Source organism: Coregonus clupeaformis, chromosome 15 (assembly GCF_020615455.1).
Source record: "Coregonus clupeaformis isolate EN_2021a chromosome 15, ASM2061545v1, whole genome shotgun sequence".
Classification (NCBI taxonomy): domain Eukaryota; kingdom Metazoa; phylum Chordata; class Actinopteri; order Salmoniformes; family Salmonidae; genus Coregonus; species Coregonus clupeaformis.
The window spans coordinates 43,855,895-43,915,775 of NC_059206.1; the positions used below are offsets into that span (position 1 = coordinate 43,855,895).

The 59,881-nt window shown below is 43.4% G+C and overlaps 1 protein-coding gene across 8 annotated transcripts; it reads left to right on the forward strand.

Annotated features, from left to right (window-relative positions):
• The first annotated feature begins 9,115 nt into the window (after positions 1 to 9,115).
• Positions 9,116 to 59,074, forward strand: LOC121582377 (E3 ubiquitin-protein ligase RNF34-like). Of its 8 annotated transcripts, none has more exons than XM_045225165.1 (10): positions 9,116 to 9,225; positions 9,427 to 9,462; positions 22,026 to 22,058; positions 32,270 to 32,488; positions 33,921 to 34,373; positions 55,297 to 55,362; positions 55,561 to 55,762; positions 55,993 to 56,028; positions 56,236 to 56,277; positions 57,018 to 59,074. In XM_045225165.1, exons 2-10 carry the CDS (start codon positions 9,454 to 9,456, stop codon positions 57,200 to 57,202), a joined length of 1,245 nt encoding a protein of 414 aa, XP_045081100.1. In that variant the 5' UTR covers positions 9,116 to 9,225; positions 9,427 to 9,453; the 3' UTR covers positions 57,203 to 59,074. The 8 variants fall into 8 exon arrangements, with proteins under 8 accessions (XP_045081100.1, XP_045081099.1, XP_045081104.1 ...); XM_045225164.1 differs by having other exon boundaries at positions 9,116 to 9,220; XM_045225169.1 differs by having other exon boundaries at positions 9,116 to 9,220; positions 33,975 to 34,373.
• Positions 59,075 to 59,881: the final 807 nt, after the last annotated feature.

Sequence of the window (59,881 nt, forward strand, 5' to 3'; positions counted from 1 at the left end):
ATTTCAAAACACAAAACTATAATAACCTTGGTGTCATGCCCTTGATATGTGTTTGGGGGTTTCTGTTTCAGACGTGAGGTGGTGATCCCACTTAGCATAACTCTGTTCCATCTTCAAATCCAAACGTTTTCCATATTGGGGACAATAATAACACAGAGACATCCCAATGGCATCTTAAAGTCTCCTGAATAGTTATTTATACTCAGCAAGAATAACAGGTTCAGCTTTACGGTAAGCTGTATCTAGTTGGAGTTGTATACGTTTTCAGTATACTTTATCAGTGCCAAAGGCATTCTCACAACATTTACCATGCATACAGTGCCACCTTATGGCTGTTAGAGTGTCCTGTAATGTGAGCTATATCTTATATGGGTCTTTTCCTCAGCGTTCTGTTCACTGAGTGTAGGGTTAGGGTTAAGGTTGTGGTTAAGGCTAGAGTTAGGGTTACGGTTAAACCAGGATGTGGATATGAAGCTAGGTTTAGGATTATGGATAGGGCTAGGGGTTAAGGTTGAGGTTAGGGTTAGGGTAAGACTTTTTCTTCCCAATTCTGTTTATCTGTCTTTTGCAGCACTTCTGTTGGCATGTCATTTGATACATCCTATTTTAACCTCAGCTGGTACACAAGTCCTCCGTCTACATACACTTGACACATGTCCAAATATTTGTGCATTATCACACTGCATAACCCCAAAATAGGCTAAGTGAGAAGGGAGAGACTTTTCTTCAAAAAACAATTGAATGGATGGAGTGGGATTCCTCACGCCATCCACCATATGGGTCAGTTGGTGTGCACCAATCACTCCATCTATTTCTTCAGTTATATCCTCTGCATTTACTTCTAGCTCCACCCCAGGGATAACACCCTTGGTAGCCGACCTGCTTAGAAAATCCACACACGACATATTCCAACACATATCTTTTTGAGGTTCAAAACACACTCCTTCTGCTCCTCGGACACAATTAAAAAACGAATAATGTTAATGTTATTCTCAATGATGCCACCTTATCCTACACATCTATGATTTTCACCAAGACACAAACAGATCTCCCAGGTAGGGCCGGACTACTGCATTTGGGGACCCTGGTCACCTACCTCCAGGCCCCCCCAACCCAAAAATAATAATAAATAAATTTTTTGGGAAAACAGCTTCCTGCATTTCAACACATTTTGCAATTTTATAATGCTATTCTACACATTTTGTCATGAGGCTGAGAGATAATCTTGCAGTTTTAAAACGAATTTCTTGCAATTCTACACATTTTGCCATGAACAGAAAGAAAAATGTGCTGTTTTATAGCTCATCTCATGCTCATGCATCTCATGCTATTCTTCACATTAGCCATTGCTTATGACGTGTTCATATGCTATCTGTGGGCCCCCGACCTCCAGTGGGCCCCCCAACCGCAAAAATGTTTTTGTTTTTTTGGAAAACATATTTTTTTGAGGGAAAACAGCTAACTTCCTGCATTTCAACACATTTTGCCATGGGGCAGAGAGGTAATGTGCAGTGTTATAATTAAATAACATTTTGTCACGCTGGGAGATCATTTTGGATTTTTTAAGTGAATTTCCTGCAATTCTACACATTTTGCCATGGGACAGAGAGATAAATGTGCTGTTTTATAGGTAATCTCATGCTCTTCTTCACATTTTGCCATGAGACGGAGGAAAATTGTGCAGTTTTGGGTTGAAGGCCTATTGGTAATGTGCACACATAAGCCTACTACAGTGCCTTCAGAAAGGCACTGCATTGCAGTGCTTGAGGCGTCACTACAGACCCGGGTTCGATCTCAGGGAAACCCATAAGGCGGCGTACAATTGGCCCAGTGTCGTCCGGGTTAGGGGAGGGTTTGGCCGGCCGGGATGTCCTTGTCCCATCGTGCTCTAGCGACTCCTTGTGGCAGGGCATGCACGCTGACTTTGGTCGCCAGTTGGACAGTGTTTCCTCCGACACATTGGTGCGGCTGGCTTCCGGGTTAAGCGAGCAGTGTGTCAAGAGGCAGTGCGGCTTGGCAGGGTTATGTTTCGGAGGACGCATGGCTCTTGACCTTCGCCTCTTGCAAGTCCATACGGGAGTTACAGCGACAAGACTGTAACTACCAATTGGATATCACGAAATTGGGAGAAAATAAAAAAAGTATTTTTTTAAACAAAATCTATATATATATATATACAGTGCCTGCGGAAAGTATTCAGACCCCTTGACTTCTTCCACATTTTGTTATGTTACAGCCTTATTCTAAAATCGATAAAATTGTATTTTTTCCTCATCAATCTACATTTACATTTACATTTTAGTCATTTAGCAGACGCTCTTATCCAGAGCGACTTACAGTTAGTGAATGCATACATTATTATTTTATTTTTTTCCTACCCCCTGTGGGAATCGAACCCACAACCCTGGCGTTACAAACGCCATGCTCTATCAACTGAGCTACATCCCTACACACAATACCCCATAATGGCAAACAGTTTTTTTGACATTTTTGCTAATTCATTACAAATAAAAACTGAAATATCACATTTACATAAGTATTCAGACCCTTTTTTTTACTCAATACTTTGTTGAAGCACCTTTGGCAGCGATTACAGCATCGAGTCTTCTTGGGTATGACGCTACAAGCTTGGCACACCTGTATTTGGGTAGTTTCTCCCATTCTTCTCTGCAGATCCTCTCAAGCTCTGTCAGGTTGGATGGGAAGCGTTGCTGCACAGCTATTTTCTCTGGTCTCTCCAGAGATGTTCAATCGGGTTCAAGTCCGGGCTCTGGCTGGGCCACTCAAGGACATTCAGAGACTTGTCCTGAAGCCACTCCTGCATTGTCTTGGCTGTGTGCTTAGGGTCGTTGTCCTGTTGGAAGGTGAACCTTCACCTCTGTCTGAGGTCCTGTGCACTCTGGAGCAAGTTTTCATCAAGGATCTCTCTGTACTTGATCCTGACTAGTCTCCCAGTCCCTGCCGCTGAAAAAACATCCCCACCGCATGATGCTGCCACCACCATGCTTCACCCTAGGGATGGTGCCAGGTTTCCTCCAGACGTGACGCTTGGCATTCAGGCCAAAGAGTTCAATCTTGGTTACATCAGACCAGAAAATCTTGTTTATCATGGTCTGAGAGTCTTTAGATGCCTTTTGGCAAACTGCAAGTGGGCTGTCATGTATATTTTACTGAGGAATGGCTTCCGTCTGGCCACTCTACCATAAAGGCCTGATTGGTGGAGTGCTGCAGAGATGGTTGTCCTTCTGGAAGGTTCTCCCATCTCCACAGAGGAACTCTAGAGCTCTGTCAGAGTGACCATCGGGTTCTAGGTCACCTCCCTGACCAAGGCCCTTTTACCCCGATTGCTCAGTTTGGCAAACAAAACTTTAAGTCAAAAAATACAACAGAAAATATATATACAGTGTGTGCGAATGTAGTAAGTTATGGAGGTAAGGCAATAAATAGGCCATAGTGCAAAATAGTTACAATTTCGTATTAACACTGGAATGATAGATGTGCAAAAGATGATGTGCAAATAGAGATACTGGGGTGCAAATTAGCAAAATAAATAACAATATGGGGATGAGGTAGTTGGGTGGGCTAATTTCAGAATGGCTGTGTACAGGTGCAGTGATCGGTAAGCTGCTCTGACAACTGACGCTTAAAGTTAGTGAGGGAGATAAGAGTCTCCAGCTTCAGAGATTTTTGCAGTTCGTTCCAGTCATTGGCAGCAGAGAACTGGAAGGAATGGCGGCCAAAGGAGGTGTTGGCTTTGGGGATGACCAGTGAGATATACCTGCTGGAGCGCATACTATGGGTGGGTGTTGCTATGGTGACCAGTGAGCTAAGATAAGACAGGGATTTGCCTAGCAGTGATTTAAAGATGACCTGGAGCCAGTGGGTTTGGCGACGAATATGTAGTGAGGGCCAGCCAACAAGAGCATACAGGTCACAATGGTGGGTAGTATATGGGGCTTTGGTGACAAAATGGATGGCACTGTGATAGACTACATCTGAGTTTTTTGCTGAGTAGAGTGTTGGAGGCTATTTTGTAAATGACATCGCCAAAGTCAAGGATCGGTAGGATAGTCCGTTTTACGAGGGCATGTTTGGCAGCATGAGTGAAGGAGACTTTGTTGCGAAATAGGAAGCCGATTCTAGATCTAACTTTTGATTGGAGATGCTTAATGTGAGTCTGGAAGGAGAGTTTACAGTCTAACCAGACACCTAGGTATTTGTAGTTGTCCACATACTCTAGGTCAGACCCGCTGAGAGTAGTGATTCTAGTTGGGTGGGCAGGTGCAAGCAGCGTTCGGTTGAAGAGCATGCATTTAGTTTTACTAGTGTTTAAGAGCAGTTGGAGGCTACGGAAGTAGTGTTGAATGGCGTTGAAGCTCGTTTGGAGGTTTGTTAACACAGTGTCCAATGAAGGGCCAGATGTATAGAAAATGGTGTTGTCCGCATAGAGGTGGATCCGAGCGTCACCAGCAGCAAGAGCGACATCATTGATATACACAGAGAATAGAGTCGGCCCGAGAATTGAACCCTGTGGCACCCCCATAGAGACGGCCAGAGGTCCAGACAACAGGCCCTCCGATTTGACACATTGAACTCTATCTGAGAAGTAGTTGGTGAACCAGGCAAGGCAGTCATTAGAGAAACCAAGGCTATTTAGTCTGCCAATAAGAATGCGGTGGTTGACAGAGTCGAAAGCCTTGGCCAGGTCGATGAAGATGGCTGCGCAGTACTGTATTTTATCGATCGCGGTTATAATATCGTTTAGGACCTTGAGTGTGGCTGAGGTGAACCCATGACCAGCTCGGAAACCGGAGTGCATAGCGGAGAAGGTACGGTGGGATTCGAAATGGTCGGTGATCGGATTGTTAACATGGCTTTCAAATACTTTCGAAAGGCAGGGCAGGATGGATATAGGTCTGTAACAGTTTGGATCTAGAGTGTCACCCCTTTTGAAGAGGGGGATGACCGCGGCAGCTTTCCAATCTCTGGGGATCTCAGACGTTACGAAAGAGAGGTTGAACAGGCTAGTAATAGGGGTTGCGACAATTTCAGCAGCTAATTTTAGAAAGAAAGGGTCCAGATTGCCTAGCCCAGCTGATTTGTAGGGGTCCAGATTTTTCAGCTCTTTCAGAACATCAGCTGTCTGAATTTGTGTGAAGGAGAAGCGGGGGGGGTCATGGGCAAGTTGTAGCGGAGGGTGCAGAGCTGGTGGCCCGGGGTAGTGGTAGCTAGGTGGAAAGCATGGCCAGCCGTAGCAAAATGCTTGTTGAAATTCTCGATTATTGTAGATTTATCGGTGGTGACAGTGTTTCCTAGCCTCAGTGCAGTGGGCAGTTGGGAGGAGCTGCTCTTATTTTCCAATGGACTTTACAGTGTCCCAAAACCTTTTGGAGTTAGTGCTACAGGATGCACATTTCTGACTTCCCTAAAAAGTTGCATAACGCGGGGGCTGTTCGATGCTAATGCAGTACGCCACAGGATGTTTTTGTGCTGGTCAAGGGCAGTCAAGACTGAGGAGAACCAGGGGCTATATCTGTTCTTAGTTCTGAATTTTTTGAATGGGGCATGCTTATTTAAGATTGAGAGGAAAGCACTTTTAAAGAACAACCAGGCATCCTCTACTGACGGAATGAGGTCAATATCCATCCAGGATACCCGGGCCAGGTCAATTAGAAAGGCCTGCTCGCTAAAGTGTTTTAGGGAGCGTTTGACAGTGATGAGGGTGGTCGTTTGACCGCGGACCCATTACAGACGCAGGCAATAAGGCAGTGATCGCTGAGATCCTGGTTGAAGACAGCGGAGGTGTATTTAGAGGGTAAATTTGTCAGGATGATATCTATGAGGGTGCCCATGTTTACAGATTTAGGGTTGTACCTGGTAGGTTCGTTGATAATTTGTTTGAGATTGAGGGCATCTAGTTTAGATTGTAGGTTGGCCGGGGTGTTAAGCATATCCCAGTTTAGGTCACCAAGCAGTACGAACTCTGAGGATAGATGGGGGGCAATCAGTTCACATATGGTGTCCAGGGCACAGCTTGGGGCTGAGGGGGGTCTGTAGCAAGCGGCAACAGTGAGAGACTTATTTCTGGAAAGGTGGATTTTTAGAAGTAGGAGCTCAAACTGTTTGGGCACAGACCTGGATAGTACGATAGAGCTCTGCAGGCTATCTCTACAGTAGATTGCAACTCCACCCCCTTTGGCAGTTCTATCGAGACGGAAAATGTTGTAGTTGGGGATGGACATTTCTGAATTTTTGGTGGCTTTCCTAAGCCAGGATTCAGACACTGCTAGAACATCAGGGTTGGCGGAGTGTGCTAACGCAGTGAATAACTCAAACTTAGGGAGGAGGCTTCGAATGTTAACGAGCAAGAAAAGTTATTTAGCAGACGCTCTTATCCAGAGCGACTTACAGTTAGTGAGTGCATACATTTTCATACTGGCCCCCCGTGGGAAACGAACCCACAACCCTGGCGTTGCAAGCGCCATGCTCTACCAAATGAGCAACAATTTCAAAAAAACTGTTTTTGCTTTGTCATTATGGCGTATTGTGTGTGGATTGCTGAGAAAAACATAATATTTAATCAATTTTAGAATAAGGCTGTTACGTAACAAAATGTGGAAAAAGTCAAGGGGTCTGAATACTTTCCGAAGGCACTGTATGTATACAATTACTGTATCTTTAAGATCCCTCAGTCAAGTAGTGAATTTCAAACACAGATTCAACCACAAAGACCAGGGAGGTTTTCCAATGCCTCGCAAAGAAGGGCACCTATTAGTAGATGGGTAAAAATAAAAAAAGCAGACATTGAATATCCCTTTGAGCATGGTGAAATTATGAATTACGCTTTGGATTGTGTATCAACACACCCAGTCACTACAAAGATACAGGCGTCCCTCCTAACTCAGTTGCCGAAGAGGAAGGAAACCACTCAGGGATTTCATCATGAGGCCAATGGTGACTTTAAAACAGTTACAGAGTTTAATGGCTGCAATAGTTTAACAACATTGTAGTTTTTCCACAATACTAATGTAATTGACAGAGTGAAAAGAAGGAAGCCTGTACAGAATACAAATATTCCAAAACATGCATCATGTTTCCAATAAGGCACTAAAGTAAAACTGCCAAAAATGTGGCAAAGAAATGAACTTTATGTCTTGAATACAAAGCGTTAAGTTTGGGGCAAATCCAACACAACACATCACTGAGTACCACTCCTCATATTTTCAAGGATGATGGTGGCTGCATCATGTTATGGGTATGCTCGTCATCGGCAAGGAGTAGTGAGTTTTTTAGGATAAAAATAAAATAAAAATAACCTAAAACCCAAGGCCAAATATACACTGGAGTTGCTTACCAAGACGACATTGAATGTTCCTGAGTGGCCTAGTTATAGTTTTGACTTAAATTTACTTGAAATTCTATGGCAAGGCCTGAAAATGGTTGTCTAGCGATGATCAACAACCAATTTGACAGAGCTTGAAGAATTTTTTTACGAATAATGGGCAAATGTTGCACAATCCAGGTGTGGAAAGCTCTTAGAGATTTACCCAGAAAGATTCACAGCTGTAATTGCTGCCAAAAGTGCGTCTACAAAGTATTGACTCAGGGGTGTGAATACGCTTGTAAATTAGATATTTCTCTATTTCATTTTCAATATATTTGCTAACATTTCTCAAAACATGTTTTCACTTTGTCATTATGGGGTATTGTGTGTAGATGGGTGAAAGAGAAAAAATCTATTTAATCCATTTTGAATTCAGGCTGTGACACAACAAAATGTGGAATACGTCAAGAGGTATTGTATGAATGCTTTCTGAAGGCACTGTATAAATAGCTTTTTGTTGTAGGGACATTTATGGTACAAATGTTCCTAATATTTGGAACAAGCTAGAGATTTATTTTGGAAAGGCTTACTGTTTACCCTTAAGAAAAAAAGAGAATAAGCTACTTCTGGGGTATGTGATTTTTGCAGGTTGTAGTGTACATATGCACCCTTCTGTGTATGGAGTATTCTTAGTGCTGTCTCCATAGGCTGTTCTATTTACTTATCTCAATAGGCTGTTCTAATTACTTATCTCCATAGGCTGTTCTATTTACTTATCTCCATAGGCTGTTCTAATTACTTATCTCCATAGGCTGTTCTATTTACTTATCTCCTTAGGCTGTTCTATTTAGTTGTTATTTTTTGTGTAGGCCTATCTCAATGTTTTGCTGTGCTGTACTCGCTCCACTGCAGCGTCTCTCTCTGTCCCGCTCAGCATCTGCAAGCCTAGGTTGCATTTGCATTTCTGATCACCCACACACATTTTTAGTCATTTAGCAGACGCTCTTATCCAGAGCGATTTACAGTTAGTGAGTGCATACATTTTCATACTGGCCCCCCGTGGGAAACAAACCCACAACCCTGGAATTGCAAGCGCCATGCTCCAACTGAGCTACAGGGGACTACACTTGTTTCCCTCCCACCTTGAAGTTTGTAGAGCCAGATGCATAGCCTCATATTTCTTTGATATTGGTTTTAGAGATTAGGTGATCTGATTATGTGTTTTGTGAAATAATACTTATTCAAGCCATCAGATGAAAATCATGCATAATATAGTAGATACTGTATTTGTTTCCCAAATAAGTATGTTTTGTGTATGCATTACTGATAATCATAGGCTAATCAAATGACCATTCAGAGGTACACTAGGCTCTATAATTAGTTCCAGACTTCTAGTGCAGTGAAGTGATGGGCAGAGATGAAGCCACAGGTGTGTTCGATGGCTCTGTGTAAGGCTAAGATTACATCATTGCCTACTGGGCTATAGCTCACCTGTGCACTGTGCACTAATTTCATTTTCACCCCTAAACATGTTTCAACATAATCAAGTTAACATCTTAATAAAACATCTGAAACAGCATTTCATAAATTCACAATATAAATTAAATATCAATAGTGCACGGCAGGTTGCCCGTATCAAGACATGCGCGTGCCTACGCATAGCTCAGAACGCCCACTATGCGGCAATTGAAAAGGCGATTGGCTGCTAAAGATAACCGTACCTCAGGTTATTTCGTGATTGGTCGAGGGTGACTTTGACATTGCGTTATGCTCATTATGCAAATACACAGAGAGCTTCTGAGAGGGAAGACGTAATGGTGTGATTCCTTGTGTCCTTGCAATGGTCATCGTTCTAATATTACTCGACAAATTCCACAACCGGGTGTCGGAATGAAGGTATGGTAAGCCTATTGCAATGTTATTAAAGTATCTGTGTTATTATATTTTTGCACAACCGGCTTGCATTCTATCTATATTACAACTTTCAATTGGGGTGCGTCGACAAATATTTAAACAAAATATCAATTTCATGTGCAGTCAAACCCATACAATGTTATAAAATTACAATACGTTAATTGTGTTGTTTGTCGTTTGCTTTAAAGGGTTGCAAACTCTGATTATACGGATACATGTATAAGGTGAGTAACAGTAGTGTTTTTACCGGTTGGAATATTTTCTCAGGGTTGAAATATTTATATTGCGTTCTATTTATAATGGCATCCGTACATTATATAATATGATGATGGTCATGAGCGCTTTCTGACCCTAAGTCTGACACTGGTCTTCATCTCACTTGCAGTGGACTGTATCACAGTGTGCGATGTACATTAATTTCCCAGCGTTAATCTGCTATAATGGGATTAGTATACTGCAGTCAATGAGTGCGGGAATATTTTTGAGATTTCTGGACTGTTGATAAATACCCGTTCTTAATTAGCCTTTGGACTCAGTAATCTCTACAAACCACTGACCAGTAGTGCTACAACAGGCGAGAATAATAACAGTGGTGAGGAGGATGGGTGATTATGAAAAATAACCCCCTTGCATTTTTTCAGTGAGAGTATCCAATTTGGGGGAAAGTTATTTACCTAATTTTAATTAACATAGTCTACCCCCTTTTTAAAAGTCCTGCTTCTTGCAACACTGTAGTAATGAGTATCAGAGTATAGAATTTAGAGTAAAGATTTTCAAAATTGAGCAATTATTTCCAATGGCAATGTTTGGCTCCGATCCAACAAATCAATGTTATGTTGTGCAGCAGGCAGTTGTCTTTGAAATTGCAATAGTATCACAAGGCACCTTGCAAAGTAAACATAAGGAGTCTCTTCCCACCCATTGTATAGAGCTGAATACTTTGCAGTGAAGACATACTGTATCTTCCTTGGTTATGCAATGAAGGAACACATTGATATTAGACAAGTGTGAATACAAAGGTTGGCCATGATGGTTCAAAGGCCTATCATAAACAGATGTGTATTATTGCATGTTTGTGTAACATCTATATCTTCAAGTACTCAATATTGGCCTTGTTGTCTCAGTGCAGGTGAAAGGTCATCTGGTCTTCTGTCTGATCATGACAAACCATAATCTGTCCCAGAGAGACGGCTGTGACGTTTTATTGACTAATCTGGTTTATATTTAAAAGGAGCTTTTCAGCTCATGAGAAATGGATGATGATGATAGCTGAAATACGTGCAGAAACACACATTAACCGTTTTTGTTGCAGTCAGTGTATCATGTGTTTTTCAACTAATTAATTAACAACATTGTCAAAAGGATTTTGTTATTCGACACGACTTCTCTTGAGTTCCATTGAATTGTCATGGGGACTTGTTAGAGACAGGTCTGTTGCTCATTGGGGCATATTGTTTTGTTGTGCAAGAGAATTCACTCAGGATAGCTTGACTGGCATGACACAGTTCTGAAGCCAAAATGGATTTGGAACTCTGAGATTACGAGCTATGGTCTGTTGGAATGAAATGTGATACATACTCGGAAAGGTAGCAGCATTGGCCTCATGATGAAATCCCTGAGTGGTTTCCTTCCTCTCCGGCAACTGAGTTAGGAAGGACGCCTGTATCTTTGTAGTGACTGGGTGTATTGATACGCCATCCAAAGTGTAATTAATAACTTCACCATGCTCAAAGGGATATTCAATGTCTGTTTTTTTTTATTTTTACCCATCTACCAATAGGTGCCCTTCTTTGCGAGACATTGGGAAACCGCCCTGGTCTTTGTGGTTGAATCTGTGTTTGAAATTCACTGCTCGACTGAGGGACCTTAAAGATACAGTAATTGTATATATACAGTGCCTTCGGAAAGTATTCAGACCCCTTGACTTTTTCCACATTTTGTTACGTTACAGCCTTATTCTAAAATTGATTAAATATTATGTTTTTCTCAGCAATCTACACACAATACGCCATAATGACAAAGCAAAAACAGTTTTTTTGACATTTTTGCTAATTTATTACAAACAAAAAACAGAAATACCTTATTTTCATAAGTATTCAGACCTTTTGCTATGAGTCTCGAAATTGAGCTCAGGTGCATCCTGTTTCCATTGATCATCCTTGAGATGTTTCTACAACTTGATTGGAGTCCACCTGTGGTAAATTCAATTGATTGGACATGATTTGGAAAGGCACAAACCCCTCTATATAAGGTCCCACAGTTGACAGTGCATGTCAGAGGAAGAACCAAGCCTTGAGGTTGAGACAGGATTGTGTCGAGGCACAGATCTGGGGAAGGATACGAAAAATGTTCTGCAGCATTGAAGGTCCCCAAGAACACAGTGGCCTCCAACATTCTTAAATGGAAGAAGTTTGGAACCACCAAGACTCTTCCTAGAGCCGTCCGCCCGGCCAAACTGTGCAATCGGGGGAGTAGGGCCTTGGTCAGCGAGGTGACCAAGAACCCGATGGTCACTCTGACAGAGCTCTAGAGTTCCTCTGTGGAGATGGGAGAACCTTCCAGAAGGACAACCATCTCTGCAGCACTCCACCAATCAGGCCTTTATGGTAGTGGCCAGACAGAAGCCACTCTTCAGTAAATGGCACATGACAGCCCACTTGGAGTTTGCCAAAAGGCCCCTAAAGACTCTCAGACCATGAGACACAAGATTCTTTGGTCTGATGAAACCAGGATTTAACTATTTGGCCTGAATGCCAAGCGTCACATCTGGAGGGAACGTGGCACCATCCCTACGGTGAAGCATGGTGGTGGCAGCATCATGCTGTGGGGATGTTTTTCAGTAGCAGGGACTGGGAGACTAGTCAGGATCGAGGGAAAGATGAATGGAGCAAAGTACAGCGAGATTCTTGATGAAAACCTGCTCCAGAGTGCTCAGGACCTCAGACTGGGGCGAAGGTTCACCTTCCAACAGGACAACGACCCTAAGCACACAGCCAAAACAACGCAGGAGTGGCTTCGGGACAAGTCTCTGAATGTCCTTGAGTGGCCCAGCCAGAGCCCGGACTTGAACCCGGACTTGAACATCTCTGGAGAGACCTGAAAATAGCTGTGCAGCAACGCTCCCCATCCAACCTGACAGCTTGAGATCATCTGCATAGAAGAATGGGAGAAACTACCCAAATACAGGTGTGCCAAGCTTGTAGCGTCATACCCAAGAAGACTCGATGCTGTAATCGCTGCCAAAGGTGCTTCATCAAAGTACTGAGTAAAGGGTCTGAATACTTACGTAAATGTGATATTTCAGTTTATTTTATTTTATTTTATAGATTAGCATACATTTCTAAAAACCTGTTTTTGCTTTGTCATTATGGGGTATTGTGTGTAGATTGAGGGGGAAAAAATAATTTAATCAATTTCAGTATAAGGCTGTAACTTAACAAAATGTGGAAGAAGTCAAGGGGTCTGAATATTTTCCGAATGCACTGTATATATTTAATCGTAGCAGATTATTACTTTTTTCAGGAGATTGAAGTTGAGTTGGGTCATGGATATACTTGATCAAGATTATCTTACAGATGGTTTCTCCATTAGCGTTAACATGTCTAGATCAGGGGGAATTGGCCATGTATAGACCCATAAACTGAATTGTGTAATAACTTAACAAATATAGTTAATGTCAAAAGGTTTCTTTAGTGTCTTTTGCACAATGGTAGACCTGGTTTATGTGAGTTTTGCTGAATAGTCACAAGGGTTGACCTTGCCACAGGTGTAAAACTGGTTCGTATGGGTATTTGGGCTGAGATATACAGGTGTAGATCTGGGTTTTATTAGTATTGGGACTCAGTCAAAGGTGTAGACCTGGTTTGTACTGGAGCTGAGGTGCAGTTTATGAGTATTCAGGCTTTGCAACATTATATCATAGGAAAACGTAATCCTGGCACATTTTTAGCAAAAAGGTAAAATGTCACAGTATATGATGTTTTTCTTAATACATTGCAGTCAATGGGAAAATATAAGTGTCACAGGGTTTACGTTTTTCCCTCATTCTCCCCCTTCTCTCTCCCTCCACCCCCCTCTATTCTCTTTCCCTCCGTCCACCTCCTCTCATCTCTCTATCCCTCTCTCTCCCGTCCCTCCTTCACCCTCTCCCGCTTTTTCTCCCTTTCCCTCACTCTCCACCTTCTCTCTCTCCCCCTCCTCCCCCTTCTGTGCTCTCTCCCTCCTTCTTTCCCTGCCACTGCCTCCTCTCATCTCCCTCTCGCTCCCTCCTCTCTCCCACCTCTGTCTGTCTGTTGACACTCTCTCTCTCCTCCCTCCTCTCTCTCCCCCTTCGCTCGCTCTCCCTCCCTCCTACCCCTCCATTCTCTCTCCCTCCTTTCCCTCCCTCCCCTCCTCTCATCTCTCTCTCTCTTGTCTCCCCCTACTCTCTTTCCCCATTCCTTCCTTCACCCTCCCCCTCTCTCCCCCTCCCTCACTTTTTCTCTCTCTCCTCCCCCCTACATTCTCTCTGCCTCCTTTTTTCCCTGCCTCTCCCTCCTCTTATCTCTCCCTCCACAATCCCACAGACAGGCCAATAGACAGACAGGCAGGCAGACAGGCAGACAGACAGACAGACAGACACAGACAGTTTCAAGTCAATAAAATAAAATAAATCCAATACCCATAATGCACATCTATGTTTAGTTGACTAATTGGGTTCAAGCACAGGTGAATACTTTGTAGGTATGTAAATTGGAACTGAAGTACAGGCATAGACCTGGTTTGTATGAAAAGTGGGTCTGAAATGCAGGAAAAAAAAGTGAATCTGGCTGGGAAATGTGTTATACCACTCTTTTCTCTATGAAATGATTAACGTATACAGGTCAAAGGTCATAGGACTAAGATATGCAAATAACAAGGTTGGGGTGTGCAGAGAATAGCTGGATATAGGTTACTGTTAGTGACTTGGGGAATACAGGCCTAGGCAAAGTGGGTAACAGGGCTGAGATAGGCAAGTAACAGGGGTGAGGTGTATTGGCAAAGGAACTGGGGTCTATGAGTAATAAATAGGGCATTTAGGGCTAGGATATGGGTGTATCGGTACTTGATTGTATCAGTATTAGGGTATTGACATGTGGGTGTTAGGGTTAGGGCATGTGGGTAACAGAGCTGGGGTGTGTGGGTAATTGGGTTTAGGTGTGTGGGTAAGTGGACTGAGGTACACTACATGACCAAAGTATGTGGACACCTGCTGTTGAACATCTCATTACAAAATCATTGGCATTAATATGGAGTTGGTCACCCCTTTGCTGCTATAACAGCCTCCACTCTTCTGGGAAGGTTTTCCACTAGATGTTGGAACATTGATGCGGGGACTTGCTTCCATTCAGCTACAAGAACATTAGTGAGGTCCTGATGTTTGGCAGTTAGTCCTGGCTCGCAGTCGGCGTTCCAATTCATCCCAAAGGTGTTCGATGGGGTTGAGGTCAGAGCTCTGTGCAGACCAGTCAAGTTCTTCCACCCTGATCTCGACAAACCATTTCTGTATGGACCTCGCTTTGTGCACAGGGGCATTGTCATGCTGAAACAGGAAAGGGCCTTCCCTAAACTGTTGCCTCAGTTGGAAGCACAGAATCGTCTAGAATGTCATTGTATGCTGTAGAGTTAAGATTTCCCTTCACTGGAATTAAAGGGCCTAGCCCGAACCATGAAAAACAGCCCCAGACCATTATTCCACCTCCACCAAACTTTAGAGTTGGCACTATGCATTTGGGCAGGTAACGTTCTCCTGGCATACGCCAAACCCAGATTAGTCCGTCGGACTGCCAGATTGTGAAGCATGATTCAGCACTCCAGAGAACGCGTTTCCAATGCTCCAGAATCCAATGGTGGCGAGCTTTACACCACTCCAGCCAACGCTTGGCATTGCGCGTGGTGATCTTAGGCTTGTGTGCGGCTGCTCAGCCATGGAAACTCATTTCATGAAGCTCTCGACAAACTTATTGTGCTGACGTTGCTTCCAGAGGCAGTTTGGAACTCCGAAGTGAGTGTTTCAACCGAGGACAGACGTTTATTACGCGCTACGTGCTTCAGCACTCGGCAGTCCCGTTCTGTAAGCTTGTGTAGCCTACCACTTTGCGGCTGAGCCGCTGTTGCTCCTAGACGTTTCCACTTCACAATAACAGCACTTACAGTTGACCGGGGCAGCTCTAGCAGGGCAGAAATTTGACGAACTGACTATCCTATGAAGGTGCCACGTTAAAAGTCACTGAGCTCTTCAGTAAGGCCATTTACTGCCAATGTTTGTCTATGGTGATTGCATGGCTGTGTGCTAGGATTTTATACAGCTGTCAGCAACAGGTATGACTGAAATTGCCGAATCCACTAATTTGAAAGGGTGTCCACATACTTTTGTGTATATATAGTGTATATATAGTGTATATACACTGAGTGTACAAAATTATTTGTCGGGGCATGGACTCTACAAGGTGTCGTAAGCTTTCCACAGGGATGCTGGCCCATGTTGACTCCAATGCCCCCAAGTTGGCTGGTTGTCCTTTGGGTGGTGGACCATTCTTGAGACACACGGGAAACTGTTGAGCATGAAAAACCCAGCAGCGCTGCAGTTCTTGACGCAAACCGGGGCGTTGGCTTGGCACCTACTACCATACCCCATTCAAAGGCACTTCTTTTGTCTTGCCCATTCACCCTCTGAATGGCACACATACACAATCCATCTCTCAACTGTCTCAAGGCTTTAAAAAAAATGTTTTACCTGTCTCCTCCACAGGAGGTTGATGGCACCTTAATGGGGAGAACGGGCTCATGGTAATGACTGGAGCGGAGTTAGTGGAATGGTATCAAATACATCAAACACATGGTCTCCAGGTGTTTGATGTCATTCCATTTGTGCCGTTCTGGCCATTATTATGAGCCGTTCTCCCCTCAGCAGTCTCCTGTGGTCTCCTCCCCTCAATCTACACTGATTTAAGTGGATTAACACAAGTGACATCAATAAGGGATCATAGCTTTCACCTAATCAGTCTGTCATGGAAGGAGCAGGTATTCATAATGTTTTGTACACTCAGTGTAGATATTGGGGAATAGGGGTAAATATGTGTTCGTTTTGTCATAGGCATACAAATATTTGTAAAAAACAAACAAATAAAACAATATGGATTACATATTAGGGTTACTAATGGAAGACATTTGCATAGTGGCAGGTCTGGGGAAAAATTGGTTAAAGGTACACATTTATGATGCACAAGAAATGCTACATAATTTCTAAGCTCCATCAGTTATCATTGACATGTTTGAATGCAGTCTTTTAAACAGCAGATATTCATACATTGTGATTTGCTGTGCCTTTCCTGACAAAAACAGCAAGAGATTGATTGAATCAGCTTGATTTTTCTGTCAATCTGACTTCCTAGTGCAGGCTGCCAGCTGACTGCATGCTTCACTACGTGAATGGCATCTCCCCCTGACAATATTCTTCAGAGCGGAAACAGAGATGGAAAGAGAAGAGAGAGAGAGAGGGAGGGAAGAGAGGATAGGTGGCTGGAAGAGTGAGGGCTAGGGACACTAGGGCAGGGTCTGTTGTTGTGGTGTGTCAACAGTAATATCTGTAGTTGAAGAGTTTCATTCCAAAACGCCAGTGGTGTAAGTACTTCAATAATAGTAGTTTTTTGGGGTATCTGTACTTTACTATTAATATTTTTGACTACTTTTACTTCACTACATTTCTAAAGAAAAATTTTACTTTTTACTCCATACATTTTCCCTGCCACCCAAATGTACTCATTACATTTTGAATGGTTTTTGCGACTGCACTTGAAGAAACGTTCAAAGTTCTTGAACTTTTCCGTTTTGACTGGCCTTCATGTCTTAAAGTAATGATGGACTATCCTTTGCTTATTTGAGCTGTTCTTGCCATAATATGGACTTGGTCTTTTACCAAATAGAGCTATCTTCTGTATACCCCCCTACCTTGTCACAACCCAACTGATTGGCTCTAAGAATGAAATAAATTCCACAAATTAACTTTTTAAGAAGGCACACCTGTTAATTGAAATGTATTTCAGGTGACTACCTCATGAAGCTGGTTGAGAGAATGCCAAGAGTGTGCAAAGCTGTCATCAAGGCAAAGCGTGGATATTTGAAGAATCTCAAATATAAAATATATTTTGATTTAACACTTTTTTGCTTACTACATGATTCCATATGTGTTATTTCATAGTTTTGATGTCTTCACTATTATTCTACAATGTAAAAAATAGTAAAAATGAAGCAAAACCCTTGTAGGTGTGTCCAAACTTTTGACTGGTACTGTAAATATATATATATATTTTTTTGCAAAACACTATATATCCGTCTCACTCTCAGATAAATAAGTAGTACTGATAGGTTATACACAGTCAAATGTAACAAATGACTACATTTTGGAAAAAAAACTGTACATCTGTGACATCAATTTAAAAAATCAATCAAGTACAGTATATACAGTAAAATGAGATCTATATGTTAACATTTCCATTAGACATTCTTGTAATTTAGTAGATGCTCTTGTCCATATCGACTTACAGTTAGTGCGTTGATCTTAAGATAGCTAGGTGAGACAACCACATGTCACAATCAAATATACAGGATACGAACGTTCCATTCCAGCTAAAGAATGGATATATAGCGTTTTGCAAAAAACACAACTGAATAAACATCTAAAATCTATGAATAACAAATCTGAGAACAGTAATATTTTACACACACATTAAGGTACCCATAAGCAATCATTTCTAGTGAAAAAACAAATGTGAAGAATTGGTGGATATAGCGTTTTGGAAATAAACTTGTCTGGTCTTTGTTCATTAGGGAATGTCTTACACTGTCATACAGTCTGCCAAAAAGGATGATAGAAGTAAAAGGTCAGAAGCATTTAAATAGCACAATGCTCATCAGCAGGTCCAGCACATCATGAGATTGACTGTTTGCTACACTAACCCCCCCCCCATCAGATATAACTGCCCACCACCAGCCATGTTATAGTAATTCATATTTAATCTTCATGTAGATTAGATATTAATAAGCGCAAAGAAAGTGTAGATATTGGTAGCCGAGTAGTGCACTGTACTGTAACTCTTGTTTGCAGTTATCTCTTGTATGCTTTGGCAGTCTCTCCCTTCAGAGCTTACTGGGTGCTAATTGAGGTGACAGGGGAAAGCTCTGCCTCTGGCACTGCGCCAGATATCAGTGATTTCATGGCCAGACCGCTCTGCCTCATCCTGGTAAATCTAGCAGAAGAGAGGAGGAAGGGTGTAGTAATGGCCCACAGAGTGACTGTCCAAAGGGAGGGGGCGCATCTGAGCCATCGTGGCTCTTTTACATTTACATTTTAAAGTCAAGGGGTGTGAATACTTTCTGAAGGCACTGTAGCATTGACATACAGTGCATTCGGAAAGTGCATTCGGATTTTGTTACGTTACAGCCTTATACTAAAATGGATTAAATTGTTTTTTCCCACTCATCAATCTACACACAATACCCCATCATGACAAAGGGAAAATAGGTTTTTAGAAATATTTGCATATTTATTACAAATAAACTGAAATACCTTATTTACATAAGTATTCAGACCCTTTGCTATGAGACTTGAAATTGAGCTCAGGTGCATCCTGTTTCTATTGATCATCCTTGAGAGGTTTCTACAACTTGATTGGATTCCACCTGTGGTAAATTCAATTGATTGGACATGATTTGGAAAGGCACACACCTGTCTATATAAGGTCCCACAGTTGACAGTGCATGTCAGAGGAAAAACCAAGCAATGAGGTTGAATGAATTGTCCGTAGAGCTCTGAGACAGGATTGTGTCGAGGCATAGATCTGGGGAAGGGTACCAAAAAGTTTCTGCAGCATTGAAGGTCCCCAAGAACACAGTGGCCTCCATCATTCTTAAATGGAAGAAGTTTGGAATCACCAAGACTCTTCCTAGAGCTGGCCGCCCAGCCAAACTGAGCAATCGGGAGAAGGGCCTTGGTCAGGGATGTGACCAAGAACCCGATGGTCACTCTGACAGAGCTCCAGAGTTCCTCTGTGGAGATGGGAGAACCTTCCAGAAGGACAACCATCTCTGCAGCACTCCACCAATCAGGCCTTAATGGTAGAGTGGCCAGATGGAAGCCATTCCTCAGTAAAAGGCACATGACAGCCCACTTGGAGTTTGCCAAAAGGCCCCTAAAGACTCTCAGACCATGAGAAACAAGATTCTCTGGTCTGATGAAACCAAGATTCAAGTCTTTGGCCTGAATGCCACGCGTCACGTCTGGAGGAAACCTGGCACCATCCCTACGTTGAAGCATGGTGGTGGCAGCATCATGCTGTGGGGATGTTTTTCAGTGGCAGGGACTGGGAGATTAGTCAGGATCGAGGGACAGATGAACGGAGCAAAGTACAGAGAGATCCTTGATGAAAACCTGCTCCAGAGCGCTCAGACTGGGGTAAAGGTAAACCTTCCAACAGGACAACGACCCTAAGCACACAGCCAAGACAATGCAGGAGTGGCTTCGGGACAAGTCTCTGAATGTTCTTGAGTGGCCCAGCCAGAGCCCGGACTTGAACCCAATCGAACATCTCTGGAGAGACCTGGAAATAGCTGTGCAGCGACGCTTCCCATCCATGCTGACAGAGATTGAGAGGATCTCAAATCAAATCAAATTGTATTTGCCACATGCGCCGAATACAACAGGTGTAGACATTACAGTGAAATGCTTACTTACAAGCCCTTAACCAACAAAAGTGTTAAGTAAAAAAATGAAAGCAAATAACTAAAGAGCAGCAGTAAAATAAAATAACAGTAGGGAGGGCTATATACAGGGGGGTACCGGTGCAGAGTCAATGTGCGGGGGCACCGGCTGGTCGAGGTAATTGAGGTAATATGTACATGTGGGTAGAGTTAAAGTGACTATGCATAAATAATAAACAGAGTAGCAGCACCGTAAAAAGTGGGGGTGGGGGGGCAGTGCAAATAGTCCGGGTAGCCATGAGTCCTGCTGTTCAGGAGTCTTATAGCTGGGGGTAGAATCTGTTGAGAAGCCTTTTGGACCTAGACTTGGCGCTCCGGTACCGCTTGCCGTGCGGTAGCAGAGAGAACAGTCTATGACTAGGGTGGCTGGAGTCTTTGACAATTTTGAGGGCCTTCCTCTGACACCGCCTGGTATAGAGGTCCTGGATGGCAGGACCTCTGTAGAGAAGAATGGGAGAAACTCCCCAAATACAGGTGTGCCAAGCTTGTAGCGTCGTACCCAAGAAGACTTGAGGCTGTAATTGCTGCCAAAGGTGCTTCAACAAAGTACTGAGTAAAGGGTCTGAGTACTTATGTAAATGTGATATTATTATTTTAAAATATAAATTAGCAAACATTTCTAAAAACCTGTTTTTGCTTTGTCATTATGTGGTACTGTGTGTAAGTTGAGGGGGAAAAAACAATTTAATCAATTTTAGAATAAGGCTGTAACGTAACAAAATGTAGAAAAAGTCAAGGGGTCTAAATACTTTCCGAATGCATTTTATACTGTGCCTTCAGAAAGTATTCACACCCCTTGACTTTTTCCACATGTTTTTGTCACTGGCTTACACACAATACCCCCTACACCCAATGTCAAAGTGGAGTAATGTTTTTAAAAAATTTAACTAATTTAATTAAAAATGAAAAGCAGAAATGTCTTGAGTAGGGCTGTAGCGGTCACGGAATTTCGTCAGCTGGTGATTGTCAAGCAAATAACTGTCGGTCTCACGGTAATTGACCGTTAATTAACATAAACACATTTAGCATCTCCTGGCTTCCACACGTAGCCTAAAAGCCATTTAAAAAAGTATAATAAATCCATGTAATATAGCCTACACCTTCACAATAAATCCATTGTTTATTTTAGACAGGTCAAAGAAGCATGATATGAAGAAAATGTAGTCTATTTCAGAAGAAAAGAATAGCATTCTCTCGAGTTGTCATTATGTTAGGTCCTGATGTGGCTATGCAAAACGGCTGTGGGCTATAGTTCTGGAAGGTGAACCTCCGTCCCAGTCTCAAATCTCTGGAAGACTGAAACCGGTTTCCCTCAAGAATTTCCCTGTATTTAGCGCCATCCATCATTCCTTAAATTCTGACCAGTTTCCAAGTCCCTGCCGATGGAAAAACATCCCCACAGCATGATACTGCCACCACCATGCTTCACTTTGGGGATGGTGTTCTCGGGGTGATGAGAGGTGTTGGGTTTGCGCCAGGCATAGTGTTTTCCTTGATGGCCAAAAAGCTCAATTTTAGTCTCAGCTGACCAGAGTACCTTCTTCCATATGTTTGGGGAGTCTCCCACATGCCTTTTGGCGAACACCAAACGTGTTTGCTTATTTCTTTCTTTAAGCAATGGCTTTTTTCTAGCCACTCTTCCGTAAAGCCCAGCTCTGTGGAGTGTACGGCTTAGTGGTCCTATAGACAGATACTCCAATCTCCGCTGTGGAGCTTTGCAGCTCCTTCTGGCTTATCGTTGGTCTCTTTGTTGCCTCTCTGATTTAATGCCCTCCTTGCCTGGTCTGTGAGTTTTGGTGGGCGGCCCTCTCTTGGCAGGTTTGTTGTGGTGCCATATTCGTTAAATTTTTTAATAATGGATTTAATGGTGCTGCGTGGGATGTTCAAAGTTTCTGATATTTTTTTATAACCCAACCCTGATCTGTACTTCTCCACAACTTTGTCCCTGACCTGTTTGGAGAGCTCCTTTGGTCTTCATGGTGCCACTTGCTCGGTGGTGCCCCTTGCTTAGCGGTGTTGCAGACTCTGGGGCCTTTCAGAACAGGTGTGTGTATATATACTGAGATCATGTGACACTTAAATAAAGTCCACCTGTGTGCAATCTAACTAATTATGTGACTTCTGAAGGTAATTAAATAATAATAATAATATGCCATTTAGCAGACGCTTTTATCCAAAGCGACTTACAGTCATGTGTGCATACATTTCTTTTACGTATGGGTGGTCCTGGGGATCGAACCCACTACCCTGGCATTACAAGTGCCATGCTCTACCAATTGAGCCACAGAGGACCACAATTGGTTGCACCAGATCTTATTTAGGGGCTTCATAACAAAGGGGGTGAACACATTTCCACTTTTCCATTATTTATTTTGTCTAATTTTTTGAAACAAGTTATTTTTTTCATTTCACTTCACCAATTTTGACTATTTTGTGTATGTCCATTACATGAAATCCAAATAAAAATCTATTTAAATTACAGGTTGTAATACAACAAAATAGGAAAAACGCCAAGGGGGGTGAATACTTTTTGCAAGGCACTGTATGTTTAGATTTTCAATACATTGTAAGGCTGCATGATGAGACTCTAATGATGATTTTGAAAAAAGTCGCTTGAAAGGCATGAGCTCTGCTTTGTTTTTTGTGCAGGCTGTACACACTCCAATAGTCTCTCATTCACAATTTGACATGCACTTGATAATGCCTCGAATTTCACGGCGGCATCCCCTTTGTGGCTGTAATGCACCCATGCCTTTTGCGGCCCGGAGTGCTGCATTGTGCCCTTCTCCCTGAGTATGCTGCGCAATCCAAAGCGTCTCTCGTGATCGGATCTTTCTCACAGGCTACAAGTTAAGACGGACACATCGGGGACGCAACTCCGCGCGTCCTTATCCAATTCCGAGGTGCATATTGAAGATATTGGAAGAACTGTCCGCATTTACTTTTCGTCAGCCAACAAGATGAGTAGGCCTAACGAACAGCAAAAGCACTAGCCTCTGTCAATCGACTATCCCCCATAGTGTAAAAGTCGACCTATTCTGTGTGAGAAATAAATATTCCAAACATAGTCTGGGGTAGTTGTGGGATGCGATATAATTAATACAACCACTAGCATCAAAAACCTTTTTTATGCAATGAGACTGACGCAACAGATCAGAAAGTTTTTAGTGCTTAATTTTAAGAAGTTATTTGGCCACTAGTTGTAATACAAACCTTATTAAAACATATAGCCCTATGAGCTAGGCTACATGAGGTGTGCGACTATGATTCGAATAAGTCACAAAAAAAAGGTATTGTTTCTTATGCTGGGCGTCATTCACAAATTATAATATATAATTCACAAGTGATAGGCTAATATTGTCACCCATCAGACTATTCTTGATTTAATCTTGTCTTTACATATACTAAATAATATACAGTGGAGAGAACAAGTATTTGATACACTGCCAATTTTCAGGTTTTCCTACTTACAAAGCATGTAGAGGTCTGTAATTTTTTATCAACAAAAATCCAGAAAATCACATTGTATGATTTTTAAGTAATTAATTTGCATTTTATTGCATAACATAAGTATTTGATACATCAGAAAAGCAGAACTTAATATTTGGTACAGAAACCTTTGTTTGCAATTACAGAGATCATACGTTTCCTGTAGGTCTTGACCAGGTTTGCACACACTGCAGCAGGGATTTTGGCCCACTCCTCCATACAGACCTTCTCCAGATCCTTCAGGTTTCGGGGGGTGTCGCTGGGCAATACGGACTTTCAGCTCCCTCCAAAGATTTTCTATTGGGTTCAGGTCTGGAGACTGGCTAGGCCACTCCAGGACCTTGAGATGCTTCTTACGGAGCCACTCCTTAGTTGCCCTGGCTGTGTGTTTCGGGTCGTTGTCATGCTGGAAGACCCAGCCACGACCCATCTTCAATGCTCTTACTGAGGGAAGGAGGTTGTTGGCCAAGATCTCGCGATACATGGCCCCATCCATCCTCCCCTCAATACGGTGCAGTCGTCCTGTCCCCTTTGCAGAAAAGCATCCCCAAAGAATGATGTTTCCACCTCCATGCTTCACGGTTGGGATGGTGTTCTTGGGGTTGTACTCATCCTTCTTCTTCCTCCAAACACGGCGAGTGGAGTTTAGACCAAAAAGCTATATTTTTGTCTCATCAGACCACATGACCTTCTCCCATTCCTCCTCTGGATCATCCAGATGGTCATTGGCAAACTTCAGACGGGCCTGGACATGCGCTGGCTTGAGCAGGGGGACCTTGCGTGCGCTGCAGGATTTTAATCCATGACGGCGTAGTGTGTTACTAATGGTTTTCTTTTTCTAATGGTTTCTTTGAGACTGTGGTCCCAGCTCTCTTCAGGTCATTGACCAGGTCCTGCCGTGTAGTTCTGGGCTGATCCCTCACCTTCCTCATGATCATTGATGCCCCACGAGGTGAGATCTTGCATGGAGCCCCAGACCGAGGGTGATTGACCGTCATCTTGAACTTCTTCCATTTTCTAATAATTGCGCCAACAGTTGTTGCCTTCTCACCAAGCTGCTTGCCTATTGTCCTGTAGCCCATCCCAGCCTTGTGCAGGTCTACAATTTTATCCCTGATGTCCTTACACAGCTCTCTGGTCTTGGCCATTGTGGAGAGGTTGGAGTCTGTTTGATTGAGTGTGTGGACAGGTGTCTTTTTTATACAGGTAACGAGTTCAAACAGGTGCAGTTAATACAGGTAATGAGTGGAAAACAGGAGGGCTTCTTAAAGAAAAACTAACAGGTCTGTGAGAGCTGGAATTCTTACTGGTTGGTAGGTGATCAAATACTTATGTCATGCAATAAAATGCACATTAATTACTTTAAAATCATACAATGTGATATTCTGGAATTTTGTTTTAGATTCCGTCTCTCACAGTTGAAGTGTACCTATGATAAAAATTACAGACCTCTACATGCTTTGTAAGTAGGAAAACCTGCAAAATCGGCAGTGTATCAAATACTTGTTCTCCCCACTGTATGTAAGAATGCTGTTCATTGACTATAGCTCAGCATTCAACACCATAGTACCCTCCAAGCTCATCATTAAGCTCGAGACCCTGGGTCTGAACCCCGCCCTGTGCAACTGGGTCCTGGACTTCCTGACGGGCCGCCCCCAGGTGGTGAAGGTAGGAAACAACATCTCCACTTCGCTGATCCTCAACACTGGGGCCCCACATGTGTGCGTGCTCAGCCCCCTCCTGTACTCCCTGTTCACCCATGACTGCGTGGCCAAGCACGCCTCCAACTCAATCATCAAGTTTGCAAATGACACAACAGTAGTAGGCTTGATTACCAACAATGACGAGACCGCCTACAGGGAGGAGATGAGGGCTCTGGGAGTGTGGTGCCAGGAAAATAACCTCTCACTCAACGTCAACAAAACAAAGGAGATGATCGTGGACTTCAAGAAACAGCAGAGGGTGCACCCCCCTATCCACATCGACGGGACCGCAGTGGAGAAGGTGGAAAGCTTCAAGTTCCTTGGTGTACACATCACCGACAAACTGAAATGGTCCACCCACGCAGACAGTGTGGTGAAGAAGGTGCAACAGAGCCTCTTCAACCTCAGGAGGCTGAAGAAATGTGGCTTATCACCTAAAACCCTCACAAACTTTTACAGATGCACAATTGAGAGCATCCTGTCGGGCTGTATCACCGCCTGGTACGGCAACTGCACCGCCCACAACCGCAGGGCTCTCCAGAGGGTGGTGCGGTCTGCCGAACGCATTACCAGGGGCAAACTACCCGCCCTCCAAGACACAAACAGCACCCGATGTCACAGGAAGGTCAAAAAGATCATCAAGGACATCAACCACCCGAGCTCAAGACCATCAGACTGTTAAATAGCCATCAATAGCACATTAGAGGCTGCTGCTGCCTATTGAAATCACTGGCCACTTTAAGAAATGGAACACTATTCACTTTAATAATGTTTACATATCTTGCACTACTCATCTCATATTTGTATATACTGCATTCTATTCTATAATATTCTTCTGTATCTTAGTCCATGCCGCTCTGTCATTGCTTGTCCATACAGTGGGGGAAAAAGTATTTAGTCAGCCACCAATTGTGCAAGTTCTCCCATTTAAAAAGATGAGAGAGGCCTGTAATTTTCATCATAGGTACACGTCAACTATGACAAATAAATTGAGTTTTTTTTTCTCCAGAAAAACGCATTGTAGGATTTTTTATGAATTTATTTGCAAATTATGGTGGAAAATAAGTATTTGGTCACCTACAAACAAGCAAGATTTCTGGCTCTCACAGACCTGTAACTTCTTCTTTAAGAGGCTCCTCTGTCCTCCACTCGTTACCTGTATTAATGGCACCTGTTTGAACTTGTTATCAGTATAAAAGACACCTGTCCACAACCTCAAACAGTCACAAGATCTCACCCCGTGGGGTCAAAAAGATCACAAGAAAGGTGAGCAAAAATCCCAGAACCACACGGGGGGACCTAGTGAATGACCTGCAGAGAGCTGGGACCAAAGTAACAAAGCCTACCATCAGTAACACACTACGCCGCCAGGGACTCAAATCCTGCAGTGCCAGACGTGTCTCCCTGCTTAAGCCAGTACATGTCCAGGCCTGTCGGAAGTTTGATAGAGTGCATTTGGATGATCCAGAAGAGGATTGGGAGAATGTCATATGGTCAGATGAAACCAAAATAGAACATTTTGGTAAAAACTCAACTCTTCGTGTTTGGAGGACATAGAATGCTGAGTTGCATCCAAAGAACACCATACCTACTGTGAAGCATGGGGGTGGAAACATCATGCTTTGGGGCTGTTTTTCTGCAAAGGGACCAGGACGACTGATCCGTGTAAAGGAAAGAATAAATGGGGCCATGTATCGTGAGATTTTGAGTGAAAACCTCCTTCCATCAGCAAGGGCATTGAAGATGAAACGTGGCTGGGTCTTTCAGCATGACAATGATCCCAAACACACCGCCCAGGCAACGAAGGAGTGGCTTCGTAAGAAGCATTTCAAGGTCCTGGAGTGGCCTAGCCAGTCTCCAGATCTCAACCCCATAGAAAATCTTTGGAGGGAGTTGAAAGTCCGTGTTGCCCAGCGACAGCCCCAAAACATCACTGCTCTAGAGGAGATCTGCATGGAGGAATGGGCCAAAATACCAGCAACAGTGTGTGAAAACCTTGTGAAGACTTACAGAAAACGTTTGACCTGTGTCATTGCCAACAAAGGGTATATAACAAAGTATTGAGAAACTTTTGTTATTGACCAAATACTTATTTTCCACCATAATTTGCAAATAAATTCATAAAAAATCCTACAATGTGATTTTCTGTATATTTTTTTCTCATTTTGTCTGTCATAGTTGACGTGTACCTATGATGAAAATTACAGGCCTCTCTCATCTTTTTAAGTGGGAGAACTTGCACAATTGGTGGCTGACTAAATACTTTTTCCCCCCACTGTATATGTATATATTCTTAAATCCCATTCCTTACTTTTTTTGTGTATTGGGTATATGTTGTGAAATTGTTAGATATTACTGCACTGTCGGAGCACGTCTGGGACCTGTTGGATCGGAGGGTGAGGGCTAGGGCCATTCCCCCCAGAAATGTCCGGGAACTAGTAGGTGCCTTGGTGGATGAGTGGGGTAACATCTCACAGCAAATCTGGTGCAGTCCATGAGGAGGAGATGCAATGCAGTACTTAATGCAGCTGGTGGCCACACCAGATACTGTTTGTTACTTTTGATTTTGACCCCCCCTTTGTTCAGGGACACATTATTCCATTTCTGTTATTCACATGTCTGTGGAACTTGTTCAGTTTATGTCTGTTGTTGAATCTTGTTATGTTCATACAAATATTTACACATGTTAAGTTTGCTGAAAATAAACGCAGTTGACAGTGAGAGGACGTTTCTTTTTTTGCTGAGTTTATGTGCGGCTGGCTTCCGGGTTAAGCGAGTAGTGTGTCAAGAAGCAGTGCGGCTTGGCAGGGTCGTCTTTCGGAGGACGCATGGCTCTCGACCTTTGCCTCTCCCGAGTCTGTACGGGAGTTGCAGCGATGGGACAAGACTGTAACTACCAATTGGGGAGAAAAAAGGGTATAAAAATACATATAATATATAATTTTAAAAACGTTAGTTTAATGGCTGTGATAGGAGAAAACTGAGGATAGATCAACAACATTGTAGTTACTCCACAATACTAACCTAATTGATATAGTGAAAAGAAGGAAGCCTGTACAGAATACAAAATATTCCAAAACATGTATCCTGTTTGCAATAAGGCACTAAAGTACAACGGCAAAGAAATTAACTTATTGTCCTGAATAAAAAGCGTTATGTTTGGGACAAATCCAACACATCACTGAGTACCACTCTTCATATTTTCAAGCATGATGGTGGCTGCATCATGTCATCGGACTAGAGTTTTTTTAGGATAAAAAGAATAGAGCAAGCATAGGCAAAATCCTAGAGGAAAACCTGGTTCAGTCTGCTTTCCAACAGACACTGGAAGACAAATTCTCCTTTCAGCAGGACAATAACCTAAAACACAAGGCCAAATATACACTTGAGTTGCTTACCAAGGCAACATTTAATGTTCCTGAGTGGCCTAGTTACAGTTTTGACTGAAATCGTCTTAAAAGTCTATGGCAAGACTTGAAAATTGGCTGTCTAGCAATGATCAACAACCAACCTGACAGAGCTTGGAAGAATTCTCAAAAGAATAATGTGCAAATATTGTATGATCCAGGTGTGTTAAGCACTTAGAGACTTACCCAGAAAGACTCACAGCTGTAATCGCTGCCAGAGGTGATTCTAACATGTATTGACTCAGGTGTGTGAATACTTACAGTACCAGTCAAAAGTTGGGACACACCTACTCATTCCAGGGTTTTTGCTTTATTTTTACTATTTTCTACATTGTATAATAATAGTGAAGACATCAAAAATATGAAATAACACATGGAATCATGTAGTAACCATAAAAGTGTTAAACAAATCTAAATATATTTTAGATTTGAGATTCTTTAAAGTAGCCACCCTTTGCCTTGATGACAGCTTTGCACACTCTTGGCATTCTCTCAACTAGCTTCATGAGGAATGCTTTTCCAACAGTCTTGAAGGAGTTCCCACATATGCTGAGCACTTGTTGGCTGCTTTTCCTTCACTCTGTGGTCCAACTCATCCCAAACCATCTCAATTGGGTTGAGGTTGGGTGATTGTGGAGGCCAGGTCATCTGATGCAGCACTCCATTACTCTCCTTCTTGGTAAAATAGCCCTTACACAGCCTGGAGGTGTGTTTTGGGTCATTGTCCTGTTGAAAAACAAATGATAGTCCCACTAAGCGCAAACCAGATAGGATGGCGTATCGCTGCAGAATGCTGTGGTAGCCATGCTGGTTAAGTGTGCCTTGAATTCTAAATAAATCACAGACAGTGTCACCAGCAAAACACCATCACACCTCCTCCTCCATGCTTCATGGTGGGAACCACACATGCGGAGATCATCCATTCACCTACTCTGCATCTCACAAAGACATGGCGGTTGGAGAAAATCATCTCTAATTTGGACTCATCAGACCAAAAGACAGATTTCCACCAGTCTAATGTCCATTGCTCGTGTTTCTTGGCCCAAGCAAGTCTCTTCTTCTTATTGGTGTCCTTTAGTAGTGGTTTCTTTGCAGCAATTCGACCATGAAAGGCCTGATTTACGCAGGCTCCTCTGAACAGTTGATGTTGAGATGTGTCTGTTACTTGAACTCTGTGAAGCATTTATTTGGGCTGCAATCTGAGGTGCAGTTAACTTTAATGAACTTATCCTCTGCAGCAGAGGTAAGTCTGGGTCTTCCTTTCCTGTGGCAGTCCTCATGAGAGCCAGTTTCATCATAGCGCTTGATGGTTTGCGACTGCACTTGAAGAAACGTTCAAAGTTCTTGAAATATTCCGGATTGACTGACCTTCATGTCTTAAAGTAATGATGGACTGTCATTTCTCTTTGCTTATTTGAGCTGCTCTTGCCATAATATGGACTTGGTCTTTTACCAAATAGGGCTATCTTCTGTATACCAACCCTACCTTGCCACAACACAACTGATTGGCTCAAACGCATTAAGAAGGAAATAAATTGACTTTTAAGAAGGCACACCTGTTAATTGAAATGCATTCCAGGTGACTACCTCATGAAGCTGGTTGAGAGAATGCCAAGAGTGTGCAAAGCTGTCATCAAGGCAAAGGGTGGCTATTTGAAGAATCTCAAATATAAAATATATTTTGATTTGTTTAACACGTTTTTGCTTACTACATGATTACATATGTGTTATTTCATAGTTTTGATGTCTTCACTATTATTCTACAATGTAGAAAATATAAAAAATAAAGAAAAACCCTGGAATGAGTAGGTGTGTCCAAACTTTTGACTGGTACTGTATGTAAATGAGATTTCTGTATTTCATTTTCAATTAATTTGCTAACTTTTCTTAAAACATGTTTTCACTTTGTCATTATTGGGTATTGTGTGTAGATGGGTGAGATTTTGTAAAATATTTAATCCATTTTCAATTCTGCCTGTAACACAACAAATTATGTAATAAGTCAAGGTGTATGAATACTTTCTGAAGGCAACAAAGCAAAATATTATCAGGAAAATTGTAACTAGAAAGTGAGCTGTGGTCCTTTCTGTTCAGTTTCACAACTAGCTTATTGCTGTAATGTATTTCGGAGAAGACCCTCTCTTTCTCAGTGCAGTCAGTTCCACATATAGCTCCTGGATGATGTAACTGCAAGCTGGTTAAGTAGGCAGGCGAGTGAGGTAAGATCACAGACCACATGGCAGGCCTGAGTATTGTGGCAGGTCATGGCTGAGCAGAGCTTTATTTGTGGACAGCGGCAACCACGGCTCGTAAAATATACACTGTGTTCTCTTCTGAACTCAGACAGAGCCACATACTGTATGCTCATGTCAGCTATTGATTCCCCAGACCGTGGAACAGAAGACACATTCTCTCACTCCCTGCCCCTCCCCCATCCTCTCATCAGTATGCTCCAAGGAGCTGCGCCTGAGATCACACCATCTTGGGTCTCAGGCTCTGGAGTGGACAGTCTTGCTGTCAGTAAACATTGATCAGGCAAACATGTCACATCCACTGTATGGTCCTCCTATGGTCCTTGACCACACTAATATCCCTAAGTGCACCTACTCTACCAGGTCATAAGGCTGTCATAACTGAGAAATTACCCTACTGCTCCCATAGTAACTTTACAAGTCTTTACATAGAGATGTTTTCACCTTACTCTCATCAGGGGATTTTTTTCTGTAGCGTTGTGGTCACTTTCCTGCTGCAATGTTGTTATTCATTAGATAATGGACAGAAACATATTGATTAATCCCAACATCCCCTTCGGACAAGCTCATTATGACAGGCTGTTTGGGTTCTGGTGCTTGACCATTTTCAACCTTCAACCTCAAAGTTCTCATAATAATGTGTTTGCAGCCCACATTCACTGTCTTTTTTTGTGCCTTTCACTCTGTTCCTTCCAGTCTGAGAGACTATTAAGTATTTCCTCTGAAGCTCTATAGGCCGTAACATCCACCTCTGCACCACTGTTCACAGTCCTCTGTTCTGAATACGCCGGCTGCCGTCATGCACAGCTACACATTTTTCAATGTGTTAGGATTCCGGAGACTGTATTATAATGCTTCAATACCTTTTGTAGAGGAACTCAGGAGCTACAAAGGCATGTAGTTCATCGAGGGGAATGGTTGTTGTGCAGCTGAAGATCACACTGAGGCATTGTGGGATTCAGGGACAAATGACGAATAAAGTGAGAAGTCTCTGAGATGCCTTTCCCTTAGTGATGCGACCTGCAACAAAAGTTGTAAAAAAAAAAAGGAAACATTCTCTTACAGGTGAAATTGGGGCACTGTATTGATTGCATTTCAGGCTACTATGATTTCAGTACTGCCTAAGGCATATTGTTTATGAACCTACTGGGATGGATAATAGGACTCTAAACTTGTGTAGCTCAGTTGGTAGAGCATGGCGCTTGCAATGCTAGGGTTGCAACGCCAGGGTTGTGGGTTCGGTTCCCACGGGGGGCCAGTATGAAAATGTATGCACTCACTAACTGTAAGTCGCTCTGGATAAGAGCGTCTGCTAAATGACTAAAATGTAAAATGTAAACTATGCATTCAAACTTGGAGACATTAGTTTAAAAAGAACAGACGTGCATGCTGTTTGTGTCGTAGGCAGGGGCATCGTCTATGTGGGCGTCATGCTGTGGGCTGCTAAACGAGGTGATGGGCACAGGGACGGTGCGCGGGCAGCAGACCGGGTTCGGGGCCGGGGCGGGGCCCTTCCGCTTTGCCCCCAGCGCCGGGTACTCCACCTACCCCCCCACCAGCTCAGGGAGCGCAGGCCAGCTCTGCAAGGCCTGTGGACTGGCCTTCTCTGTCTTCAGGCGCAAGGTAGGTGGTGTTGAGGATGATGTTTATAGTGTGTAAAACGATGATGATGATGTTGTTTATGATGAGGAAGATGAGGATCTGACAGTGTGATAGAATATTATGCTAATGATGAGGAGGAGGAAGAATGCGTCCCTTAAAAATAAACAAAGAAAACTCTAACTTCCATATGAAGTACTCTATCATAATGGCCACACCAGGGCACCAGCTTAGACTGCAGACAGGTAAATGGCAGAGTGTATCTAGGCATTGTCTGACAGTGTGGCACGCTGGGACAGTGATGGAGGGTTCAGCTTTCTCCGAGCTTCCAGGCTCAGACTGCTCTATCAGCCTGCTCACACCTGTTGCCATGCCGATGGCAGGTTCAGTCCCGGGATATATTATAACCACACGTGTGTGTGTGTGTGTGTGTGTGTGTGTGGCTCAGCTTGATATTTGTGTCATGAAAGGACAGGTTCCGGGGATTAACACTGATGATTGAAGAATGGATCTGTCAGAGCAGTCCGCAGCTCATTTACACACCAATGATATGGAAAAATCTCCATTCAAACTGGCTTTCAGTCGATTTATCTGAATTGGCTCAGTAAACTGAGATAAGCTTGTAAATGTCAGGAATATCTGGGCAATTTTCCATATAGTATTATTTAGATTTTCTGTGCCAAGAAATGGGATAAAGTCATCCTCTGTCCTAGAACATGGTGACATCATAGGGAATGAGTCCTTGTTTTGGAAAGCTGTTGTCTAGCAAATTTGGCAGATCCCTCTCAAAGCTGGGACCGAGAGAATGAAAAACAGCTTCTATCTCAAGGCCATCAGAGTGTTAAATAGCCATCAATAGTACATTAGAGGCTGCTACTGCCTATTGAAATCACTGGCCACTTTAAGAAATTGAACACTAGTCACTTTAATAATGTTTACATATCTTGCACTACTCATCTCATATGTATATACTGTATTCTATTCTATAATATTCTACTGTATCTTAGTCCATGCCGCTCTGTCATTGCTTGTCCAATAATGTATATATTCTTAAATTCCATTCCTTATTAGATTTGTGTGTATTGGGTATATGTTGTGAAATTGTTAGATATTACTGCACTGTCGGAGCTAGAAGCACAAGCATTTCGCTACACCCGCAATAACATCTGCTAAACACATGTATGTGACAAAGAAAATGTGATTTGATTAGTTGTAATTAATAGATTTCCAAAAACAGGAATGTTAAATGACTCCATGATGCCAATAATTAATTAAATCTAGTAATTAATTGATCAGGAGGAATGGACATGACTGTCTGATGGGATCACCTGTCTTCTAAATGTGTGTGGTGACTCTCTCGCTCTCTTTCTCTCTCTCTACTCCCTCTCTCGCTCTCCCCCTCCGCCTTTCTCCCTCCCTCTCTCTCTCTCTCTCTCTCGCTCTCCCTCTCTCTCAGCACATATGCTCGGACTGTAAGAAGAGTTTCTGTGCCCTGTGCTCGGTGCTGCAGGAGAACCTCCGCTGCTGCACCACCTGTCACCTCCTGCGTGGCACGGCCTTCCAGAGACCACAGCTCATGGCGCTGCGCGTTAAAGACCTGCGCCAGTACCTGCTGCTGCGCAACATCCCTACAGACACCTGCAGGGAGAAGGAAGACCTGGTGGACCTGGTGCTCTGCCACCAGGAAGCTGGGGAAAACACCTCAACGCAAGGAGGTGAAGAGGAGGAAGAGGAGGAAGAAGAGGAGGAGGATGCAGACACGGACAGCCTGCACTCCCTCCCCCACTCCCTCCACTCCTCGCCCCCTTCAGCCGCACGACGCTCCGCCTCGGAGCAGTCGGCTCTCTCTGCCTCACAGGGAGACGCTCCTCTCAGCCGGAGTGACAGCTCAGGGACCGCTCACAGCCAGGTATGACTACCCACACACACATAACACACTCATGCATGCACAGTCGCGCACGCACGCGTACACACACACACACAAATTGGTCCCATTCCCTCACATCTGCCAACTTTCGTTACCGTCTTCCCTGCTCTTTTGACATCTGTCCTCCCTGTATCAAAGCTAATTAATGTGAAGCTTGAAGAGGAAATGGCACGGATGTGGGAAACATATTTGTCAGTGTGAAGTAGAGTTGTCACAGCTAAGCATAACAATCAACAACGTGCAAGATGGCGTATTGATATATGTATATGATTTATGCTTTTCACCACTGGGACTGGTAAGTGTGGAAAGCGATCTGTTTGAAGTCAATAAATGGCAAACTGGGCATTCTAGAGTTGGTCAGTAAGGATGTAAAAGAGTTGAAGGCGAGTCTTGCAATGAGTGACGAAAAAGCTGGGATTAATGGAGAAAGATACAAAAAAAGCTAAAAGGGACAGTCACTAAGATAGAAACGGACGTTAAGGAACTTAAAAGGGTGAACAGCTTTCTGAGAGAAGCCTTACCAGACATACAGACTAGATTCTTTCTTACAGCGCTTCAAATCCCACTCGATGCTGTCGATAAAATCCAACTCGAACGTGTACACCGTTTCGGACAAAGAGGACAGAGATATGAGCGTCCAATTGTTGCCAAATTTGCTTTCTTTTAGGATAAAGTAATGGTTAAAAGCCTAGGTAAAAGACCTGCTGGCACGAAGATATGCATGAATGATCAGTTCCCGAGGGAGATTGCAGAACGGCACAAAGTTCTGTACCCAATCTTCAAGGAAAATAGATTAAAAGGGAAGCTTGTTGCTCTCGTAGTTATAAACTGTATATTGACAACCAAATGTTCAGCGAAACAAAGACTACTCCATGGCTATTCTGAAAGTTCTAATAGAGGCGTCGAATAATGGAACACCCAATACTAGCCATGGTAGGGATTGTAATAATAAAGCACATTTATAGTATTTATAATATTTTATAAAGGGATAAGACGTTATTACAAGAAAGGATAACAAGCGAAATAATACATCTTCAAATATAATTAATTAGAACACAAGTACTCAATCAACATAGTGGAGATAAAAACATAGCAAACAGAAGACATAGAAGGCACAGTATGTGGGTATGTGTGGATGTATTGTGATGGAAGTAGTGGTGTGCGTTTTTGTGTTTGGAAAAGTGTGGCGTTAAGTGAGTGAGAAAGGAAATGGTTGCATATCCCAGAACCAACGTGTGTCTGTGAGCAGGGGTTGTGAGAGAGAGCTTTCAATTTTGTGCAGATGAGGGATATACATTTTAAAATAAAGTATACATCTAATCTATTATTTTATTGTCCTATCATGATGGAACGGTCCACAACCCAATATCCTAGTCACCCACCTGAGCAACCCATACACCAAAGAGAAGTCCCCATCTGTTTTATGGCCCTGCTGTAAGTTACCTATATGCAGCCAAAACAGAAAGATAAATGCGGTCAGAGACCTACTAGAGCAGCACTGCACCCTCAAGATTCTGAGCCTGCCTGGCAGGGTTGGTCCAACAAAGCCCCCTGATGGGAGAGCATAATATACAAGGAAATTCTCAAAGCTGCTAATGAGAACCTTGACGACCTTGTACCTAGCCGGTGGGGATTCCGGTGGGGTACCCCACCCAGGTAGTGGCAGTGCTGGCAACACTAGCTGCAGTAACCCATGGGGAGGGGGTCACACTCGGACAATCAGAGAGGGGGTTTATCATTGTGGCCCAGGTGGCACAAAATAATCAAAGGTCTGACCGCACGGAGATGCTTGGGAAAATGGTTACAACGGGGGACCAGAGTGTTTGTGTCTCAGGGGAAGAGGGTGGATCTGATCTCCATCACCTAGGACTTGACATAGGTTACTCAAATATAATTGTTTTGTAAATTTTTGCTCAATCTTGCATGCTTTCTCAAACAGCTGTAACTGTATATACTTTTGTAAATCAGGTCCTTTCTTGAGTTGGGCTCTGGGATGTAACAACCGCATCTGAGGTTATGGTTGATTGTGGAGGAAATGGGTTGTGTGTGTGTGTGTGTGTGTGTGTGTGTGTGTGTGTGTGTGTGTGTGTGTGTGTGTGTGTGTGTGTGTGTGTGTGTGTGTGTGTGTGTGTGTGTGTGTGTGTGTGTGTGTCCCACATCTGTTGCAACGGGGTAAGGATGTTAGTGTAACCGGTGTGAAATGGCTAGCTAGTTAGCAGTGCGCACTAGTAGCGTTTCAATCGGTGACGTCACTCGCTCTGAGACCTTGAAGTAGTTGTTTCCCTTGGTCTGCAAGGGCCGTGGCTTTTGTGGAGCGACGGGTAACGGTGCTTCAAGGGTGACTGTTGTCGATGTGTGCAGAGGGTCCCTGGTTCAAGCCCAGGTAGGGGCGAGGAGAGGGACGGAAGCAACACTGTTACATTGATGCTGTTGGCCCGGATCACTGGTTGCTGCCGAAAAAGGAGGAGGTCAAAGGGGGGGTGAGTGTAACCGGTGTGAAATGGCTAGCTAGTTAGCGGTGCGCACTAGTAGCGTTTCAATCGGTGACGTCACTCGCTCTGAGACCTTGAAGTAGTTGTTTCCCTTGCTCTGCAAGGGCCGCAGCTTTTGTGACTGTTGTCGATGTGTGCAGAGGGTCCCTGGTTCAAGCCCAGGTAGGGGCGAAGAGAGGGACGGAAGTAACACTGTTACATTAGGGATAATATAGGATTGAACCACAATAATTGTTTGCTAAAATAAGAATTGCTTGACAAAAATGTAATGTAATACAATGGCAATCCGGGTTATAGGTAACAATCCTTTACTTTAACGCATATTAATTGATAATGATGGAAATGAAGATATGCAAGATATTTGAATAGATATATATTTTTAATAGCTATATATATATTCAGGTGAGAGCACTGGAAATGCGTTTGGCGGTTGACCTGCCTCTGTTTTGTAGGTGGCACTGTGTGCTGTTTTCGAAGGATGGGTCCTGGCCTCTCGGGGGGCCTAGGGATCCGGGGGGACAGGGGTGGTATGCCGATCAGTGGGATGGCAACCCAACTTGGGATGGGGAGGGGCTTTAGCGGGGGGAATAGTGGAGAACAATTGGAAGGTTACTTAGTAGCAATGCAAATATCATGGTACAGCTATATGGACACTCAATCACTATGGTATTTTTTATTGGTAAATTAACAAACATATATTATGATAAATAGATTTGAAACCTGTATCTCATTATGGTAAGTGGTGAAATAAGTATAGCCAGTTATAATTGCAATGGCTTGGCAGATAACAGATCACTCTGTCATGCTAATTGAGTTGGAATAACAGACTGGAAGCTTTAAAAGGAGGGTGGTGCTTGAAATATTGTTCTTCCTCTGTTAACCATGGTTACCTGCAAGGAAATGCGTGCCGTCATCATTGCTTTGCACAAAAAGGGCTTCACAGGCAAGGATATTGCTGCTAGTAAGATTGCACCTAAATCAACCATTTATCGGATCATCAAGAACCTCAAGGAGAGAGGTTCAATTGTTGTGAAGAAGGCGTCAGGGCGCCCAAGAAAGTCCAGCAAGCGCCAGGACCGTCTCCTAAAGTTGATTCAGCTGCGGGATCGGGGCACCACCAGTGCAGAGCTTGCTCAGGAATGGCAGCAGGCAGGTGTGAGTGCATCTCCACGCACAGTGAGGCAAAGACTTTTGGAGGATGGCCTGGTGTCAAGAAGGGCAGCAAAGAAGCCACTTCTCTCCAGGAAAAACATCGGGGACAGACTGATATTCTGCAAAAGGTACAGGGATTGGACTGCTGAGGACTGGGGTAAAGTCATTTTCTCTGAATCCCCTTTCCGATTGTTTGGGGCATCCGGAAAACACCTTGTCCGGAGAAGACAAGGTGAGCGCTACCATCAGTCCTGTGTCATGCCAACAGTAAAGCATCCTGAGACCATTCATGTGTAGGGTTGCTTCTCAGCCAAGGGAGTGGGCTCACTCACAATTCTGCCTATGAACACAGCCATGAATAAAGAATGGTACCAACACATCCTGCGAGAGCAACTTCTCCCTGTAATATTCATATGTGTCAGCATACTGAATTGTAATTGGATGCATTCTACTGTCATATACTGTGCTATGATTGGTTAAGACCACCCAGGTGGTGAGGTCATTCTAAAGATGATCATGGCCGGAGACACATGAACATGCCAGTTATAGCTAGTTAATAAAGAGCTACGTTTATAAATATCCTGTCATCCTGCATTTTATTATTTTGTACAAAGCATACAAAACAAGAAATGGTGTCAGAGTAAAAGGACTAAAAGATGGATTTTGCTGGAGTTCCTTCACCTCGAATGGATTGGGGGTCTACAAATCTACCCGATGCATGGCGTAAGTTCAAACAGCATGTGGAGCTGATGTTCACGGGTCCTCTGAAGGAAAGAGGAGAAGAGGAAAAGTGCAGCTACCTGCTCCTCTGGATCGGTGAAAAAGGGAGAGACATTTACAAGGCTGAATCAAAGGTACTGAAAACATACTACGATCGTTTTTAAGCATATGTTGTGCCAAAGACCAATACAATTACGCTAGGTACAAATTCCATGAGAAAGTACAAGGCGCTAGCGAATCGTTTGAACAGTTTGTCACTGAGCTGTGTCTGCTTGTGAAAGACTGTGATTATGCAAACAAGGATGAGATGGTCAGGGACCGTATTGTATTTGGAATACACTCACCGCGAGTGAGAGAAACTTTTGAATGTTGGATTAGATCTCACGAGCTAGCACAGGTTCAGATGAAAACCATTTCAGGCGGCAGTACGAGCGCATCACGTGAACAAGCAGTGCACGCAGTCAGGCAGACATCAAAGCACACCTCCAGTGCCCAGAGAGCATGTTTCAGAACGGAGTCAGACAGAACTCCAAAACAGAGCGACACAGACTCCAAACGCCCCAAAACATGTGGATATTGTGGATACAAAGTGCATGGCGAACAGGGGAATTGCCCAGCTAAAGGCAAACAGTGTACTAAATGTGGAAAATGGAATCACTTTGCAAAAGTGTGCAGAGTTTACCGTGGAAAAACAGTACATACAGTGAGTGAAGATGAAATGTCAATCAAAGAGTCAAATGCTGATGAACTGTTTTTTGATTCAGTGACACAGAAAAGTCAGATATCAGAGACAGAGCAAGCCTTTGCTGACATTGAGATAGGAAGACAAGGCACAGAGCTAAAATTCAAACTAGACACTGGTGCACAAGTAAACATTATTCCTCTGAGTAAGTACAGAAGCTTGACATCTGAGTGTGAGCTACAGGCCACCACGCGCAGACTGACTGGTTATGGTGGTGAACAGCTCCCAGTAAAAGGCACATGCACTCTCAAATGCAAATACAAGGAAAGGGACATGATGTTGGACTTTTACGTTGTTGACACTCGAGTACCTGCAGTGCTAGGTCTTAGCATGTTTAGACATGGACCTTATCAAGCTAGTTTTATCAGTGACAGCACCAGTAGAGATAGAGAATGTCATGGAGGAGTTTGCTGATGTTTTTACAGGAATAGGACTATTCCCAGGAGAATGTACCATTCACCTTGAGCCAGACGCAACACCTGTGGTCTACCCACCGAGAAAGATTCCACTTGCTCTCCGCGCCCGTCTGAAGAAAGAGTTGGAGAGCATGGAGCAATCTGACATCGTCACCAAGGTTACAGAACCGACGGATTGGGTCAACGCGTTAGTGGTGGTGGAGAAACCACGCACAGGCAAGCTCAGAGTATGTCTCGACCCAAGAGACTTGAACAAGGCTATCAAACGCCCCCATTACCCCTTACCGACGCTAGATGGCATCACACACAAGCTAGCGGACGCACGCTACTTCAGTGTCATGGACGCCAGATCAGGCTACTGGGCTATCAAGCTCACAGAAGAGTCATCTAAGCTCACAACGTTCAACACACCATTTGGACGCTACAGGTTCCGTCGCCTGCCTTTTGGGATTATCTCAGCCCAAGACGAGTTTCAGCGAAAGATCGACGAGATGTACGAAGGCCTCGACGGAGTCGTGGCAATTGTGGACGACATCCTTGTCTATGGTCGAACCAAAGAGGAACGCGACAGAAACCTCAGCGCGATGCTGCAAAGGTCCCGCGAGAGAGGAGTCCGGCTCAACCCCGAGAAGAGCACAGTCGGCGCTACAGAGGTCAGCTACCTCGGACATCTTCTCACAGCGAATGGAATCAAGCCAGATCCGCAGAAGATCTCAGCCATAAAGGAAATGGAGCCACCATAGAACCGCGCAGAGCTGGAAACAGTGCTTGGCATGGTCAACTACTTAGCCAAGTTCGCACCCAGCCTCTCCAATGCTAATGCACCCCTGCGTCAGCTGCTAAAGCAGTCCAGTGAGTTCCTCTGGGACAACCAACACGACATCGCTTTCCAGAAAGTGAAAGACTTGATCACGAGAGAACCAGGACCTATCCTTGCCTACTACAACCCCAACAAAGAGCTCAGACTCCATGTGGACGTGTCGAAGTATGGACTAGGGGCAGTGCTACTGCAAGAAGGAAAACCCATCGGCTACGCTTCCAAATCTCTCACAGACTATGAAATCAACTACGCTCAAATCGAAAAGGAGCTGTACGCCATTCTGTTCGGATGTAAGCGTTTCCATCAGTATGTCTATGGACGACAAGTCATTGTGGAATCAGACCACAAGCCCCTCGAGTCAATCATGAGGAAACCGTTAGCCGCAGCCCCGCCAAGGCTACAGAGAATGATCCTTCAACTACAAAAATACGACTTCACAATCACTCACCTTCCAGGCAAAGACATCCCTGTCGCAGACACACTCTCCAGGAAGTTTCTTACCTACAAGGACAGCAGCCTCAGTGAAGGCATGGACATGCATGTGCACACTGTGTACAGCAGCTTACCAGTTAGTGACACAAAACTGAAGGAGATCCGAGCAGAAACAGAAAAAGACACACAACTCACACAGCTGAGGAAAGTCATACAGTCAGGATGGCCTGAGGAGAGGAGAAAATGCCCTCAGAGCGTCTCAGAGTTCTGGAACCATCGTGACGAACTATCACAGATCAACGGAATCATTTTCAAAGGAGAGAAAATCATCATTCCTACCAGTCTCAGAGAAGAGATTTTGACAAAGATCCATGCTGGACACATGGGCATGGAAAAGTGCAAACAGAGAGCACGGGACATTTTGTTTTGGCCCGGAATGTGCAAACAAATAGAGGACATGGTTGGTAAATGCCCCACCTGTCTTGAACGACGCCCCTCAAACACCAAAGAGCCAATGTTACCTCACCGTATCCCAGACCGACCCTGGCAGGTCGTGGCAACCGATCTGTTCACATGGAACAACGAGGACTACATTATAACAGTGGACTACCACAGCAGGTACTTCGAACTCGACAAGCTTCACAGCACCACATCTGCAGCTGTGATATACAAGCTGAAAGCAGCCTTTGCCGGGCATGGCATTGTAGAGACTTTAATATCTGACAATGGGCCCTGTTACAAATCAAATGAGTTTGAATCCTTCACAAAAGCAAGGGAGTTCACACACGTCACCACAAGCCCACATTACCCTCAAAGTAATGGCCTTGCTGAAAAATCTGTGCAGATCGCTAAATCACTCATGGACAAAGCAAAAGCAGACAAGAGAGACCCCTACCTCAGTCTCCTTGAATACTGCAACACTCCAGTTGACAACTTCAAATCACCAGCCCAGCTGTTGATGAGCCGCAGACTTCGCTCAATCCTTCCCAGCACCAACCAGCAGCTGCAACCTGAGGTCGTCAGCTACAAGGAAATGCACGCAAAACGTGCACAGAGGCAACAACAGCAAAAGCGATACTACGACAGGTCAGCCAGACCACTGCCACCACTGAACGACGGAGAGTCAGTTAGAATCCAGGAGCATGGCTACTGGAAGCCAGCAGTCGTCATCCAACCAGCTGACACTGAACGTTCATATCACGTTCGCACCGCAGAAGGAGCGGTGTACCGCCGCAATCGTCGTCACCTACTGAACATAAAAGAACAACACACTGACGAGATGAACTGTTCCCCTGAAAGAGAATGGGATGGACTAAACACAGACACAACACAACATACACCATACTTACCTGCAACACCACAAGAACTGTTGACCGACACAGAAGCATACTCAGCTTCATATCACACAAGGTCAGGAAGAGAGGTCAAGCCTAGATCTGTCCTAGACCTGTGAAAGGGTGTAGGCGGATCGCTGCCCTAAAAGAGTTCCAGACTGTAAACTTGTTATTGAAAGTTAACTTGAAATGCTTTGGTATTGTATTTGTTTGATATGTTGAGATGTCATTGCTACAGTGAAAAGCTGAGTTGCTGAGAAATATTTGTTCTAAAAGTAACAGTATGCTGAATCATTGTTTCAGTCTGTTATGTTAATGCAGTTGGTGCTGTTTAAATGGTTACTTACCTCGTTCAAACTACAGAGCATGTATTCAAAAGAAACGCTTTGTTGTTCTACGTATTTATTTCTTTTTTTTAAAAGAAGGGGGATGTAATATTCATATGTGTCAGCATACTGAATTGTAATTGGATGCATTCTACTGTCATATCATACTGTGCTATGATTGGTTAAGACCACCCAGGTGGTGAGGTCATTCTAAAGATGATCATGGCCGGAGACACATGAACATGCCAGTTATAGCTAGTTAATAAAGAGCTACGTTTATAAATATCCTGTCGTCCTGCATTTTATTATTTTGTACAAAGCATACAAAACAAGACACTCCCAACCATCCAAGAACAGTTTGGTGACGAACAATGCCTTTTCCAGCATGATGGAGCACCTTGCCATAAGGCAAAAGTGATAACTAAGTGGCTCGGGGAACAAAACATCGAAATGTTGGGTCCATGGCCAGGAAACTCCCCAGACCTTAATCCCATTGAGAACTTGTGGTCGATCCTCAAGAGGCGGGTGGACAAACAAAAACCCACAAATTCTGACAAACTCCAAGCATTGATTATGCAAGAATGGGCTGCCATCAGTCAGGATGTTGCCCAGAAGTTAATTGACAGCATGACATAGCGGATTGCAGAGGTCTTGAAAAAGAAGGATCAACACTGCAAATATTGACTCTTTGCATAAACGTAATGTAATTGTCAATTAAAGCCTTTGACACTTATGGAATGCTTGCAATTATACTTCAGTATACCATAGTAACATCTGACAAAATATCTCATGACACTGAAGCAGCAAACTTTGTGAAGACCAATATTTGTGTCATTCTCAAAACTTTTGACCACGACTGTATAATATCTATTGTTTACAGGAAACTAATTCAACAATTCTAGATGAAGTTGTGTGGAAAAAGGACTGGGAGGGCGAAATATACTTCTCCCATGGGCAAAGAAACTCAAAAGGGGTGATGATATTAATTAACAGTAATTTCAATCCAAATGTGCAAATTGTCCAAACAGATCCGCAAGGTAGATGGATGATTTTAAATATGTTATTGAACCATAAACAGATATGGCTCATTAACCTTTACGGACCAAATAATGATGATCCACACTTCTTTGACTATATATATATATATATATATATATATATATATATATATATATATAATAAATTATCAACCCTGCAAGCAATACAAGACTCTATTATTATGGTGGGAGATTATAATACTGTTTTAAATAGCTCAATGGACCGTAAAGGATCACACTACAAACTATCACCCTCAAGTCAGCCACCAATTGTGCAAGTTCTCCCACTTAAAAAGATGAGAGGCCTGTAATTTTCATCATAGGTACACGTCAACTATGACAGACAAATTGAGGAAAAAAAATCCAGAAAATCACATTGTAGGATTTTTAATGAATTTATTTGCAAATTATGGTGGAAAATAAGTATTTGGTCACCTACAAACAAGCAAGATTTCTGGCTCTCACAGACCTGTAACTTCTTCTTTAAGAGGCTCCTCTCCACTCGTTACCTGTATTAATGGCACCTGTTTGAACTTGTTATCAGTATAAAAGACACCTGTCCACAACCTCAAACAGTCACACTCCAAACTCCACTATGGCCAAGACCAAAGAGCTGTCAAAGGACACCAGAAACAAAATTGTAGACCTGCACCAGGCTGGGAAGACTGAATCTGCAATAGGTAAGCAGCTTGGTTTGAAGAAATCAACTGTGGGAGCAATTATTAGGAAATGGAAGACATACAAGACCACTGATAATCTCCCTCGATCTGGGGCTCCACGCAAGATCTCACCCCGTGGGGTCAAAATGATCACAAGAACGGTGAGCAAAAATCCCAGAACCACACGGGGGACCTAGTGAATGACCTGCAGAGAGCTGGGACCAAAGTAACAAAGCCTACCATCAGTAACACACTACGCCGCCAGGGACTCAAATCCTGCAGTGCCAGACGTGTCCCCCTGCTTAAGCCAGTACATGTCCAGGCCCGTCTGAAGTTTGCTAGAGTGCATTTGGATGATCCAGAAGAGGATTGGGAGAATGTCATATGGTCAGATGAAACCAAAATAGAACTTTTTGGTAAAAACTCAACTCGTCGTGTTTGGAGGACAAAGAATGCTGAGTTGCATCCAAAGAACACCATACCTACTGTGAAGCATGGGGGTGGAAACATCATGCTTTGGGGCTGTTTTTCTGCAAAGGGACCAGGGCGACTGATCCGTGTAAAGGAAAGAATGAATGGGGCCATGTATCGTGAGATTTTGAGTGAAAACCTCCTTCCATCAGCAAGGACATTGAAGATGAAACGTGGCTGGGTCTTTCAGCATGACAATGATCCCAAACACACCGCCCGGGCAACGAAGGAGTGGCTTCGTAAGAAGCATTTCAAGGTCCTGGAGTGGCCTAGCCAGTCTCCAGATCTCAACCCCATAGAAAATCTTTGGAGGGAGTTGAAAGTCCGTGTTGCCCAGCGACAGCCCCAAAACATCACTGCTCTAGAGGAGATCTGCATGGAGGAATGGGCCAAAATACCAGCAACAGTGTGTGAAAAACTTGTGAAGACTTACAGAAAACTTTTGACCTGTGTCATTGCCAACAAAGGGTATATAACAAAGTATTGAGAAACTTTTGTTATTGACCAAATACTTATTTTCCACCATAATTTGCAAATAAATTCATTAAAAATCTTACAATGTGATTTTCTGGATTTTTTTTCCTCATTTTGTCTGTCATAGTTGACATGTACCTATGATGAAAATTACAGGCCTCTCTCATCTTTTTAAGTGGGAGAACTTGCACAATTGGTGGCTGACTAAATACTTTTTTCCCCCACTGTACATGGCGGAGACTCAATCAAGCTAGTCGTCTTGACTTCTTTCCTATGTCATTCTCGTTGGCACCAAAAGTTTTAAAAAGTGTTGATAGGGGACAGAATGCGGTCGGACCATCATATAATTGGCATAGACATTACTCTTACTGAATTTCGATGTGGGCGAGGATATTGGAAATGTAATCAAAGCCTATTGGATGATAACTTGTTTTTAACTAGGACAGATGAATCCCCTTATTGTACTGGACACTTTTAAATGTGCCTTTTAGAGGCCATGCAATTCACGGAGTCACCCATGATTCACCAAATGATATTTTGAAGGAGGAAGCAAAGTACTTTTAAGAATATGTTTTTGTTTCAGTCGCCTCCATCTCCTCTAACTGAAGCTAATTGTAGGGATTTTTTTTCTATTGATAATGTAAAATTAACAAACTCATGTGAAGGTGAAATTACAGAGGAGGAACATCTGGATGCAATTAAAGACTTTAAGTCCGGGAAAACTCCAGGGTTGGATGGCATACCAGTCGAGGTATACCAAATATTTTTTGATATACTCAGAGGACCGTTATTAGCATGTTTTAACCACTCCTATGTAAATGGTAGATTATCAGACACTCAAGAAGAAGGTCTGATTTAAACATTATACAAGTGGGAAATTAAAGATCCAGTCCATTAAAAAAATTGGAGGCCCCATACACTTCAGTGTTGTGATGCAAAAATTTTAGCAAAATGTATAGTGCATAGAATTAACAAGGTATTGTCGGACATTATTCATTCGAATCAGACAGGTTTTGTACATGGATGATACATTGGAGATAATATAAGGCAAGTACTGGAAACAATAGAACACTATGAAAAATCTGGGAAACCAGGCCTGCTATTCATAGCAGACTTTGAAAAGGCATTTCATAAAGTACGACTGGAGTTTATATATAAATGCCTGGAGCATTTCAATTTAGGGGAATCTGTTATAAAATGGGTTAAAATCATGTATAGTAACCCTAGGTGTAAAATAGTCAATAATGGCTATTTCTCCGAAAGGTTTAAACTGTCAAGAGGAGTAAAACAAGGTTGTCCACTATCGGCATATCTATTTATTATGGCCATCGAAATGTTAGCTATTAAAATCAGATCCAACAATAATATCAAGGGATTAGAAATCCAGGGCATAAAAACAAAGTTGTCATTATACGCTGATGATTCATGTTTTCTTTTAAATCCACAACTTGAATCCCTCCACAGCCTCATATAGGATCTAGATACATTTTCTAACCTCTCTGGATTACAACCGAATTATGATAAATGTACTATATTACGTATTGGATCACTAAAAAATAAAAATTTTACATTACCATGTAGTTTACCAATACAATGGTCTGATGGTGATGTGGATATACTCGGAATACATATCCCAAATTAAATAAATGATCTCACTCCAATACATTTTAATAGAAAGTTAGCAAAAATAGATAAGATCTTGTTACCATGGGAAGGTAATACCTGTCAATTTGTGGAAAAATCACCCTTATTAACTCTTTAGTATTATCCCAGTTGACCTATTTGCTTATTGTCTTGCCTACGCCTAGCGAACTGTTTTTTAATTATATGAGAAAAAAACATTCCATTTTATTTCGAACGGCAAGCCAGACAAAATTAAACGGGCCTATTTATATAATGAATATAAATTCGGAGGACAGAAATGATTAAATATTAAAGCATTAGACCTATCACTAAAAGCTTCAGTCATACAAAATTATACTTAAATCCGAACTGGTTCTCTAGCAAATTAGTAAGATTGTCTCACCACATGTTCAAGAATGGCCTTTTTTCCCTTTATTCAGATTACAACCTCTCACTTTCAGTTATTTGAAAAGGAAATCATCTCCCAAATATCACGATTTCTATAACTAGCCATAGAAAGTTGGTTGCAATTTCAATTTAATCCTCCAGAAACGACAGAACAAATAATGCAACAAATATTGTGGTTAAACTCGAATATACTTAATTGATAAAAAGCCAGTATTTTTTGAAAAAATGTTTAAAAAAGGTATAATCTCCGTAAAAGATATCATAGGTAGGACTGGTGGAGTTATGTAGCACATGCAGCTAACAAAAACATATGCAAATGTCTGCTCTACCCAAAATTACAACCAAATAATTGCAGCCTTACCGCAAAAATGGAAGAGGAAAGTGGAAGGGGGAAAAAGTAAGGAACTTGTCTGTCAGCCCTGCATTAAAGAACATAATTGGTTAAAGAAAATTGTGATAAATAAAAAAGTATACCAGTTTCATTTAAGGACCAAAGGATTGACAGCCGTCCCATATAGATTGCAAAATTGTTGGGAAGAGATTTTTGACGTACCGATTCCATGGCATAGTGTTTATGAACTGATACGCAAAACGACGCCGGATTCAAAACTTAGAATTGTTCAATTTAAATTATTATACAAAATTCTTGCTACCAATAGAATGTTATTTATATGCGGGATACAATCTTCCCAGCTCTGCAGATTTTGCTGCGAAGAGACAGAATCATTAGATCATTTTGTTTTGGTACTGTCCATTTGTGGCTTGTTTTTGGTCACAGGTCCAGGAATGGCTGAAGGATTGCAATATTTACCTGGAGCTAACCCTGCAGATAGCACTACTGGGTGATTTGAAAAGTCATAGTCAATCAATCAATAATATAATAATACTTTTAGCAAAAATATTTATTTTCAATTTACAGTCTGTAGAAACAATGAGAATAGAAGGGTTCAGAAGTTTTGTGAAACATCACAGTACAGTTGAAAAATATATGGCAAATAGAGATCCAATATGGATGGTGTTAAGAGATAGATGGGAGGTGTTGAATGGAGCTGAGGGATGGGACTAATAACAACTAACAACAACTAATAACAACAAGATAACTAATGTAGGGCATGCTGTGTCCATAATAAGGATATAGGTTATAGGTTGAGAGCTTTTGTGAAGGAGCACAGTTGGAGAGATATGGCATATAGAAGCAAACTGGATGGACATCATGATAATGATCGGAGAGGTTGAGGGTAGAGAAAGTTCAGGAGTAAAAACAAACAAAATATAATTATTGTAAAATTGACTGTGTCCATAAAATGTATATAGTATGTATAAGCTGGAAGTAGAGGCCTAAGCGTTGTTGTTCACTAGTTTACTCCAATTAGGGAAGGGGTGGTGGGGTTGGAAAGTAATAAAGGGAAATATATTTATTTAAAGGATATGTGTGTATATGTATGTATGTATGGATGGATGTGTATATGGATGTGTATGTATGTATATATACAGTTGAAGTCGGAAGTTTACATACACTTAGGTTGGAGTCATTAAAACTTGTTTTTCAACCACTCCACACATTTCTTGTTAACAAACTACATCTCAAGACATCAGTCAGGAAGTTAAAGCTTGGTGGAAATGGGTCTTCCAAATGGACAATGACCCCAAGCATGTAAACTTCCGACTTCAATATACAGTTGAAGTCGGAAGTTTACATGCACCTTAGCCAACTACATTTCAACTCAGTTTTTCACAATTCCTGACATTTAATCCTAGTAAAAATTCCCTGTTTTAGGTCAGTTAGGATCACCACTTTATTTTAAGAATGTGAAATGTCAGAATAATAGTAGAGAGAATGATTTATTTAAGCTTTTATTTCGTTCATCACATTCCCAGTGGGTCAGAAGTTTACATACACTCAGTATTTGGTAGCATTGTCTTTAAATTGTTTAACTTGGGTCAAACGTTTCGGGTAGCCTTCCACAAGCTTCCCACAATAAGTGGGAAGCACACGCTTTTTCATTTCTGTCCACAAATTGTCTATAGGATTGAGGTCAGGGCTTTGTGATGGCCACTCCAATACCTTGACTTTGTTTTCCTTAAGCCATTTTGCCACAACTTTGGAAGTATGCTTGGGGTCATTGTACATTTGGAAGACCCATTTGCGACCAAGCTTTAACTTCCTGACTGATGTCTTGAGATGTTGCTTCAATATATCCACATAATTTTCCTTCCTCATGATGCCATCTAATTTGTGAAGTGCTGTGAATTATAAGTGAAATAATCTGTCTGTAAACAATTGTTGGAAAAATTACTTGTGTCATGCACAAAGTAGATGTCCTAACCGACTTGCCAAAACTATAGTTTGTTAACAAGAAATTTGTGGGTGGTTGAAAAATGAGTTTTAATGACTCCAACCTAAGTGTATGTAAACTTCCGACTTCAACTATATATATATATATATATGTATATGTATATATATGTGTGTGTGTGTGTGTGTGTGTGTGTGTATATATATATAGATATATATGTGTATATATAGATATGTATATATGTGTGTATGCGAGAGAAAAAAATCAATTGGGGGATTGGAAGTGATGCAGACAATTACATTGATAGAAGTTACAATCTATCTGCAATATTAAAGCTCGTCTACCCCCCCATTTTTTTTATTGTTTAAAATAAAAATAAATGTGCAATCTATTCTAGATCTCTAGTGCTGGGTTGTAAGGTTATGATTGTCCCTAGTCCTACTGAAAGTAACCCCTTGGGATAACCATATAGGCTAAATATAGGAGCATGAAAAGCTTACAAGCATTCTAGTAATTGCATTATTGTATTGCAGTCAGGCCCTGTTCTTTGCAGCCAGAAATACAGTCTGATACAGTCTGGTGCTTTGTGTGTTTGACATGAATGAAGGGCTTCACAGAAAAAAGCCTAGCACCACCGCTGTGAGCTGACGTCCACTTGACTGACTGCTGGAAACAGCTGCGTTTACAGTGCCACCCTGGGCACTGCAGCCAGTCATCAACAGACTTTTTTAAGTCTGTTATTGTGAGTCAGTTATGTAATGCTCAGTTACACACATTTTAACTGAAAAGACAGAGAGAAAGAGAACAGTACTTCTCACATCTCTATCCCTGGGATCATTTTGGCAGCCCAAACATCACAATCCTCCCCTCCTATTGTGACACTAGCACTGACTTTACTGCTATTGAGGAAAAATTTACTATGATATGTGGTTGTCTCACCAACTATCTTAAGATGAATGCACAGACTGTAACGCCCTAGGCAGGTTGTGGGCATAGCTAGTGCCTGGTGCTTGTGCAGTGGTTCGGTTGTGTCGTTGCCGATTGTTAGAGCGTGACATCTGGGCTGGGATGGCTAGCACGCCACGAACAGGCCTGGTGATGCATTATTAACGCAGGTGCATGCTGGGGGCCTGCGGCTTATTGGTCTAGTGGAATGTGACGGAGGGAGCGTGTGCATGCATGTACACCCAGGGACATCAGCCTCCCCCGACCCCTACAGACCCAGCCCCCATCCCTCATTGTGATGTCACACCAGAAGAATGTCACGGTTCAGACAGACGACAAGAGGACCACAATTGCGTCACACCAGAAAGTTTATTTAAACTTAAGGGGAAAGGGATGTAGGGAGTGAGTGAAGGCTCCAGGGGTTATCCCGTCCGATGTGCTGGGTCTGTGCCTCCCCCCAGTGGCAGCGATGCGTCCGATGACGCCGGTGGTTGGTGGTCCAGAAGTCCTGGGGGGGGGGGGAGGAAACACAGACACAACGGGGCGGATGAAAACAGGCAGAAGTACAGTTCAAGGGAAATCCAAATACGTAGTAGCAAGGCAGAAGGCTGGTCAGAGTTACCGGGGTCGAAGAGTAGTCAGGAGTCGTAATGGCAGGAAGCAGGTCTGGTTCTCCTGGGGCAGAAGAGTATCCAGGAATCAGGCAGGTCCGGGGGTCACAAAACAAGGGTGAGCCAGAAGCGCGAGCACACAGGTTCCGGGGTGTGAGCTTTGCAGACGATCTGACAAAGGAGAGCTGAAAGACAGGGCTATAAATACTGGGAGAGGTTAGTGGGTAATGCAGCGCAGCTGGCAGAGTAATTAGAGCCGAGCAGAGCAGGGACAGGTGGAGCTAGTTAGGCTGAGTAGAGAGAGAGTGGTGAGCAGAGTGGAAACAACTTAAGGTGGTAACCCAGTGGAGTGAGAGGGCTCATGACAGAACCCCCCAAGGGACGGCCCCAGAAGTCCCAAGAGCAACACCACGCCGGGCGGGAGGAGGGGAGCCGGAGGAGGGCTAGAACTCCTCCGAACGGTCCGAGCGAACGTCCTCATCCTCGGAGGAAGCCGGAGGGCCGTGGTCGGGAGATGGGACAGGTCCCGAGACAGGATCAGGCACAGGACAGGAAGCCGAGCGGGCAGGACGGTTAGGGATCCCTCTGGGGCGGCCCTACGGATTGCAGGTTGATCAGGATGCCGTTGGTGGAAAGCGGTGATGAGAGTCCTATCCACAATCCGACTAGCTGGCACCCAGGTCCTTTCCTCAGGTCCATAGCCCTCCCAGTCAATGAGGTACTGAGACCCCTACCCTTCCGTCTGGACCGAAGCAGGCGGCGGACGGTGTAAACCAGACCACCATCGACGAGCCGTGGAGGAGGAGGACAAGGCGCAGCAGGGACCAGCGGACTCTCATGGACGGGCTTAATCTTAGACACATGGAAAGTGGGGTGCACCCTCAGGGAATTAGGCAGTTGGAGCCGGACAGCAGTTGAGGCTAATCACTCTTATGATAGGGAATGGGCCAATGAACCGAGGTGCCAGCTTCTGCGACTCCACCCTGAGTGGCAGGTTCTTCGATGACAACCACACCCTTTGACCAACATGGTAGGTGGGAGCAGGAATTCTCCGACGGTTGGCCCCGGTAGTGTAGCTGGCAACGGATCTGAGGAGTGTGGCTCTAGCTTTGTTAAACACCTCTCTGAGACCATGGTAGCATTCTGGGACATTGGAGAGGTCAGGAGCGGAGTTAGTAGGTACTGGCCGAGGGGGTAGTGCGGCAGCAAGCAGGCAGGTTCGGTGGCAGTCCTCTCCCCACTCCCCTGATCACCCGGTCACCCAGTCGAGCTGAGGGTTGTGCCGGGCGGAGCCATGGGTAACCCAGGATGAGGGGTTGGCCTGGAGAGGGGGAGCAGGTGAAACTGGATAGTTTCTTGATGGTTTCCCGGACAGACCCATCGAGACCGGGGCCGTGACATGAGTGACCGATCCGAGTAAGTGTCCGTCCAGTGCCCGGGCAGGAATAGGAGGTGTCAAACGGAGGTTCTCCAGTCCCAGTTGGCGTGCCAGCTTGATGTCCATTATGTTGGCTTCGGGCGCCAGAATCCACCAGAGCAGCCAGGGTGTGAGTTGAGTCAGAGAGGCGGAGGTGAACTTGCAGCAGGGGTTTGCGGTCGGAGGACTGGATGGTCATTGAACTCAACCGGACTCCCCCTATGCCCGGTGAGCTTCGGCCCTTTAAAGGACAGGTTACCACACGATGTCCGTCACCTCCACAATAGAGGCAGAGGTTTGAGGTGAAGCGTCGCTGGCGCTCTGCAGGAGTGAGAGAGGCTCGCCCAATCTCCATAGGCTCAGACTGATCAAGCTGACCTGGGTGAGTGGCAGTAGATGACAGGAACCCAGTCGGATCTCTCCGAATGCCGGTAGTAGGTGGACCTTGGCGCCCCTCTCACGACGACGGGTCTGTATCCTTCTGTCGATCCTGACAGTCAGTGCGATGGCTTCATCAAGAGTGGAAGGCAGTTCCTGGGAGACCAACTCGTTCTTGATATAGTCAGCCAAACTATGGAAGAACGCGTCCACCAATGATGGTGTGTTCCAAGAACTTCGTCTAGCCAGGGTTCGGAAGTCGATGGAATGGTCTGCGACTGTACGTCTGCCTTGTCGAATACTGAACAGTTCACGAGACGCCTCTGCGGTTGGTGAATCCAGGTCAAACACCTTCAGCATCTCCTCAGCAAACAGGTCGAAGGTTGCACATGCGGGGGTTTGACGTTCGAACTCTGCTGTTCCCCAGAGTCGAGCTCGGCCCGTCAGGTGAGTGATGGCATACCCAACCTTAGCCCCCTCCGTGGCGAAGGTCCTTGGCTGCAAGGAGAACTGAAGTCGGCAGCTAGTCAGGAATGGCCGGACCTGGGTAGAATCGCCGTTGAACCGCTCGGGGTTTCCAATCTTGGGTTCGGAGCAGCGGCTGCAATGACCGGGGCAGGTAACTCGGGGGCAGGGCTGGTGGGCAGACTGGCTGGGGTCAGGTTGGTGAGGAGTTGAATGATCATGGCGAGTTGTTGTTGCTGCTGCTGGGACTGCTGCTGGTGCTGCTGGAACTGCTGATGCTGTTGGTAGCCGGCCTGAAGCAGAGAGGTGATGTCGCCGCTCATGCGGCCTAGCTCTCTCTCAGTGTGTTCCAGGCGTAGCATGGCGGTGGGTTGCTCAGGTTCTTCGGTTTCCATGTCGGGGGAAGTGTGCGCTGAGTCCATAATGGTCAGATCGTACTGTCACGGTTCAGACAGACGACAAGAGGACCACAATTGCGTCACACCAGAAAGTTTATTTAAACTTAAGGGGAAAGGGATGTAGGGAGTGAGTGAAGGCTCCAGGGGTTATCCCGTCCGATGTGCTGGGTCTGTGCCTCCCCCAGTGGCAGCGATGCGTCCGATGACGCCGGTGGTTGGTGGTCCAGAAGTCCTGGGGGGGGGAGGAAACACAGACACAACGGGGCGGATGAAAACAGGCAGAAGTACAGTTCAAGGGAAATCCAAATACGTAGTAGCAAGGCAGAAGGCTGGTCAGAGTTACCGGGGTCGAAGAGTAGTCAGGAGTCGTAATGGCAGGAAGCAGGTCTGGTTCTCCTGGGGCAGAAGAGTATCCAGGAATCAGGCAGGTCCGGGGTCACAAAACAAGGGTGAGCCAGAAGCGCGAGCACACAGGTTCCGGGTGTGAGCTTTGCAGACGATCTGACAAAGGAGAGCTGAAAGACAGGGCTATAAATACTGGGAGAGGTTAGTGGGTAATGCAGCGCAGCTGGCAGAGTAATTAGAGCCGAGCAGAGCAGGGACAGGTGGAGCTAGTTAGGCTGAGTAGAGAGAGAGTGGTGAGCAGAGTGGAAACAACTTAAGGTGGTAACCCAGTGGAGTGAGAGGGCTCATGACAAAGAATGCCCGGCCCTGCACCATTAGCTAATTGCTTTTTGTGCTGTGATCCGGTGGAGACGGAGAGGAGGGGAGGAGTAGGCTACTCTCTGTTTTATGTTCTCTCTTCATTGCACATAAAGGGCTGAGTTAATGCAGGGCAATATGCCACAAGCCAAACACATTCTCATCAGACTCACTCTGCGTATTTGCTGCATCCCCGCCACGACCATTGGATTCTGGTTGCAGGCAAACTCCTAATAAAGCCATCGCCTTCAAAGGGAATAATGACCCACTTAAGTTAAGATTAGAAGAAGCAAATGGTGCTGAATACTAAGTGTAACATGGACTACCTTTAGAGGATAAGCCTACATATCTAATTTCCTTATCAGACATTTTAAGAGAGACATCAAATATCAATGTGATTAACTGCAAGTGCAAGTCTAGTGATTACAGCCAACCCAGTGGTGTTTTATAGAAATTCTGATTTGTGGGAGAAAGCGTGCGGCGCATCCTAAAGGAAAAACAAGTATTTCAAAGCTGCCTATCTGCTTTCATACTATTTCTAAAACTGAACATGACTGTCTTTTTGTTGTATTTTCTGTTGAAACCCCAGGAGCATGGGGAAGCTCCAACCATCCCCCTCCTGCACCTGGAACCTGCCAGTGAACCTATCATAGAGGTGAGACGGCCAGCCCTTTACCTTGATCTGCCTCTACCGCATGTATTTAACTGAAGATAACTCACTGACCCACTCTTGTGAGAGCGTTCACTTTGTCCTATTGCTTCAATGACCATGGCGTTCACTACAAACCTAGTCATAGTTGAACTTATTGGCTTGAACATGTTTTCTGAAGTACCTCCTCTTTTCTCTCTGTAGGTCAGTCCAGTGACACAGAGGAGGATGCGGGCCTCTCTGTCTGACCTGGACAATGAGGGGGACATTGAGAGCCTGTCTGTTCGGCAGTTGAAAGAGATTCTGGCCCGTAACTTTGTCAACTACTCTGGCTGCTGTGAGAAGTGGGAGCTGATAGAGCGGGTCCATCGGCTCTACAGGGAAAATGAGCAGAACAGGAAGTCCAGTAAGAACCACGTTGAATCATTTTAGCCCTCCTTTACCAACCAACCTAACCTTAACTAGAACCCTACTGATCTTGTTAATAACGACCATTGTAGCTTATCAATCTCCAGTTAAACCCTATTTTGAACAATGTAGAAACTGTCCAAGTTAAAACATCTTTCTTTGATTGGTGTTATTCACAGTTCCAGATACAGCACAGTATTAAAGATGCATTTCTTTATTTTATTCCAGTGGAAAATGTCTGTAACATCAACAGCATGACCGCAGGTGAGCATTCAATACTCTTTCGTTGGGTTGTATATTACATGCATATATTCGAGTTGAAGTGTGACTTTACATTTACTACTGTTCATTAGATCAGATGACTGTGTACAGGAATTGTTCTCATACTACGTGAGGTAGAAGTATTGGAGTAAGAGCTTGTATCCTGTTAGAATCACTAATGGCTATTTTGGTATGTGCTTTCATTCTAAGTGGTGGCATATCCTCCACCTATATGCAATGGTGCAGTGGGAGGTAAGATACTATTGTGTAAAGGCATGTCTAACTCCACCATCATCCCACCTGCAAAACCACAGAGTGCTCAGTACTGTCTTAAAATACAACTCTCCATATTGATGCATGCTGAAGTCTAATTTCCATTAAATCCTGATCATATCTCCCTGCATGGTCCCAATGCTTGATTTTTTGTATGTGTTTCTCATTTCCATCATCTCATTAGTACTGAAGGCTTGTCGTTCTTCCTGTCGTTAATGCGGTCCCTAACAACTTTTACCTCTTTACGACCCATCATATTATATTAATTGCACCGTCTTCATCGGGTTTTATTATATATACAGTGCAGGTCTTTGAGACACCCTTCCTAATAATATAAATGGCTTGAGGATTGCATTATACCCTGCTGTTTAACACACTAAGAGTTGTTTTGGAGAGCGACCAGTTAATCATGCTGTTTAACTGGCTATTGAAGCACTACATATATCATGTAGCTACTGATCAGAGGAGGCTGGGCTCATTGTAATGGCTGGAATGGAATAAATGGAACGAGATCAAACATATGGAAACCACATTTGACTCCGTTGCAATTATTCCATTCCAGCCATTACAATGAGCCCGTCTTCCAAGGGCTCCTCCCACCAGCCTCCACTGCTACTGATGTAGGGTATGTGAATGAACCAGAGAAGACAGCCATCCTCAGGCTGCGTACTGCATAGTGAGTGTAATACTGTTTTCTCATACCTTATTTCTCTCCACAGACCGTGTGAAGGCTCAGCTGGCCTCTGATGATCACCTGTGTCGCATCTGCATGGACGCTGTGATCGACTGTGTGCTGCTGGAGTGCGGTCACATGGTCACCTGTACCAAATGTGGGATGAGGATGAGCGAGTGCCCCATCTGCAGGCAGTACGTGGTGCGGGCCGTGCACGTCTTCAAGTCTTAACTAACTCTGCCGTGAGCGAACATGTCAGCCGAGGACATTGAAGCTGCGGCGGAGAGTGTGCATGTGCTCGAAAACCTGAATCTGTAGTGAGGGAGTTTGAATGGGCTGTGCACGTTTCCAAGGATGCAACAGACGTGCACATCCTCCAGTTCAAATGACATGCAGAGCAGACCGCTTCACACAGCCTAACTCCTATTCCTAGAACTACAAGAGCCCCACTTCTCCCCAGTGATGGTCTGGACCCACTGGCTGCACTGACTGACCTTCTAGAAGTATTTAGTGTAACACACATTGAACTGTTCCAAAAATAACTCTACAATATCTTATTTTATAGTGCTTCATTTCATTTTGTAGTATTATTATTATTTATTTTTTTACTTATAATTAACCATGGAGCGGAGTTGATCCCATGGATACTTGAATTGGATTGGATGTGATTTTTCATGGTGAGTAGTTGAGGTGATCAAGGTGGAAATGATGATGATATCCCAGGGTTAGAGTCGATATGGTTTACACACCTGTCACACCAGGCTATACTGTGTGTATCTCCTTCACTGTTCTTTAGTATGTGCAATATTAAAAAAGAGATTTCTATGTGTGAGTGAGGAACTGTCTGTCTATAAACCAGTCTGAGAAACACTATCAGGCTGTACGTCTCTGTGCTGTTCCGTTCTACACACACATCGTAGGGTGTTTTAGGTGCCAAACTTCATACCACAACTACATTACTGATGTCTGATTGCGGTTTCTATGCCAAGTGTCACTCCTCACTTCAGACCATGCATTGTAGATTGGAGCAGCATCCAACCCAAATGAATCAATTTGTGTTCAAGCTCAGTGTTTGGTTAGATTGTAGGGAAACACTTGAGCCACATGCTACGGGTTAGTAAGGGGCTTCAGTTCACTTGTTCCACCCATGTTCTCCTCTTGCATGTGTTTTAATCAGTCACAAGTGATATCACATTATGATCAATATGTACTATGTTGATGATCTTGTTTGGCTTGGATAAGGCTCCCATCTAATGTGGTAACATACCACACACTGTGGCTGGGTCATCCCATGCTTTAAATTCCTGTGCTCTTTGTGTCTGTGTAGCTTTTGTTAAAGTCAGGCATGACTGGCAATGTGTCTCTGCCATTTAACTTAATTAAGCAATATCATTCCATTATTTTTCCCTAGGTGTTTTGTCCGCTTGTTGTCCATTGGCTCTTTGTTCAACTCGAGAAGTAGGTAACAGGTGCTTATACTTAAACATATCTTTTAATCATGTTGTGGGTGTGTCTTGTAATATCTAATATTTTTTTAAGAGAATAAAAATGAAGCTTAACCTCAATCTGTTCTACATTAATTAGTTAATACAAATACAACTTGTGTTCTTTCAGATTTTTCGAATGTCTTTAAAATTATCTACTAATGCCTGTGGTACGTTATAGCAGAAAAGCTTATTGCTGTAACATTTATTGCATATGATATCTAATATTGTTGTTTACTGATATGTAATCTATAGATAAATATATTTTTCCATTTGCTTTGGAAGTCATAATTTATTAGCATTTATTTATATTTTGAGAGGTTGAATTGCAATTTTTTCAGAATGTAAATGCTATTAATTAATCAGATGAATATGATGCTCCACCAACCAAAACAGAGCGCTTACTGATCATGTGACAGCTCACAATTAAAGTTCTCATCATTTTCCTTTGGAGCATTTCTTGTTCTTACCTGCTGGGATCCATTTATACATCACGCACGTTAGCGAACAGTCACTGTGATTACATGTATGTTTATTAAATTCCTGCTACTTCTCAAAAATATGTCACTTGTAGGCAGCTATATGATATTAAAGCATGATGAGTTATGTGCACTCAATGGAATCCTGGATCTTTGGAATGTTGAACTTTTATTTAGGTAATTAAAGAACATTATTTAATAGCTTTATACCATAAAATAATAATGAACACACTGCTTGCTGTATCCAACTGGTTACCTTCAACTAATTGTTTATTCCTGGTTTAATTAATGCAATGTTGACAGAATGGCATACTATTCTAAATTTGATGTTGAAGGTTTTTATTTCAGAACGTAAAAACCATTCATAGATATTCCAATGGATGACATATTTTAAACATTTCACACATTTTTTGTTTACATATTGCACAGACTGCTTATGAACATGACCAAAAAGAAATTAAGATGATCGTGGAAAAAAAGTGACCAAAAATAGAGCTCAGTATTTAGGATGAGTTAACAACTCAAGTCACAAACTAGTTTCTCTAAGCTTAAGATTTACAGTATATACACTGTTGAACCAATTATATACTAATACATTTCCCAACCACACAGGGAAGACATGGTGATTGGTAGTTAGGCCTGTCCACATACAAAAAGGAGATTTATCAAAACATTGATAGATTAGGACCCCCTAGAAAGTCATACTTTTGTCATTTCTTGTACATACCACTTTTTTATACACTCAGTGTATATAGTCTAATAATAGCCTGCATGCACAAAGAAAGCCACTACTTATGACCAGTGTAACTACAGTATAATATAAGGAATGTATTTAGTTACCTGTCAGACACTGACCGTACAGTATCCCAGTTTGTATTATTACACCACATGCACTGAGTGGACAAAACATTAGTAACACCTGCTCTTTCCAAGACGTAGACTGGCCA

Bases quoted from the DNA above. Each gene is read 5' to 3' on its own strand.
- LOC121582377 (XM_045225165.1), top strand. The intron at 22,059-32,269 runs GTGTGTGTATAT...TTTGTGTCGTAG, and splicing joins TCTGGGGCCTTTCAGAACAG to GCAGGGGCATCGTCTATGTG. The intron at 55,363-55,560 runs GTGAGACGGCCA...TTCTCTCTGTAG, and splicing joins CCAGTGAACCTATCATAGAG to GTCAGTCCAGTGACACAGAG.